Genomic DNA, 72,089 nt, shown 5'->3' with positions numbered 1-72,089 from the left:
ACAGGCCGGAAATACACTCGGTCGTAATTCGGCCCAATTACTTAGCGGACTGTTAACGGGCCAGAAGTGACCATGGGCCGCGTTGATGACAAGTTTAGGACAGGCCATTGATGGGCCGATTTGACAGAGAATGTTGGGCCTTTAGCTGGGCCGGCCCATTATGGTCGGCAAAATCTTGTGGGCCTTTAGCTGGGCCGGCCAATTGTGGTCCGTAAAATCTTGTGGGCCTTTAGCTGGGCCGGCCCATTATGGTCTGCAAAATCATGTGGGCCTTTAGCTGGGCCGGCCCATTATGGTCCGCTAAATTTTGTGGGCCTTTGGCTGGGTCGGCCCATTATGGTCCGCTAAATCTTATGGGCCTTCGGTTGGGCCGGCCCATTTAATCTTTGTGGGCCACTTTTGGGCCGGTCCACGTGTCAACATATCATAGGCCCATCTCGACCGTTGGATGAGTGACACCTGTGCCAACGCGGAGCTGACGCGTCGATCCGTCAGCCAATGAGAATTTTACACGTGGAAAATCGGCATTGGTCGTGGCTGTTAATGGGTTATCGGATCCAAAATCCGACCCGATAGCTTAAAGGTGTTCCGTTATGGTGGATGCCATGTGTCGGTCACCCTTGACGAAAGCACTTTAGTGATGCATGATTTATCGTCATGGAAGTGGACACTTCCGTGATGATAATTTTGGCAATGTCATGGAACACTTCTACGACAGCACAGGTATGACTATCTTGATTCTGTCATAAATTTGTCATGGATGTACATGCATGACAGAAAACGCGACCTACTGTGACAAACACGTATCATCACGGAAGTGTATTTTTTGGTAGTGACCATGGCCTGAATACGACTAGAAACCCATCCATGGGCCAGGATTCAGGCCCGCAGAAGGCCCAGTAGGCCCATCAGGCATAGCAACCACAATTAGGCCTGTAAGTCTGCAATGGAGAGGAGCTCGAGAGGGGTGCGGCAGTGGGGCTTATAAACCACTACGCGCCCCTCTCAACTAGCAAGGTGGGACTAAACTCCCACCACCACCCCTCTGTGCAAAGCCTTTGGTCCCGGTTGGTGGCACCAACCGGGACTAAAGGGGGGACCCTTTAGTCCCGGTTGGTGCCACCAACCGGGACCAAAGGCCGCCGCTTCCCTCCCTTTGGGCTGCTGAAAAGAGACCTTTGGTCCCGGTTGGTGGCATCTGTTGGGGATCGTAGCAGAAATTTAAAATTTTCTACACATCACCAAGATCAATCTATGGAGTAATCTAGCAACGAGGGGAAGGAGAGTGCATCTACATACCATTGTAGATCGCTAAGCCGAAGCGTTGCAAGAACGCGGATGAAGGAGTCGTACTCGCAGCGATTCAGATCGCGGTTGATTCCGATCTAGTGCCGAATGGACGGCGCCTCCGTGTTCAACACACGTACAGCCCAGGGACGTCTCCTCCTTCTTGATCCAGCAAGGGGAGAGGAGAAGTTGAGGGAGAACTCCAGCAGCACGACGGCATGGTGGCAATGGAGCTCGTGGTTCTCCAGCAGGGCTTCGCCAAGCACTATGGAGGAGGATGAGGTGTTGGAGGAGGAAGAGGGCTGCGCCAGGGGAAGGGTGTGGCTGCCCTCTCCCTCCCTCACTATATATAGGGGGAAGGGAGGAGGGGGAGGCGCCCTAGGGTTCCCTAGGGGAGGGGCGGCGGCCACAGGGGAAACCCTAGATGGGTTTGGGCGCCCCCACCCCCTAGGAAACTTGCCCCCCAAGCCGGGAGGGGCGGCTGCCCTAGGGGTGGCGCCCCCACCTCTCCTGGTTATGTGAGATGGGGTGGGAGGGGCGCTCAGCCCCTTAGTGGGCTGATGTGCCCTCTCCCCTTGGCCCATAAGGCCCCCCAACGCTTGCCGAGGCCTCCGAAACCCCTTTCGGACACGCTGGTCATCACTTGGTACCCCCGGAACAATTTCGGACTCCAATACCCTTCGTCCAATATACCGATCTTCACCTCTGGACCATTCCGGAGCTCCTCGTCATGTCCGGGATTTCATCCGGGACTCCGAACAACCTTCCGTAACCACATACTATTTCCCATAACAACTCTAGCATCACCGAACCTTAAGTGTGTAGACCCTACGAGTTCGGGAACCATGCAAACATGACCGAGACAAACTTTCCGGCCAATAACCAACAGCGGGATCTGGATACCCATGTTGGCTCCCACATGTTCCACGATGATCTCATCGGATGAACCACGATGTCGAGGATTCAATCAATCCCGTATACAATTCCCTTTGTCCAGCGGTATTGTACTTGCCCGAGATTCGATCGTCGGTATCCGATACCTTGTTCAATCTCGTTACCGGCAAGTCTCTTTACTCGTTCCGTAACACATCATCCCGTGATCAACTCCTTGGTCACATTGTGCACATTATGATGATGTCCTACCGAGTGGGCCCAGAGATACCTCTCCGTTTACATGGAGTGACAAATTCCAGTCTCGATTCGTGCCAACCCAACAGACACTTTCGGAGATACCTGTAGTGTACCTTTATAGCCACCCAATTACGTTGTGACGTTTGGCACACCCAAAGCACTCCTACGGTATTCGGGAGTTGCACAATCTCATGGTCTAAGGAAATGATACTTGACATTAGAAAAGTTTTAGCAAACGAACTACACGATCTTGTGCTAGGCTTAGGATTGGGTCTTGTCCATCACATCATTCTCCTAATGATGTGATCCCGTTATCAATGACATCCAATGTCCATGGTCAGGAAACCGTAACCATCTATTGATCAACGAGCTAGTCAACTAGAGGCTTACTAGGGACATGGTGTTGTCTATGTATCCACACATGTATCTGAGTTTCCTATCAATACAATTCTAGCATGGATAATAAATGATTATCATGAACAAGGAAATATAATAATAACCAATTTATTATTGCCTCTAGTGCATATTTCCAACAGTCTCCCACTTGCACTAGAGTCAATAATCTAGTTCACATCGCTATGTGATTAACACTCACTGGTCACATCGCCATGTGACCAACATCCAAATAGTTTACTAGACTCAATAATCTAGTTCACATCACTATGTGATTACCACTCAATGAGTTCTGGGTTTGATCATGTTATGCTTGTGAGAGAGGTTGTAGTCAACGGGTCTTTCCATATTCAGATCCCTATGTATTTCGCAAAACTTTATGTCATATCGTAGATGCTGCTACCACGTTCCACTTGGAGCTATTCCAAATTGTTGCTCCATTATACGTATCCGGTATATCTACTCAGAGCTATCCAGATAGGTGTTAAGCTTGCATTGACGTAACTCTTTACGTCGAACTCTTTATCACCTCCATAACCGAGAAACATTTCCTTATTCCTCTAAGGATAATTTTGACTGCTATCTGGTGATCTACTCCTAGATCACCTTTGTACCCTCTTGCCAGACATGTGGCAAGGCACACATCAGGTGCGGTACTCAGCATGGCATACCATATAGAGCCTATGACAAGAGCATAGGGGACGACCTTCGTCCTTCCTCTTTCTTCTGCCATGGTCAAGCTTTGAGTCTTACTCAACTTCACACCTTACAACTCAGGTAGGAACCCCTTCTTTGACTGATCTATTTTGAACTCCTTCAAAAACATGTCAAGGTGTGCGTTCTTTGAAAGTATCATTAGGCGTCTTGATCTATTTCTATAGATCCTGATGCCCAATATGTAAGCATCTTTATCTAGGTCTTCCTTTGAAAATCACTCTTCAAACAACTGTTTATGCTTTCCAGAAATTCTACATTATTTCGGATCTACAATATGTCATCCACATATACTTATCAGAAATGTTGTAGTGCTCCCACTCACTTTCTTGTAAATACAAGTTTCTAGCAAACATTGTATAAACCTAAAAGCTTTGATCACTCTATCAAAACATATATTCTGACTCCGAGATGCTTGCTCTAGTCCATAGAAGGATCGCTAGAGCTAGCATACCTTTTAGCATCCTTAGGATCAACAAAAACTTTGATTGTATCACATACAACTCTTTCTTACGAAAACTGGTAAGAAAACTTGTTTTTGACATCCATCTGTCAGATTTCATAATTGAAAAATACAGCTAATGCTAACATGATTCCGACGGACTTAAGCATCGCTACGGGTGAGAAAATCTCATCGTAGTCAACTCCTTGAACTTGTGAAAAGACTCTTTCCCACAAGTCGAGCTTCATAGACGGTAATATTACCGCCCACGTCCGTCTTCTTCTTAAAGATCCATTTATCTCAATGGCTCGCTGATCATCGGGCAAGTCCACCAAAGTCCATACTCTGTTCTGATACATGGATCCTATCTCGAATTTCATGGCTTCTAACCATTTGCCAGAATACGGGCCCACCATCGCTTCTCCATAGCTCGTAGGTTCATTGTTGTCTAACAACATGATGTCTAAGACAGGATTACCGTACCACTTAGGAGTAGTACATATCCTTGTCGACCTATGAGGTTCGATAGCAACTTGATCCGAAGCTTCATGATCACTATCATTAACTTCCTATTCAACAGACGTAGGTGCCACAGAAAACATCTTTCTGTGTTGCAACACTCTCTGGTTGAAGTAAAGGTTCGACAACCTCATCAAGTTATATCTTCCTCCCACTCAATTCTCTCGAGAGAAACTCCTTCTCAAGAAAGGACCCATTCTTAGCGACAAACAATTTGCCCTCGGATCTGAGATAGAAGGTATACCCAACTGTCACCTTTGGGTATCCTATGAAGATGTGTTTGTCCGCTTTGGGTTCGAGCTTCTCCGGCTGAAGCCTTAAGCATCGCAGCGCCAAACATTAAGAAACAACAACTTTGGTTTCTTTCCAAACCAATGTTCATACTGCGTCATCTCAACGGACTTATATGGTGTCCTATCTAAAGTGAATGCAGCTGTCTCTAATGCATAGCCTCAAAATAATAGCGGTAGATCGGTAAGAGACATCATAGATCGCACCATATCTCATAAGGTTCGATTGCGACGTCCGGACACACCATTACCCTGTGGTGTTCCAGGTGGCTTCAACTGTGAAACAATTCCACAATGTCTTAAGTGTTTGCCAAACTCATAACTCAGAAATTCTCATTGATCAGATCGTAGGAATTTGATCTTCTTGTTATGATGATTCTTAACTTCACTCTGAAATCGCTTGAACTTTTCAAACGTTTCAGACTTGTGCTTCATTAAGTAAATATACCTATATCTACTCAAATTGTCAGTGAAGATGAGAAAATAGCGATATCCACCGCACGCTTCAATTCTCATTGGATCACACGCATCAACATGTATGATTTCCAACAAGTCACTTGCCCGTTTCATTGTACCTGAAAACGGGGTCTTAATCATCCTGCCCATGAGGCATGGCTCGCATGTGTCAAGCGATTCAAAATCAAGTGACTCCAAACATCCATCGACATGGAGTTTCTTCATGCATCTTACGCCAATATGACCTAAGCGGTAGTGCCACAAGAAAGTGGTACTATCTACATCTTTTGGCGTGAACATGTGTATTACTACGACCGAGATTCACGGAACCATTCACATAGGGTGCATGACCATGGAAGGTATTATTCATGTAAACAGAATAACCATTATTCTCTAACTTAAATGAATAACTGTATTGCAATGAACATGATCTAATCATATTCATGCTCAACGTAGACACCTGATAACATTTATCTAGGTTCAATACTAATCTCGAAGGCAGATGGAGCGTGCGATGGTGATCTCATCAACTTTGGAAACACTTCCAATACACATCGTCACCTCGCCCTTAGCCAGTCTCCGTTTAGTCCGTAGCTTTTGCTTCTAGTCACCAATAATAGCAACTGAACCGGTATCCAATACCCAGGTACTACCAGGAGTACTAGTGAGGTACACATTAATAACACGTATATACTTTGTTGAAGTTGCCAGCCTTCTTTTCTACCATGCATTTGGGGTAATTCCGCTACCAGTGACCGTTCCCCTTACAATAGAAGCACTTAGTCTCGGGTTTGGGTTCAACCTTGGGTTCCTTCACTGGAGCGGCAACTGGTTTGCCATCCATGAAGTTTCCCTTCTAGCCCTTGCCCTTCTTGAAACCAATGGTCTTGTTAAACCATCAACACTTGATGCTCCTTCTTGATTTCTACCTTTTGCGGTCTTAAGCACCGCGAACAGCTCCGAGATCAACTCCATCCCTTGCATGTCATAGTTCATCACGAAGATCTAGTAGCTTAGTGATAGTGTCTAGAGAACTCTATCGATCACTATCTTATCTGGAAGTTTAACTCCCACTTGATTTAAGTGATTGTAGCACCCAGACATTCTGAGCACATGCTCACTAGCTGAGCTATTCTCCTCCATCTTGTTGGCTAAAGAACTTGTCAGAGGTCTCACACCTCTCAACACGGGCATGAGCCTGAAATCCCAATTTCAGCTCTTGGAACATCTCATATGTTCTATGGCGTTCAAAACGTCATTGGAATCCCGATTCTAAGCTGTAAAGTATGGTGCACTAAACTATCAAGTAGTCATCAGAATGTGTCTGTCAGGTGTTCACAACATCCACAGACGACGTTGTAGGGGTTTGCACATCAAGCGGTGCATCAAAGACGTAAGCCTTCTGTGTAGCAGTGAGGACACTCCTCGGACTACGGACCTAGTCCGCATCATTGCTTACAATATCTTTCAACTTAATCTTTCTCTAGGAACGTATTGAAACAGGGAGCTACAACGTGAGCTATTTATCTACAACATATTTGCAAAGACAATTTAGACTATGTTCATGATAATTGAGTTCATCTAATCAAATTATTTAATGAACTCCCACTCGGATAGACATCCCTCTAGTCATCTAAGTGAAACATGATCCGAATCGACTAGGCCGTGTCCGATCATCACGTGAGACGGACTAGTCATCAACGGTGAACATCTCATGTTGATCGTATCTTCTATACGACTCATGTTTGACCTTTCGGTCTTCCGTGTTCTGAGGCTATGTCTGTACATGCTAGGCTCGTCAAGTCAGCCTAAATGTTTCGCATGTGTCCCGAGGCCATGTCTGTACATGCTAGGCTCATCAACACCCGTTGTATTCGAACGTTAGAATCTATCACACCCGATCATCACGTGGTGCTTCAAAACAATGAACCTTCGCAACGGTGCATGGTTAGGGGGAACACTTTTCTTGAATTTTTAGTGAGGGATCATCTTATTTGAGCTACCGTCGTTCTAAGCAAATAAGATGTAAAACATGATAAACATCACATGCAATCAAATAGTGACATGATATGGCCAATATCATTTTGCTCCTTTTGATCTCCATCTTCGGGGCTCCATGATCATCGTTGTCACCGGCATGACACCATGATCTCCATCATCATGATCTCCATCATCGTGTCTTCTCGAAGTTGTCTCATCATCTATTACTTCTACTACTATGGCTAACGCTTTAGCAATAAAGTAAAGTAATTACATGACATTTATGTTGACACGCAGGTCATAAATAAATTAAGACAACTCCTATGGCTCCTGCCGGTTGTCATACTCATCGACATGCAAATCGTGATTCCTATTACAAGAACATGATCAATCTCATACATCACATATATCATTCATCACATCCTTTTGGCCATATCACATCACACGGCATATGCTGCAAAAACAAGTTAGACGTCCTCTAATTGTTGTTGCAAGTTTTTACGTGGCTGCTATAGGTTTCTAGCAAGAACGTTTCTTACCTACGCGAAAACCACAACGTGATATGCCAATTTCTATTTACCCTTCATAAGGACCCTTTTCATCGAATCCGATCCGACTAAAGTGGGAGAGACAGACACCCGCTAGCCACCTTATGCAACTAGTGCATGTCAGTCGGTGGAACCAGTCTCACATAAGCGTACGTGTAAGGTCGGTCCGGGCCGCTTCATCCCACGATGCCGCCGAATCAAGATAAGACTAGTAGCGGCAAGTAAATTGACAATATCGACGCCCACAACTGCTTTGTGTTCTACTCGTGCATATTAACTACGCATAGACCTAGCTCATGATGCCACTATTGGGGAACGTAGCAGAATTTTAAAATTTTCTACGCATCACCAAGATCAATCTATGGAGTAATCTAGCAACGAGGGGAAGGAGAGTGCATCTACATACCCATGTAGATCGCTAAGCGGAAGCGTTGCAAGAACGCGGATGAAGGAGTCGTACTCGCAGCGATTCAGATCGCGGTTGATTCCAATCTAGCGCCGAACGGACGGCGCCTCCGCGTTCAACACACGTACAGCCCGGGGACATCTCCTCCTTCTTGATCCAGCAAGGGGATAGGAGAAGTTGAGGGAGAACTCCAGCAGCACGACGGCATGGTGGCAATGGAGCTCGTGGTTCTCCAGCAGGGCTTCGCCAAGCACTATGGAGGAGGATGAGGTGTTGGAGGAGGAAAAGGGCTGCGTCAGGGGAAGGGTGCGGCTGCCCTCTCTCCCCCTCACTATATATAGGGGGAAGGGAGGAGGGGGAGGCGCCCTAGGGTTCCCTAGGGGAGGGGCGGCGGCCACATGGGAAACCCCAGATGGGTTTGGGCGCCCCCACCCCCTAGGAAACTTGCCCCCCAAGTCGGGAGGGGCGGCTGCCCTAGGGGTGGCGCCCCACCTCTCCTGGTTACGTGAGATGGGGTGGGAGGGGCGCTCAGCCCCTTAGTGGGCTGATGTGCCCTCTCCCCTTGGCCCATAAGGCCCCCCAACGCTTGTCGGGGCCTCCGAAACCCCTTTCGGACACGCTGGTCATCACCTGGTACCCCCAGAACAATTCCGGACTCCAATACCCTTCGTCCAATATACCGATCTTCACCTCTGGACCATTCCGGAGCTCCTTGTCATGTCCGAGATCTCATCCGGGACTCCGAACAACCTTCGGTGACCACATACTATTTCCCATAACAACTCTAGCGTCACCGAACCTTAAGTGTGTAGACCCTACGGGTTCGGGAACCATGCAGACATGACCGAGACAACTTTCCGGCCAATAACCAACAGCGGGATCTGGATACCCATGTTGGCTCCCACATGTTCCACGATGATCTCATCGGATGAACCACGATGTCGAGGATTCAATCAATCCCGTATACAATTCCCTTTGTCCAGTGGTATTGTACTTGCCCGAGATTCGATCGTCGTTATCCGATACCTTGTTCAATCTCGTTACTGGCAAGTCTCTTTACTCGTTCTGTAACACATCATCCCATGATCAACTCCTTGGTCACATTGTGCACATTATGATGATGTCCTATCGAGTGGGCCCAGAGATACCTCTTCGTTTACACGGAGTGAGAAATCCCAGTCTCGATTCGTGCCAACCCAACAGACACTTTCAGAGATACCTGTAGTGTACCTTTATAGCCACCCAGCTACGTTGTGACGTTTGGCAAACCCAAAGCACTCCTACGGTATCCGGGAGTTGCACAATCTCATGGTCTAAGGAAATGATACTTGACATTAGAAAAGCTTTAGCAAACGAACTACACGATCTTGTGCTAGGCTTAGGATTGGGTCTTGTCCATCACATCATTCTCCTAATGATGTGATCCCATTATCAACGACATCTAATGTTCATGGTCAGGAAACCGTAAACATCTATTGATCAACGAGCTAGTCAACTAGAGGCTTACTAGGAACATGGTGTTGTCTATGTATCCACACATGTATCTGAGTTTCCTATCAATACAATTCTAGCATGGATAATAAACGATTATCATGAACAAGGAAATATAATAATAACCAATTTATTATTGCCTCTAGGGCATATTTCCAACAGCATCAACCGGGACTAAATGGGGCATTGGTCCCGGTTGGTGCCACGAATCGGGACCAATGCCCTGGGTATATAAGAAAAACACTTAGCAGTTTCGATCAAATCCATCACTTCTTCCCCCGACGCCCCTGCTCCTCCTCGCCGTCGCCGCCAGACGCCTGCTCCACCTTGTTGTCGTCGTCGCCGTCGCCCGCGCCCCTGCCCCGGCCCGCCCCCGCCGTTTTTTTGTGAGGAAACCTTTTTATGTTCATAAAATTAGTATTTTTTTTGTTCATATATAATGTAGATGTATATGTGTGTGTATGTATGTATGGATGTGTAGTTATATTATTTTAGTTTATGTTCAATTTAGTTTTAAGATTAGGAAAATTTGAGATGTGTAGTTATATTTATTTAGATGTATAGTTAATTTAGATGTTGTAATTTGTTCATAAAAATTGTGCACTTTTGTATAGAAACTTTATTTTTTTCATATGTACGAAAATGTAGAATGAAAACTAAAACAAACATATAAGAAAAAAACAAAGGGAAAAATGAAGAAGGAAAAGAAAACCGCCCGGCCTAGCCACCACCGCATTTTCATAAAGTGTGTCCACGGAGTCCACGTCGCACCGATCGAGCACCCGCGGTGAAGCAAGTCTTTTTTTAAGGTAGTTCTTTTTTAACGTGAGGGGGGGGACGTCGGGAGCACCCCCCAGTCCTCTCGCTCGACCAAAACTCTGGAGGACACCCAAACCTTAGAAAAAACGATGTCGGTCTCCTACCCCCTCCTGCCGCGCCCCTACCCGATCGACAACTATGAGCGCATTACTGCAAAGGTATATATCGAAGCGGAGCAGTCGGAAAATACTATCGGTGATCGAAGGTTAGCAGAACGACGAATTGGGAAAAAAATTGCCCAGCTCGGCGAACAAGCGGACCAATCGTGCCCCCCGCCCAAGGTGTCTAGCGATATCGTCGCTAATGATCCGAGGATGGTGCCCGGTTATAGAAATCTTGAAGATTACCTGTCCGACGATGTACATTATGATTTCTTGGAGGTGGAATAACACCAATACCATTACGGGAAGCCTCTTGTCAAAGATGAAAAATCTCTAACAACGATGATGCGAAGATTCCATGATTGGTACATGAAAACCTGCAGAGAGTCTGGGGGACGAATACTTTGTATCTGAGTGTTAAAGAGGAGCACGACCTCGTTGGAATTGATTTGTAGATTGTTCCATTTGAGGAGTTCTTCCAGTGGTTCAATCAAAAGGCCCTCGATAAATTAACGGTCACTTGCTACTGTCTGTAAGTACTACTTCTGTCATTAAGTCTCTATATATAGCTCAGCTCTTTCATTGCATGTATATATGATTATTGTCACACCCTAGCTAGTCATGCATTAGAGTGTTGCATCATGTTTACTCATTCATCAGAAACTTGAAATGGGGATGACAGAACCCCCAGTCCCCTCTGAAACCAACTAGGGTTTACTAAAATAATTTTTCAATGAACCTGAAATGCCCTTCTAAAATGCCCATCATTTTTGTCTTGGTTCAGAACCTCTGCAAAAGTGGTGCACATTTTCCTAGGCCATCCTAGGGTTTTTGAATTAAATCATAACTATTTGAATTTGGGCATTTAAAATTATATAAAATATTTAAATGCTCAAATATCTCCAAACTAAAATGTTTCATGTTGGAAATAATCCAACTATGGACCAGGAGTAGTTTGGTGATTTTTGGAGTTGTCTAGGTATTTTATTTAATTCAACAAAGTTGCAGATATATTAAATAAAACAGAAAACAGAAAAGAAAGGGGAAGACTTACATGTGCGGCCCAGCCAGCTGGCCGGCCCAGCCAGCAACCGACCCAGCCCAGCACTGTAGCTCCCCGTCGTCTTCCTCCCCTCGCCCCGAAGCTGCTGCGTGCTCGCGCGCGCGCGGCCGCGCGGCCACCTCCTGCTTGCCGACGCCCTCCTGGCCGCGTGGACGACGCCCGCAGCCCGTCCCGATCCCCCCTGCTCTCTCTCACTCTCCCCGGCTCTCCCTCGCTCTCTCTCTCACACGGCCGAACACCACCGTCGCCGCCGTTCGCCATAGCCACCGCCTCCGACCACCCCTCGCTTCCCCGACTAGCTCAGGAGCTCCGCCTCGACTCCCTCTTCCTCCTCACCGCTCCACAGCTCCCCGGAAGCCCTGCATCGCCGCCACGTCGCCGTTCCCTTCTCCGGGCTCCGACCACCGTCGCCGTCGAATTCGCCGTCTCCAGCGCGTCCCCGAGCCCGCTTCGACGCCCACTGCAACCGCGGTGAGCTACGCCACCGTTTCCCCCTCTCCTTCCCCTCGTTCCCTCACCGTAGCCACCTCCCCACCACGGCCGAACCTCCGCCGTCGCCGAGCTCGCCGTCGACGCAGCTCCGGTGACCATTTGGTCACCCCGGCGAGTCCAACAAGTTCACAGAACCCCGTAGAGCATCCCTAGCGCCTCGCCTTGCTCGACTTCGAGCTCCAGCACCGTTCCCGTGCACGACCGAACCCCGGCGGCCGCAGCCGAGCTCACCGCCGTCGACTCCGGCCACCCCGACCCCAACGGGCTCCGCCAAGAGATGCGGGTTGTCCTCAGCTCCACTCCGGTGGCCTCCGTGGTCCATTTGGTGGCCGAAACGACCAAAACCACTCCCGCCGCCGCGTCGGGCTCGCCGGCGACTAAACGCCGGCAGCCGACACTGACTTTGACCACGGGTGGGCCCTGGTTGACTCCCCTGAGTCAATGACAGGTGGGGCCCAGCCCTGCTAATTAAACAGGATTAGTTTTAATTAAGTTTTAATTAAATTAATCACCCTGACATGCGGGACCCACTGTCAGGTTTGACCTGGACCAGTTCCGTTGACCTGCTGACGTCACACTGACGTCAGGCTGACGCAGTAATTGAATTTCTGGATTTAAATTAAATCAGGAAATTCCAGAATATTATTTAAACTTCAAAAATTCATAACTTTTATTCTGTAACTCCAAATTGGACAAATTATATATGAAAAATGATCAGAAAAATCCAATCTATCCATCTGTACTATTTTCATGCATGATCAAACAAGTTAAATTGATGTTTTAATCAGAACAAGGAAAAGCACTTTAAAAGGCCATATTTGAATTTGGAATTTGAATCTTTGATTCAAATTTGTTCAAACCCTTCTGGTTTTAGTTGCATTAGCCCAACACACTCATATTGCCATGTTTCATGCATGCATCATATTGTTGCATATTGTTTGGTGATGTTTGTGTATCGATGACCTTTGCGACAGGATCTGTCCCCGAGGAGTACCGTGATTACCCTAACGAAGAACCGTATCCGTGCAACGAACCATCAGGCAAGCAACCAACCATTTGATCATATCGATACAATCCCATGTTCTCGCTCCTGCTCTCTTTTACTGCATTAAGACAACGCGATTCAAACTGCTGTGTGCTACGGTAGTTGAACCCATTTCCTCTGCATGACCTGTCATTGCCACAGTAACTAGATAAAACCCACTAGCATGTGTAGGAGTTGATTGAGCCATATGTATGTGTTGTTCCTACCTTGCTATGCCTGCTATGCTTAGAGTCGTGTCAGGTCTGGTTCATCTGGGTGATGGGCTAGAGTGAAATGATTATGTCGGTAATGAGAGTGGTGTGGTGAACACGATTTGGTAAAGGTATCGATGAGAGGCCATGTAGGAGTACATGGTGGGTTGTTTCATTGAAGCCGACCTTAAGCACTGGGATCTGTATGTGTGATTTAAGAATCAGCTACTACCATGCATTGGGCCCGAAACCAATGGACCCTCTCGACTTCTTATTCACCCTAGTTCTCCGCCCAGGAGTTGCAAGTAGTTTCTGGTGTTTGTAGCCTACTGGAGGCCGTGGACAGCGCTGACCATAGGGGTGGGCTGTGATGCGGTAGGTACGTGGCCGGGTGTACCGAATACCCGTTAGGTATCTCGGGAACCCTGTTCACATCGTTCGGGGCCGTATGGGAAACCTCGGCCGGACTCCCTGCGGATGGAACCTGAATAGGCGATAAACCTGGACTGGAGGCTTAGGTGATTAGGTAGGTCGTGGCCGACACCCACGTTGGGCTTCCGCTTGAAGGTTGCCGAGTACATGTCGTGTAAACGACGATAAGTGGTGAGAGCGTGTATGAAGAAGTACACCCCTGCAGGGTTAACATGATCTATTCGAATAGCCGCGTCCGCGGTAAAGGACTACTTGGTTGCCTATACAGTTCATAGACAAGTAAATGGAAACTACTAAAAGCCTCAAGATAAGTGTGAGTGCCGAGGATGGCTCTTCCGTAGGAAGACGGAGGTGGATCCTCGGTAGTGTATTGAAGTGGTGAGTAGTGGACTCGTGTGCGCAAAACAATTTCAAGTTGGAGTATCGTAGGATAGCCTAGCCAAGAGTCAAAGCTGGCTTGCTGCAATAACTCCACCAACCCTTCTTGATACTATGCATGTATGTAGGATCTGATGTAAGTCTTGCTGAGTACCTTTGTACTCATGTTGCTATAATCTACATTTTTACAGAAGACGCTGCAACCCCTTCTGATGGGTTCTATGTAGACGTTGACATCAACGAGTAGGCTAAAGACCCAGGTGGTGACCCTGAGCTTGTGAAGGACCACGTAGTATAGTTAGGCTTCCAAGCCTCTTTTATTTTACTAGTTGTCTGTACCCAGACAAAGTACTTCCGCTGTTGGCTTGTATGACTGTATGACTTGTATGTTGGGTCGTGAGACCCGTACCTGTGTGTATGATATGTATGGCTCCCTGAGCCTTAAATAAAGTACTTGTGTCATAGAGTCATGTTGTGATGCTTCGTTGTATTTGCACATATCGAGCATATTGTGTGTATGATTGAAATGCTTGGTATGTGTGGGATCTGACCATCTAGTTGTTTATCTTTAGTAGCCTCTCTTACCGGGAAATGTCTCCTAGTGTTACCGCTGAGCCATGGTAGCTTGCTACTGCTCTGGAACACTTAGGCTGGCCGGCATGTGTCCTTCTTCGTTCCTGTGTCTGTCCCTTCGGGGAAATGTCACGCTTTGAGTACCGGAGTCCTGTTAGCCCGCTACAGCCCGGTTTACCGGAGTCCTGCTAGCCCAGTGCTACAGCCCGGACCCACTTGCTGATGACCGACACGTTCGAAGCTGGGTCATGGATGCCTGTCCCTGTAAGTCTATGCCACTTTGGGTTTACGACTAGTCATGTCAGCCCGGGCTCTTTATCATATGGATGCTAGCGACACTATCATATACGTGAGCCAAAAGGCGCAAACGGTCCCGGGAAAAGGTAAGACGACACCCGTGGGGATACTGTGCGTGAGGCCGCAAAGTGATATGAGGTGTTACCAGCTAGATCGATGTGACATCGAGTCGGGGTCCTGACAATTATCCTCACTATATTATGCAGATTGAAGATCATCGAGTGCGGAAAAGCAGAAATGTATGATATTGGGTTCATTAACACAAATCTCATAGATGAATTTCAGGTTAAAAAGAACGCCGATGATGATGAGGCCAACTTGGTCAAATCATTGATAATAAATCAAAATACTCTTTCCTTACAACTTCAAGTGAGTGTTACTGTCTTGTGCATATTTGGTTTCCCTTATTACTCGAGCGAGGTTACAGTAATGTAACTGATGAGTTACGCATGCGTGCGCAGCTTCCACTATATTCTCGTGGAGATTAAGCTTGAGCAGGGACTAGTAACCGTCTTAGACTCGAGACAAAAAGATCCCGAGACCTATGCAGACATGACTAAAATTCTCAACGAGTAAGTTCAATCGATCATTATCGCACCATATCGGCAACTTTTTGTTCATTTCTTGATATCTCAAATAATAATTATTTTCTTTGTCTTGCAGGGTTTGGAAAAAGCTCACCGAAGAAACTCCGGGACTGCCGAAGGAGCTGCGATATACATACCCGAAAGTAAGTACTGCTAGCTAGCTAGTTCCGCGCATCTCCCGTTGATTCTAGCTACTTTCTTCAATGCCATTTATAATGCTTCATTATCAGTTTGATTGATCTCTATTTCTCGTAAAGTGCTTGTGGCAGGAACAAGGGAATGATTACTGTGGATACTACGTGTGCGAGTTCATCTACAACGCGACTTGCAAAGATAAACGGGGCTACTCTAAAAGACAATTTGATGTGTGTAAGCAATAATATTCACAATTTCATTTTATTACACCATCATTTCTGTTGAGTTTCATTCATATATATGTATTAACCCCCTTCTTCAAATTAGACGTGGGAGATGCGGAATGAATCCTACCGGAAGATCGCATGAAAGCAATTCAAGAGGAATTAGCGGGATTCTTTCTTGACCACGTCATCAATAAAGCTGGAGAATATCATGTGGACCCTGAGTTCATATATAATTAGAGAATTATATTGTAAAAGATCTTATATTGTATATATGTAGCCAGTAGCGTCGGATAGATATACAAAAACTTGTTGTTCAACCAATCTCTCGAAGGAGAGGTCGATCACTTCTCTTGGTATGCATGAAGAACTTCTGTACTTAATGGTTTCCTTCATTTTCTTACTAGCTAGCGTGTCGAGGGCATCTCTATATGTATAGTACGTAGCGTCGACCAAGCACGGAGATAAGAGAGGACACTTCTCTCTATTAATTAATTAGCTACCTAACACAATATATGAAACACCTTAATTAACCATGCAAAACCCCCAAATCCACCCCCCCCCCTCATTTCAAAAAAAAAAACCTAGCCCCTGAACAGCTGACGCGTGGATGCCTATTGTTCCCGGTTGGTGCCACCAACCGGGACTAAAGGGCCTCCTGCTTGGGCTCGCAGTACCGATCACATGGAGGCCCATCTGTCCCGGTTAGTATAAGAACCGGGACTAAAGGCCTAGGGCATTAGTAACGACCCTTTAGTCCTGGTTCCCCAACCGGGACAGATGGGCCTTATGAACCAGGACAAATGGCTCTTTTTCTACTAGTGATCCAACATGAGTATGATCATAAGGCTAGTCATAGTGGGGAGTAACATACATTAGTGTCATGCATATGACACTAGTCTATGTTACTACCTTGGGAAGTAACATAGAAGTAGTGTCATAGTTGGTTGTCCTTATTAGCTTGTAGATTCATCATGCCTTGGGAAGTGCTATATAATGGTAACATGTTATGTTACTTCAAACACCTCTCTCCTCATTAATTACATGCCACATAGACAAACTTTTTGAGAAGCGTTATGTTACTCCCTTCTTAAACTAATATAAGACCGTTTAGATCACTGATCTAAACGCTCTTATATTAGTTTACAGAAGAAGCACTAGCTAAGTTACTCCCACTATGACCAGCCTAAGAGCATCATGCAAGTGTATCTTGGTCTACTACATTACATTCAGAGAGTCAGATGCCGATTTTCTAGTTTATGGAAGAGGTTTGGCAAGGTTAGTAACTAAAGTTGATCTAGAGAGACAATTTTGAAGGTTTTACATCCAACTTTTATTTTCTATTCGAAACATTTGTACTACTAGTTTGTGTGTACTATGGCTCTCTGGTTACTTAATCACTAATAGCATGTGATCGTTTGCTGAGGCTGGTTGTAATGGGGAGTATCATATACTAGTATCATGCATATGATACTAGTCTATGATACTACGTCCCTAATGCATAGTATCATATGTTGGTATCATAGAGGACTACATTTATTGTCATGCATGACACAAAGTAGCACATCATTTAATATGATACGGTATCATGAGGGCATGTACAATGGTGCTAGCTTAGGAGTGTCACGTAGGATAGATAATGAGGTGGAGGAAAGAGAACTCATAAGAAAAGGTTTGTCTTCTCTTATTTAAGAGAAAACAAGAGGTGATCTCTTAGCACAATATGTCTCACCATATTTTTAGGAATTGCTAGTTATTGAAGATAAGACTAAGAAATGACCCATTGTAGACAAAAAAAATTTGTCATCACTAAATCACATGCAAGGCTTAAGATAAGACTATCTTATCAACCATTGTACATGCCCTGATATGATACTCAATCCTTTCTTTCTTCATTTAATTTTATGTCACCTCACCTCATCAAAATTGCTTAGTTGGCATGCATAATACTACCATGATACTTCCATTGCGAGCAGCCTGAAAAAGTTGTGGATAGAAAAGAGAAGTGGTGTTGACGCGGCATTGTAGCATGGAAAAGGGGGCATTCGTCCTGCCCTCGTTACGTCTGACCAGGTGTCAAGTAGAGAGTTCGCTCGGTGAATTTGCATGGCCACATCACATTTTCAAACACGCACCCCCACACGTCAGTGTCTCACAAGTGGAAAGAACCAAAGAACACGCGCTCGCTGTGTGCACGTCCACGAGTTCCCTGTCACGTCAAGGGCCTACCAACAATAACTTAGCTACTGGCGGGAATCCCACGACGCCGGCGACGGCATCGTCGACGCCGTCCTCACCGTCGCGGTCACCGACGAGGCGGTGGTCGCCGACGACAGCCGCGGCGACGCCACCTGCTTGATGACCACGTTCGGGAGTGGGCTGCCCATCCGCCGCTCCTGCTCCTTCACCAGCTCCGCCGCCAGGGCGTCGACCTTCTCCGCGTTCGTCCGGTCCGACAGCCTCCGCCCGCGGAAGAGCACGGACTCCACGTTCCGCTGCGAGAGCATTGCTCCGGCCGCCGCGCCTGCCGTCTGCGTGTGCGGCGAATTGAGTGCGTTGCTGGCCTGTAGGCGGACGTAGTTGCTGTCGCTCGCGTGCCCGAACGCCATGGCGACGGCCTCGTCGACCATGTCCGCGACTCCCTGGGCGGTGACGCGCGCCAGCTCGTCTCGCGACGGCGAGCGCGTGGGCATGGGCGTGCTCCAGCCGTTGCCGCAGCTGGCGGCAGAGGACGACGCGCCGGTGCCGATGGACAGCACGAGGATGTCGTCCATGCTGACGGCGAGGGGGAACTCCTGCTTGTTGTGCAGGACGTGCGTGATCGCCGCGGAGGCCGGGTTGCCCATGGCCGCCACGGCACCGGACGCGGCGGCGATGGCCGTGCGCCCGTCGACCGACCTGACGGCCGCGGCCGCGCCGGCGGCGGCGCAGGTGGCCGCGCAGACGTCGGTGAGGCGGAAGTCGAAGCTGTCGCTCTCGACAGCGTCGGCGCGCGAGAACATGAAGGGCGCGCCCGTGGCGAGATCGTAGCAGGGCACGAGCACCGGGGCCACGGTGTCCCTGAGCGTGGCGTCGCCGAACACCCGCCGGAAGGACCGCTCAGCCTTCCTCGCCCCTCCGCGGAACAGCTTGGTCCACCCGCGGCGCCGGCCGCCCCAGTCCTTCCCGACGCTCCCGGCCACGAAGGCCAGCGCCTCCTCGGCCGTGTACCGCGGCCGCCCGTCGGCGCCCTTGAGGAACAGCATCGCCGCGAGCACGCCGCCCGCGCCGGCGCCGGCGGCCACGTCAAAGAAGTCGGCGACGCGCGCGTCGGGGTCGCCGGCGCGCTGGCGCAGCCCGGCCTCGAGCCTGGCGAGCGCGGCCGCGGCGAGCAGCGCGTCGCCCGCGCCCGCGCCGCAGCCATCGACGGCCAGCACGCGCACGCGGCCGTCGTTGGCGCCCCGGAACGGCGTGCCCGGGCCGGACAGGCAGCCGGCCCCACCGGCGCCGAACAGGAACTTGCTCTCCAGCAGGGCGAAGATCTCGTAGCTGAGCTTGTCGACGTCCATGGGAATCGGCGACGCCATGGCTTCCATGGTACTTGCACGTACTACTACCTGGCACGTCGTACCGTGCGCTCTGCGTGTACAGGAGCTAAACTCTGGCGGCAATGGATGCTGATAGTGCTGCTGAGACTGCGATGGTGTCCAGTGTCCAAGTCGAGGCCATATATACACGCGGGCGGGGTGCAGGAGAGGGAGCCACGCGTACGCACGTACGTAGCAGTACATGGCGCGCGAGCGAGGGAAGCGCGCGCACGCTTAATGAAGCCGCGCCCGACAGCCTGGTACGGACGCGCCGCGGCCGTCGGTCCCGCGATGGACGGCGGGGATGCGAGCGCGTGGAGTGCAGCACGCGTCCGTCGCTGTCCGTCGGCCGCGATCCCGGCGCGGCACGAGGCGGGCGGGAAGCTTCCCCGCGGACACCGCGCGCGGCGCGTGGACCGGCCCGCCCTGCGGCTGTCCGGCGGGCCCGGTCACCGACGGGATCGGGGCTGGGCTGGCCAGGGAGGGCGAGACAGCGGCTGACCCGGGGCGATCCGGCGAGTGCCACTGGGATCTGGCCACGTCGGACGGGGCCCGCGCGTCAGACAGAGAGCTACTAGCTGAGAGCGGAGCAAGTACGGTGGTACAGGGCGGCACAGTAAATGGCGGCAGAGCGTCGGCGCTGGATCTGGGAGCGCCACCGCCGTTTGTCCCGTCGACGTGGTTTCATTTATTTTTTCACACGTGTGGGGGCGTAAAGCCACTGTGCAGGTGCGAAGTACGTGCCGTACGGTCAGACTCGAGAGTTGAGAGCGAAGTGGATCCGTCCAGCTGTCGGCAGTAGTTCAGTACTGGTGGTAGTAGACAGGTAGTACGTGGTAGATTCGTGTGGCACGTGCTGGTGTTCATGTGGTACTTGCTGCTGGCTTTCACTTGGATTCGATCAGTCAGGAGGAGAGACCGGGGCAAGTGGAAGTGGTGGTAGATTCGGTCTAGGTAATGCGGGGTGTTGAAACGCAGCGCCTGCAGATCTACCCTACGATCGATCTGGCGGGGCTGGCGGGGCTGGCTGGCTGGCTGGCTTCGTTAATGCGTCGGCCGGCGACAGCGTACTTGCCGACGCGAGCGGCTCGACGTTACCACTGACCAACCGTGTAAGCAGTCTTCTCCGGGCCCCGGCCCGGGACCTTACACAGGCGCATGTACAGAGTACGTACGTACGTACGTACAAACGCACGACGAAGCCGTACTAAGGTATGCCAAGCTTTGCCAAACGTAGCTATCTGCTAGCTACAAACATATCGTTGGCATTCGCAATCCGCCTTCTCCCATACACACGCGCAAAAAAAAAAAGAGCGACATCTTAGTGAACACATACGTTTCAAACTGGAGCTAGGATCAAACCGCAAAGCTCTCGGGAGCATATATCTCTTGCTTGCTATCTATGCTTTCGAGGTTTTGGCCTGGATTTACAACTCGTCAGTCGATTTCCGGGGCGGAACCTTAAAATACATGGAGAGGGGGGCGTCACCGGCTTGGAAAGGAAGGGACGATGTGGCGCACGTCGCAGCATCACCGGCCGCCAGTGGCTGAGACATGCGCCCCGGGCGTCGATTAGTCCACTGATGCAAAAATAATAGTACTCCTACTAGAGTAATATTTATGGCAACTTGTACAAATAGCGACGCCCATTATTGCCATTACATGATTGAGTTTTTGCCAAGTTGATGCTCGTAGATCAGAAATCTGAACGCTAGATAAACTAATAGCCGATCGCCGCAGTATCACAACCACGTACGTACTGTTCATTAGCAAAGTACTTAATTGGATTATTATGATGATCCATCCACATGATTGGTTGCCACTACCCACTAATCAGCAAGGGCTAGTCGAAACAAACAATAGGCCCAGGGCAACATCTGGCCCGGATGTTGCTCCAAAGTGTTCCTATGGGCTGACCTAACACAACCGGGTGGGGAGGTCCACTGGTCAAAGTCCGTCCGTGCAAAGTCAAAGTGCTAGATCCCGTGGTCAAACGCTACAGGGTTAGGCGGGACGGGGGCACTGGGGGGTAGTAATGCCACCGGAGCGTCGCACCGGGCCCTCATACATGCGGGGTGGTGTGGTGGCATGTCCGAAGAGGCGGGACGCGTCTCCGGTGTGTGGCCCCCCCTCACGGACGGCGATGAGACGGTAGTAGACGTTCTGCGGTAAAGATACGGCGTCAATATTACTAAATACTCGGAGCGCGATAAAATTATGAGTTTTTTTGCACGACGTGGGCACATGTGCTATAGGAACGATGGTATTTTTTTCATAATTTTTGGTGATGGAGAAGTATCCGAAAAATTCCCTCTACGTGGATTGCCCTTCGCGCGTCTACGGCTGTGGCCGGCGGCCTCCGGGGGCTAGCATGCCGCCAAATCTTGCGTAGGCGGCCTCTCACAAGTATGGAAATGTTGTGGCGGTTGCAAACGTCCGGCACGCGTGTCCGGGGTGTGCCCCCCCTCACAGACGGCGCCGCCGCCGGCACCTGGAGGGGGGAAACGGACGCGTGGGGTCTACACGGAGGGGATCTTGCTGTGGGTCTGGACCGGATGTTGCTCCAAAGTGTTCCTATGGGCTGACCTAACACAACCGGGTGGGGAGGTCCACTGGTCAAAGCCCGTCCGTGCAAAGTCAAAGGGCTAGATCCCGTGGTCAAACGCTACAGGGTTAGGCGGGACGGGGGCACTGGGGGGGTAGCAATGCCACCGGAGCGTCGCACCGGGCCCTCATACATGCGGGGTGGTGTGGTGGCATGTCCGAAGAGGCAGGACGCGTCTCCGGTGCGTGGCCCCCCCTCACGGACGGCGATGACACGGCAAGAGTGGGAGGACCTCATGTTCTATATCTTGCACAACATCAAGGAAGTTGAGGAAGTGTGGATGAGGTAATACCACTACACCATTCCTTTATGTCTTCCACATCATCATGTTTCATGTTCACTTAGTCCCGGTCTAACACCGCTTATCTTTTTTAGTGATTTCGTTCAAGAGGAATGGACGGGAGTGAATCCTCCTACTGAGGCGGAGGCACTTACTCTTCTCTGTCATGGAAACCCTGGACGTAAAAGTTTTGTTGCTTGGTTCATGGAGAAAGTAATTTTCCACACTCCCCTATTAAATACCTACTTCAACATTTATTAGTTAACCGAACTAATGCACGCAACAATTTCCATTATACTTGTAGGGAAAAGATCCCAACATATCTATGGATGATGAATTGAGATGGGTTTCCATGGGTTTTGACCCTGCCGTCATGACATGTAAAAAGTATGATGTGAATGGGTATCGCTTCCATACAGAGGAGCACCAAAACAGCCGCCCCGATCCCAAAACTATAAATACTGGAGTGTACACCCCCAGTCAAAATTCAGTAGACTACTACGGAAGGGTACAAAGTATATACGAGGTTAAATTCCGCCAGGGGCGTGAGACCCTAAGTCTGCCTGTGTTCAAATGCCGATGGTTCGATCCGCGGGAGGGGGTAAAACATACGCCTTCCATTGGTTTGGTCGAAGTTAAACCATCAACCGTCTATGCCGGAGCCGATCTCTTCATTGCGGCTACCCAAGCTACACAAGTATATTATCTGCCTTACCCATGCCAGAAAGTGTATCTAAAGGGTTGGGAAGTTGTGTTCAAGGTGTCGCCACATGGTAAGCTACCAGACCCGAATGAAGACGATTACTACAACATTAACCCCATGACATACGAGGGAGTGTTCTATCAAGAGCAACCTGATGATGATGATGATGTGGTTAAAAACGATGACGCTAGACCATTGGGTGATGATGATGTGGACCCAAACGTCGACGATGCACGGAATGATGGTGAGACCATTGTCAATGAAAATGACATACTTATGCTAGAAAAGTTAAACGAAGACGCTGACAACGAGGAAGAGCCTCCACCTACGTCGGACAACGAAGATGATATGATTGATAGTGATGATGAGACGGACCGAGAAAGAGGTTACAACAGTGATGATTCATATGGGTTCTAGCAGATGTACGTTTCAAGTATTTTTTTCTATAGTTTAGGAATATGCCTTTTTATGCATTTTTATTAATGTGTTTATTATCATGCCTTTTCCTTCATTTCATTAATTTACTAATTGCTTTTTCTCTTTTCAATGCAGGTTCTTGGAACATGGGCAAGGGGAAGGCCGACGGCGTGGGTTTCCTACGCAAGGTCGTCGGCCTGCCTAGTCGGAGTGGTCGAGCACGTAATCCTCCCCCTCGGCTACTTGACGATGACTCCTCATAGGAAGGTCGAGGGAGAGGTGCCCCTAGAGGAGGAGGGGGCGGGGGGAGAGCCACTACAGGGGGTTGCGGCCAGAAAGAGTGCACCCTCACCGACTTAGGGGTGTTTTCTTCGAGGCCCTCCTCTAGTGAGGTACCCTCCTCTAGTGAGGTACACTCTAGGGAGGAGGAGGAGGAGGAGGTGGTGGTGGAGGAGGTGGAGGAGGAGGCAGGCGAGGAGGAGGAGGAAGAGGAGGAGGAGGTTGGGGAGGAGGTTGGGGAGGGGGAGGCAGGCGAGGAGGAGGGTGGTGGCGGGATGATGGTGGTGACGGGAAGGGGGTTGACAAGAAGGGGTGGCTGCATGGTAACGCAAAGCTACCAAAGCAGGTTCCGGCTACTGAGGAGCAGAAGTGGCTCATTGAGCCCACGGGAAAAGAGTAAGTGGTTCATTATTTTGCTTGTCACATGCTTATTCCGGTTGTTATTTATTTTGCTTGTCACATGCTATAGTTCATTCTTTTGCAGCAATTGGATATATTCTAAAGGGGTCCGTATTCCCAACGGCCTCATCACCGTCTTGCTGAAGTTATACTGGCCGGGGTTGTACTGTCCGGATCCAGTCAGGCAGCCGGCTCGTCGGGTTTTGGCCATGAGCTGGGACCACTGGGAAGCGGCCCGCCACGCGGACCATGAGACCCATGCCAAGGCCGTGATCACTACTTTCTGGGTGAGTTCTCTTCAGAAGAACAAGTCCATTCTAGTTTCATGAAAATGATTTAACTCATGGCTTCTTCCATTCTTGTTTCATGCATGATTGTAGAAATTCTATCAAGTTCTTCCGGAGCACAGGGCTAGAGCGGACCAGATCGTGCTGCGCCAATGCAAGAAGAAGGCCCGCCAGATGCAGTACGAGGTGCGCTATGTGGCCATCTCCACATACTACCACGACTATCTTGGTGTGAAGATGACCAAGGAAGAAGCGCGGAGGATGGGCATTACCTTGGAGAGGCCCGAGTTCTTGGCGGTAAGTATAAAAGATTTTTCATTATGCTTTCATATATTATGCTTTCATTACCTTGTGGTACATTATGCTTTATGCTTTATGCTTCCATAACATCAATTTGGACACACCTACATGCCATTATGCTTTTATTATGTAGGTGTGTCCAAATTGGTGTTATGGAAAAGACGAGTCCTGGGCGGCATTGGTGGATCTTTGGTGTGATGAGGCTGGAGCCTGGGCGGCTATGAGAACCAAAAATAAGGCTAACCGAGGGACGGAGGGAGTACATGCTCAGGGAAACCGAAACCACTATCTCCACAAGGCAGTTAATGTATGACTAACCCCATTAAACATTCTTCTTCTTCTATTTACCATCACTTTCTTATGTATGACTAACCTCTGTTTGGTGGTGCAGGAGGAGAAACTGAAGCGGCCGCTCTCACACATGTAGGCGTGGGAGATCGCCCATACGCGGAAGGACCCCAAGCCTGGTGAGCCCAAGTACTACGGCAAGAAGACCGCAGGGAGGAAGAAGGCCTACTCCGAAGCGTATCTGAAGTTACATCCTGACACACCTGACCCCATTGCGGCGCCTCTGGACGACATGGCGGTGGTGAGGATGGGGCCCAAGGAGCACGGTCAGGAGGCGGTTCTCGATGCTGTGATCACTCCTAGTATCTCCTACACACAGCTTCGTCGGATCGACCCGAGCCTGAGCCAGCGCACGAGCCAGCCAGTGACCAGTACACAGTCCCTCTTTCAGGAGCAACAATCTGTAAGTATTTTCCCTCTTATCTTCATTGCTCACTTCATTTTCCACATTTAGTAGTTTTATGAGTTCCATCATGTCATACCGTAGGCCTACCTGGAGTACACACGCCAGGAGACCATGGCGTGGCATCAGAGGCTTTATGAACACCAAGTGCAGAGGGATAGCCAGATGCAGCAGGCTTTTCAGGATATGGCGGCCGGCAGGTGTCCTCAGTTCCCTCCAGCACAATGCCCTCCAGCACAACCAATGCTGATGAGCTTTGAGGAGTTTGTGGCACAGAACGCTGGCCCCTCGCCGGTTAGTTCATCCCTAATCTATTCACCCAAAGCATGTCATGCCTTTCAACACAGTCATATATCCCGTGCATATGTCTTTTCAACATCCAGGGAACAGGTGGATCTACCGTTAGCGGTGGTCTTCGCAGCACTCCGAAGACACGGAGCCCGACCACTCCAATCCACGGAGGCGGAGGCGGAGGTGGAGGCGGTCTTGGCGGTAGCGCTGCCGCTAGCAGTGACGACCTGGGCTTCGGCGGTCTTGGCGGTGACGACCTCTATGGTGCTCGACGTCCTGGCGCTTAAGCCTTTGGGTCACATTGTGGCGGTCTTGGTGGTGATGATACTTATATGTTTATGCTTTGCGATGCTTCTTATGATGTGTGATGATGAATTTGTTGTGTGATGCTACTGGGCCAGCTGTTATGTGTTGCATATATTTATTGTGTGATGTTGTATATATTCAAATGAATTGAGCTGAAACAAAACAGAAAAAAGAAAAAAAACAGACAGAAACTATGCCGACGGCTAGGCCGTCGGCATAGAGCTGCCGTGAGCTCCCAGTGGCTGCCACGTGGCAGGTCTATGCCGACGGCATAGTTTCAAACTAAGCCGACGGCTAGGCCGTCGACATAGGCCTGCTCCAGGAGCTCCCAGTGGCTGCCACGTGGTAGGTCTATGCCGACGGCTAGACCGTCGGCATAGTTTCAAACTAAGCCGACAGCTAGGCCGTCGGCATAGACCCGCCCCAGGGGTGACGCCTGCTCGCCACGTGGCACGTCTATGCTGACGGCCTAGCCGTCGGCTTAGTTTGAAACTATGCCGACGGCCTAGCCGTCGGCTTAGTTTGAAACTATGCCGACGGCCTAGCCGTCGGCTTAGTTTGCCACGTGTCGAGCACGCGTTGGTCAACACTTGACGGCGGCCGCCATTAGACGATAACGTTGCCGACGGCCAGGGCCGTCGGCATAGATGTACGAACACCGTCGGGATAGGTCCTATGCCGACGGCCTTTCTATGCCGACGGCCTTCCTGGCTATGCCGACGGATATGTTGCCAGCGGTCCTATGCCGACGGGGGCCGTCGGCATAGGCCTGTCCCGACGGCCATTCAAGGCTATGTCGACGGCCCTGGCCGTTGGCATAGGGTGCGATTCCGGTAGTGACTACCCACTAATCAGCAAGGGCTAGTCGAAACAAATAATCACGTTTAGATACTACGAACGATAGTCCAAGCAAGCTCTTTTTTCCTGGTCTGATCGATCGGCCGGCCGGCTTGAGCAACTGAAGACAGAGATGGCGACAGTGGGCTCCTTTTCTTTGTGCTGAAACTCGGGTGCATGCACATGCAGCTGGCTTTAAATTAATGCTATTGCGAACGAATTAACAAACCCGGGAGTGGTTGAAGCTGCTAGGCGCCGCTCGGACATGGAGATCTCTCCCCGGAATCGGATATATCGCCGGTGCGGTGGTTGCTCCGTTCCTTCCTCCGAGCTTTCCTCGGCCCGTCAACACGTCCACACGCACGCAAAAGAAACAACAATAGACAGACGGCGCACACGTGCAACTGAATTTTAAACGTTAAGCTAAGATAAAGCCAGCTCTTTGTCCAACTGGCATTGTCACCCATGCTACATAAAGCGCCCAGCCGGCGCCGCCAGGAAAGCTAAACCGGCCGGCCAAGAAGAGTATACTTTACCCATGCCTAACGTGTCCACAATCTTCTCAATTTACGCTCCTTCGCACAATCGGTATCTGTAAGGCATGTTTGTTCTTTCTTCTTATTTCCGCCGGTGTGTGGCAACTTCGTATTGACAAATATTCAGTAAACTGTGTTTATCGCGAGAACTCTGTAACGAAAAGCGAATGGAGAATGCACCAAACACGGATGATACACACTGCACGAATATTCAGATTTGGATTAAAATGCTGGTAAAATGAATTGTAGTAATTTGGTTACCAGTAACCACACCGTAGTGGAATGTCCTTGCTCCATGATAGGTACAGAAAGTATCTCACCTCATATATATATATATCCATCTAGGGTAGAAAGAGAAGCACGACAGAGATGCCCCAGTTTAGTTGATAGTTTGGAATTGCTTATCACGCTTACCACGCGATATGCCCCAGTTTAGTTATACTAGTAGATGATACTCTCTCCGTCCAAAAATTGTCTCAACCTTTATGGACGGGACGGGGGGAGTATTACGTATCTCCTAGAGCGCCCACCAATTGGATTGATGATGATGACGATATCTGCTATACTGCTACTCCGTACGACGGTATAGGGAGCTTGATGATATGAGATGTATCCACAACTGTCGTTGAGAATGAGAAGACGGGTACGAGACACGTATGCGGCCAGCCAATGTCAACGAGTGCGCTGTGCATTGAACGGCTTCCTGAACAGATATTCTGGTTGGAGCGTCAACGAATGCACTGTGCCACCGCCCCTGATGATAATGGTTGTGCTGGTGAGGTCACAAGGCAAAAAGGAAAATGTGCACGCTTGGGCACACCCTGCCCTCATAATAGTTTCAGAGTACCAATCCATGAACAAACATCAACGTGTTGGACCTGCATCTCTACACAACGACTCAATGCGGATGCGTTATGCAAACATTGTTCTGAAAGTAACACTAGACCCCCGTCGTCAAAACAACATCTTGAATTACCCTGACCTGTTTTGCAACAAAAAGGAAATCTGCAATTCAAAAAACATTTTCAAAAAAGATATCTTTGCAGCCTTGCCCTTGCCCAACTTACTAACGTAGACATCTAACGGTATAATCCCCAGGACTCACGATATGGCGAAACAGGTAAATGCATCAACTACAACGACAGGTAGTCTAATTGGTATGTACTATGCTGGAAGTGCCGAGTACAACGCACATACAAATCCAACCAAAACAACATGTTCAATCACAGAAGGTTACCTAAAATCGACAAAGCTAAGGTATTATCTTGCCTCCATTCTGGTGTCCTACCATTAGGGGTCTCATGAAGCCTTTGCCGGCTCATCACTCGGAAGATCATCCTCGTCATGGTAGATGTTCTCCGCCATCTGCCATATCTGAAGGATGTTGTCTTCAGCAACGCTTGCAAGCACCCAGTCCTCACACGGGTTCCAGGAGAAGTCAGAGATTTTGCTTGTGTGGCCTCCATGAATGAACAAGAGCTCAGGAGGGCCGTCCTCCGCGTCCTCTGGTGTTTGCTCCTGATCAATTCTGTCAACACAAACATCATTCACATCAAGAGGGAAGTGAATTAACGAAAAAAATCTGAAAGCTGGACGGCTGTTTACCTGCTTAGATCCCAAACCATCAGCCTCCTTCCCAGACAACAAGATGCAAGTATAGTTTCATTCTTTGGGCTCCATCCAACTTGAAATACTTCCTCTCTGATCACACAATCAAATTCAGATTCAAGATCAATAATAACAAACATATACTCATTTCCTTCTAAGCTAAAAATAGGATGGATGGAACTTCGAACAGAAAAGTGATGGTAAAACTGAAGCATACTTGTGACAGTCAAAAGTGTGCAGCGAAGTATCAATCTTCCGAAGATCAAATAATTTGACAGTCTTGTCGGTTGAAACAGTTGCAACAACCCATTCATTGAAAGGATTGAAAGCCAGGCAATTCACCTATAAATGTGACATAAGGAAACAAAGTGGAAAGTGTAAGAACATATTTCCTCATACAAACAACAGAAACAAAGGCAATTGGTTCTTCCAGAAGAATAATATAGGGAAAGCAAGGTGTGCCCAGTGATAACAGCCTCTGAAAAGAAATCATGCACGAGTAGAAACTACTAGAGTGACATGACTATATGAGTATTCATAAAATTGCTACCAGATGCCATCTTTCTTTTCTGGATACAGCAATTGAGGTTTTCAAGTGAAACAGTTCGTGCAGCTGGATAAATAGATTGTATTTTTCCTCCGATCACTACAGCATTCAAAATGAGATAATTTAGGATGTCCTCGGCTAATTTGTTTACAACAAATACTTGAAGAGAGGGATTCTAGAACAATGAATATTGTTAACACCCCATATGTTATCGTTATACAAATATGCTACTCTGTTTTGTATCCTGAACCACCATGGCTGCGTCAGCTTCAGGGGTAAGAACCAATAAACAGATTAACAAGATATCTAACCATGACATTGTATTCTTAGAGTCCCATAATGCTAATAGTATAGTATTAAACCAATAGTAAGTAGAGACTTGAGGCTCCCAAAGAAACCTACCTCACCCTGGTGTGCCACCACAGACTGTACAGGCTTGGTAGGCGCAGGAGTACGCATATCCCAAATTAGGAGATGATGATCATCACCAACTGAGCCGAATAAGTATTCATGCCTCAAATGCCAAGCAACATCTTCAACGACGCCATCATGAAACTAAACAGAACAGAACCAAAAAAATATCGTGTTAAGCCACTAACAGATGTGCTGGTCACATGAAAAATATCAGTTGAATAATCATACAAGTGAAACTTCCATGTTTTTGCTATAGTACAACTAGGAAAGTTATTGGTCCAATGTACTGGGGACAATGTCAATTGACTGAAAATACACATGGTGCTAAGAGTTCTTTTTTCATTGGCAGCTTGGTCGGGAAGAAAATCAGACCCCGTTATTTTCCTAAAAGGTGAAGTTGAGTATTGTTACTGTGTAGCACTGATTTTTTTTATGGCCCTGCATTCTGCAAAGCAGAAGTTCAAGCAAGAATTGACCTCAGCTTCAAAACAAAATCGGCACAGATACCAGATCAGTAATCTCAGTTGTTCACATATTCAACACACGGAGCATTAAACAGTATAATTGTTCTCACTTACGATGCTTAACTGACTATGGGCCATGTCATGAGGCACCAACAGCTAGAGAACCAAAAGGATGGAATTGACAGTCTTAGATTAATAGCACTGCCAGAGCTGCCATGTCTGAGTGTGAAATACAGACTATAATTCTATTCTTCAGGATAACACAGCAAAACCTGCTGACATGGACGGTGCATCACCCAAAATTACCCATGAAAGCTGCTGTTAGATCTAATGTGAATGGTTTCAACTAGGAGGGTGTCAATTAAGAAGTGTCATAGTTAGGCTGCAGATAGACTTTTTCGTCATGTATACCATAATCTTCACAAAAAAACATCAGGAATATATTATGTATATTATTTCTCCAAGGATGAATACCAGATATGACTAGCACACAAACACATTCAGAGAAAAATGCTATCAGAATGGCATGTCATGAGGAAAGCTTTAACCAATGGTACAAACAAAGCTCTATGTGTTAATGCGCTCAAATGGAAAAAGGATCATGAGCCATACCTTAAAAATCTGGTATGCGTCGAGAGTTTTATTTTTACCATTTGCTGTGATGTCCCATAAGCAGATTTGAGCATCATCCGATCCACTCAGCAAATGACCCTCTTTAAAGATACTCCAAGACAGGCCATATCCTTCAGAGTTGTGTCCCTTCAGCCGTAAATCAGGATTGCACGCACCATCTAGTGGAGGCTTTGATGGGTGCTTGCTATAATCAAAGACATACACTTCTGCACTGACTGTCTTGGTAGCAATAATAAATGAATTTTGGGGCATATATCGAGCTCGATTGACTTCTCCATCATGATTTATCTGTTGAACTATTTGCACCTACAAGACAGAAAAAAATGCCCCACAAATGTGATTTTTGGCACCATCAAAATCCAAATAAATAGCAAGGGTACATGGCATATTATCTATATGCACTAAAAGTTTGTTCACCAAAACAACTCTTCTAGAGGCATACAAGTATACCCCAGGTTATCTATTTTTTCTAACAATGGCATAAGTGCAAGCCATGTGTCTTGACATATTTGAAGGTCTGGTCAACCTTGCAAATCATCAATACTATATATTTGTCTAATGAGTTTGACTGTCACATTACTTTACATTCCAGGTACAATCAATAACTACTGCTTTGTTAATCAAATAGACAACAACTCAAAGGCACATCCAAACATTGGTATGTGTGAAAATGACACCTGAATTCAACAGAAGGATTTATATTCCAACTTCCATCTATATCACAGAATGATGCTATTATTATATGGGTCCAAAAGCAACACTACTGTTAGAATGATTCAAAATCAATTGGTTGCGACCTTTTACATGGCAGCATGAATTGAGGACTCATACTAGTAAGCAAGAGATGGAGTTAAAGTAACAGACGTGTGACAAGAAAGCACAAACATCTCAATCACAAAAACATGCATCTAGCAATTTTGAGCTCCATGACTGGGCTAAGGTACATAATATAATTACAGAAATGGCGTTAATCTACTAGGGTACCTCAATGAAAAGAAGTTAAATTAACAGTCTAACACAATAGATCAAAGCAATTAACCAAATCCCATATATATTCAACAAATGGATCAAACATAAAACAGACAGTAGGTCAACTGTTATCCAGGTATGTCAACAGAAATGAGAGATTCATGGAAAACAAGAAAATTCTACATGAACAAGTGGAAATGCTAAGCAGACATTAAAGATATCATCAGACATCCCAAGTTTTCTCAATGGCACACAAGCAATGAAAGAAAATCATAAATGATTCTCCTTTTTTTGCAGGAGAATCATAAATGATTCAACTCAAGATACGAACAGAGATTTCTCACATCCTAAATCACAGAAAGTATTCAGTTTTGAATAAACAGAATACAATTGCAAGAACAAATTGCAGGCTAATCATAATAGAGCAATAGTTCCTATTATGATCTACACATCTGCATGATCCACCAAACTGCTGGTTCTGTAACTTATAGATTCACCCAAATACCTTCAATCTCATTAGAAACAGCTGAAATGGCCATGGGCAAAGAATTTCAGACAATAACTAACTCAGTATGCATAGGTTACCAACGATAAGAGTATAAGACTCGTACAGAAGTGCAGTAGTCCTCACAGGAGCCCACTACTCTTCACCAAAATCACCCAACCTGATAAAGTACCCAAACAAGTTCTCAAATATAAAAAAAATCTAAAATCTAGATGTGATCAGATCCCTAATCTGACAGAACAATTCATCTCAAATCACTACTGGGCATGCAATGCCTGATGGGCCACAATAAAACAAATCGCCCAGAACTTCTCACGGTATCTCAAATCAGTACCACAACCAACCAGAAAACTGTTACCAAAGAATCAGCAAAGGGAACCGTAACTCAAACCAGTGAGTCGGCCACAAACTATAAACTCCATTAGTTCATAGATAACATCATAAGCAAGTACTCCCTCCGTCCCAAAATTATTGTCTTAGATTTGTCTAAATACAGATGTATCAAGTCACGTTTTAGTATTAGATACATCCCTATCTAGACAAATCTAAGACAGGAATTTTGGGACGGAGGGAGTACAAGAGAAGACTATTAACTTGTTGGATCCTGAATGAATCTGACTATCGTCATCGTCCGATTTGGCCATGGCATCCTCAGGAGGTAGATGGACCATGGGCAATTGTGAAATAATTGGGATTGCCTACGGGTGCGCGTGTGCCAAACAACACTTTTTGGACATACAGACAGTATCTAGGGAGCCACTGCACAGTGAGCGACAGCCACTCTAACACATGTGTGATGATGAGATCACATAGAAGTGGCGCATCGCATTACGCTTTGAAATCACGAATTCCACCATGATCTGTTTATTCTTCATATACTCATCCTCATGAAGCTGTACCTCCTCTGCATGAAATTCCTCCTCAAGGAACTCTTGCTCCTCCTCTATTCCCACGGACTTCTCCTGTCCTTTCTCTCATCCATCCTGCGTGTTGAAGTAGGGGATTGGGATTCTAGGGTTTGGATCTAGGGGGGTTGGTGGGGGTTATGGTGTGGAGGAGATCAAGGTTTTACTGGTTGGTTGAGAATCATATCTGGGCTCGGCAAATTTGAGAAGTATGATCAAAGCCCAAGGCTGGAGGGGATTTCTGACTTCATTCTGCCAGTGAGCTAACATATTGCCAAGATAAGGTCAATAAGGCCCAGTTAAAGAGGTAGGCATTTGCTCTGTTTGGGCCAGGTTCAACTGCATTATATTTTACAACTGTAAAAGCACACATTGTTGCTTCAGCTGACACTTACAAAAAGACAAAGCAAATGACTTATAGCTGCACTTCCTATCACTGACATGTGAAATTGTGTTGCTAAACCAGCAAAGATTAAGCGATTTCAACTGCAAGATCTAGACCTGTAGTCTGCACCATTGCAATGTGACATTCCTAGAAGAATACAGTTACAGAACATAAGCAATTTTAGTTGAGTACCCAAGTACCCACGATACAACCCCACTACCTTCATCTGAAACGCCTGTTGCTAATCAATAAGCCAAGACATTAATTAACGCAACACACAAACCACCAAACCCCTTTGAGACCCTGAAACCCCACGAGATGCGCCCCGCACTATCCTGGATATCCGAGTCCATAATTCAAAGTACAACTAGCTACAGGAACAGGCCAGCATAAATCCCGTCCCTCCTCCCAAAATTACCATTACCCTCGCCAATAAACTACCAATACACGCTCGATTACCACACAGCTAACACGAACCCTAACTAACCCCACGAGCAAAGTGGATCAGCCCGGAACAGAATTGCACGAGCCCACAGCACAGCTCAGCACAGCAACACCGGTAATTAATTACCCATAAACGGCAGAGGATGCGAGATTGAGGGAGGGGGAGGGGGAGGAGGGCGGGCGCGAAGCATCGAACCTTGCCGGATGCGGCCCCGAAGCCGCCGATGTCGGCGTGGTCGTCGTCGTAGTGGCGCGCGTCGGCCTCGGCGTCGTCGAGGGGGAGCTGGACCTGGGCGAGCATGAGGTAGTTGGGCTCGTTGTCGGAGGTGTGGGTCCCGAGCACCATCTTCTGCACGGAGTGGTCCTTGCCGGCGGGCTCGGTGCGGTCGGGCAGCCACTGCACGGTGAGCGAGGGCCATTCGAGCGCGTGGGTGATGACGAGGTCGTAGAGGAAGGGCGTGTTCTTCTTCCAGATCTTGTACTCCTCGTTGATCAGCCGCTCCTCCACCTCGGCGCGGAACTCCTCCTCGTCCCCGCCGCCGGCCTTCGGCATCGCCGTCGCCCCGCTAGGGTTAGGGTTTGGCTTTGGGCGGGGGGTTTGGGGCGGGGCGAGGGGGGAAATGGCGGGAGGCTGATGGGGGAGGGGGGGTGGGGTGGGGTGGGGAGCGGGACGGGGGAGAGAGACTGGTGGGGGCTGCGCTGCGGTGCGGAGCGGAGGGGGAAGAATAAAAAGAGCGGAGCCGAGAGAGGTCTCGAGCTGTCAAAACGAAGGGGTTTACACGCAAGTTTGGGCCTCATTGCTTCAGCGGAGGCCCAGGCCCCGCTCTGAGGTGTTTGGAGGCGTTGGACCCACATGTCAGCCAGAGTGGAAGGTGTGAGCAGTGGAGTAAATGTGGAACGATGCTGAGTAAGCAGATTACAGCTATACCGAGGGAGCAATAAGTTCTTGGGAAACGTTTCACGCCAGGGCGCCGGCCGAAGCTTCGGCCGGTCGCTCGTGGCTCGCTGCGTTGTTGCGGGCCCAACTCCTTCCGGCATGCGTCATGCGGATCGCCTGTGGCCCATGCACCGGTCTTCATCCTTATCCCCTAGCACACGAGGACCGAGCCGCGGCCACATCTATCCCCCTTTTCTCGCCTCGTTTCTTTTTCTTCCCCGGCAGCTCGTCGTCATGGCCGCCGCCCGCAGTCTCCTCTTCCTCCTTCCCCGTCATTGTGCGACAGCTGCCATTCGGGAGACACGTGATTTGTGACCGGCTGCCTCCTTCCTCCATTCCGCCCTTCCGCCCAGCAAAGCTGCGGCCGGCCATGGCCGGAGCCTACCTCCCTCTTTTTTCTCCACGGCCATGGTGCTGCAACCATGGATGTGAGAAGCTCCAACCGGTGTCGGGGGAAGCTGTGACCAGCGCCGCATCTTGCTACAATCCATGACGGGAAGCTGGAATCGGAGGCGTGGCGAGCTACAGCCGACACGGCGAGCCAGTGGCACCTTGCTGGAACCGGCCAACACCTTTTGCTGGAACCAGCGTCTTTTTTGCTGCAACCAGCAAGGCCACATGTTGGAACCAGCTTTCAATTTTGCTGGAACCAGACCGCGCCCTCACCAATGACTTCAGTTTTTGCTGGAACCAGTGATTTTTTTGTTGGAACTAGCTAGTTCATTTGCTACATTGAATTTGTTTTGAGTTATGTGCTATGGATTTTTTGCTCCATCATTTTTTTTTGCTGGAACCGTTTCTTTTTTTGCTGGAACCTTCTTTAGATTTTGCTACAATCAAGAGGATGGTGTCTGCATCAATTCTTTTTCCAGAACCACTCTTGATTTTTTTGCTACTACCAGTTGTGTGTTTTGCTGGAACCATCGGCGATTTTTGTTACTACCATTTTCTAGGTTTTGCTAGGACAACAATTTTTTGTTACCACCATCTTATTTTCTTGCTGGAACTAGTGTCTTTTTTTGCTACCACCGGCTCGGCTGGCGAACGACGCTGTGGACCGCATTAGTTGCAACCAGAGTGACGGCAACACCGACGAGGACCGTTGTTTTGTGGCCGGCCCCGAGAAGGACCACCCATGGATGCAACTGGGAACGGGGGAGGCAACAAAAAAGCTGTTATGGGTCAACGGCCTATTTTCTTCTTTTGCGTTTTTGGCGGCGGCGAGCTTCAACGACGAGCATCGAGGGGCGAGGCAAACAAGCGAGGACGGACGCACACCGTGCGCGGGGTCCAGTGGAGGGGAGAGAGTTATCCCCGCCATGGATTTCCCCGTGTTGACCACATCGAAGACGAGGAGGGGAAGGAAGAAGATGTACGACTGTATTGAACGGTTGTGCTGTATCGGGCGGCTGGGGGCGGACCGGCCCAAAATTGGGCCAGTGCGCCGGCGCCAAGCAGCGCCCTAAGTTCTTTCCAGAAAAGCAGAAAGGAGAATCAAGAAAGATACAAAATCTAATAATATTTTCAGTTAAGGCAGCAATTGATTCCCCGCAAAAAAGGCAGCAATTGAAGACAATGCAAGCCGGCAGGAGAGGTTACCACTTTTATTGTAGTATTACACGCCATGTGCACGTCACGACAAAATTTCCTCTCTTCTAACAAACTCCCTTTATCCGGAATTACTTGTCACATAAGGATGCATTTGGTTAACGGGGTAACCACTCAAGGGACAGGGATAACCATATTTTATTGGATAGCAGTCGTTTGGTTTGTGGACGAGCTGGGATAAGATGGATAGGGAAAGCCAGATACTAGAAATATACCTCTAAAATCCGGCTCCGCTCACACGCAAAAATCTCACGGACATGCGCATCCACCCGCGCGCGAACAAAACATTTTCTCTCGTTGAGGCGCTGTCCTCCCAAAAGCAGTGCATGGGCTTCCGTGTACGTGGTGTGAGTGAGCTGTGCGTGCATGTGTGCCTCCGTGTACGTGATGTGAGTGAGGTGTGTGCATGGGCAGCCTATGGCGTGGTCGTTGTTGTACTCTGTACGCGGTCGCACTGATGTTGTACGTTGGGGGCTATACTACACGGACGACCGATATTACGGCTGTACGTTGGCGGCTATACTCTGTGTACGCGGGCGGCCGATGTTGTACCGCTTGTATGGTGTACGCGGCCAGCCGATGTTGTACTCCCTGTATACAGTGCAGGACTGATACGGTGTACATGGGCAGCCTACTGTGGCGTGGTGTACATGTGTGTGATGTGCGTGCGCGAGCTGCTTGGTGCCGGGAGTTGTGTATGCCTCAGTTGATGGAAGAGATAACATGACAAAAAAATATTTTAATTACAAAGTATAGAAAAATGCTTATCACAACCATGTTTCATCATTCGAACCAAACAGAAGATGGGCTAACATCACTCATCAACCAAACAGAAAAATGGCTATCCCTAGCCAACTGGATAGGGATACCCATAACCACCTTAACATCTTCCTCTAACCAAACACATCCTAAATGGTTGTATTTAGACGTATTTTAATTCTAAATACATTCATGTTCTATCCATTTTTGCGATAAGTAATTTTGCTCGGAAGGAGTATTATGTTAAGAGTACATAGCGTGTGCCCCTATTCGAGCGTAGAAAATGATAAATAGGTGGTCTTGCTTCTCCCGCATGCACCCTTCGCTCTTTGTTGATGTCTCGTACTCTTGTGAGCTTTAATACCTCTCATGGTCATTGTCTATAACCGCAACCCTTTGAAAAGTACATTGTTGTTAGTTCATTATAGTGTACACCCGAATATATCCTAATGGCCCTAACGAAAAGGAATTCAAAACAGGATCACTGTCTGTCTTGGTTTGCCTATCATTCACACATTGTATTACACGAGAGTTGACAGATCCACGACTTATCACATTGAAGTGAGGTCAGATTGCTTGGAAGTCATAGAGGCGATTTTGGATCCACTTGGGAGTAAATTGCACAAACCACCACATATGGGGCTAGGGTAAACATGTTGGTACCAAATTTAGGACAACTCACGAAGAGCCACCAACTTTGTGCCTAATGAGTAATAGAACACAATGGGCGTCGGTTGAGCTCGTGAAAACACCAAAAACGACACGTTGGGCCATTCAGGCGCATGGGTGATGATGAGGTCATAGAGGAAGGGTGTGTTCTTCCAGATCTTATACTCCTCATTGATCAACCGCTCCTCATCCTCGGCACGGACCTCCTCCCCGTTCTTGCCGCCGGCCTTCGGCATCGCCGTCTCCCCGATAGGGTTAAGGTTTGGTTTGGGTGGACTTTTGGGTTGGGGCAAGGGGGGAGGGGGTAGATCGAGGTAGGGCGAGGGTTGAGGGAGTGAATGGGCGTGATGGGGGAAGGAGAGATCGAGGGGGTGTTGTGGTGTGGTGTGGTGCGGCCCGGATGGGAGAGAATAAAAAGAGCGAGTCGAGAGAGGTCCCGAGCAATCAAAGCAAAGCGATTTATTGCCCAAATTGATATGCGCATTTGGGCCTCGCAGCTTGAACGGAGGCCCGAGCCCAAGTACAAGACATTGGACCCACATGTCAGCCAGGGTGGAAGGCATGAGCAGTGCAGTAAATGTGGAACGGACGGTTGTACTACGAGGTAAGCAAATTGCAACTATACAGAGGGAGCAGTAAGTTCTTTCTAGAAAAGCAGAAAAGAGAATCAAGAAAAATACAAAAAAAATAAGAATAGGGTAGCAATTGAAAACGGTGTGAATTGGCGTGAGCAATGTGCCACTTTTTTGTTGAGGGTACATAACTTGTTCGCGCCACGATAAAAGTCCCTCACTTCCGACATTTTTTAATGTTAATAAGGGTACACAGTGTCCACCCTATTCGAAGATAGGATACGACAAAATAGGTTGTCTTCCTTCTCCCGCCTTGCAATGTCTCTCACTCCCGTGAGCTCTACACCTCTTCCAGTCATTGTCTATAGCCACAAACCCTCATAATTTCCCCGCAAAGGAAAAAAAAAACTTAAGCTGAACTAAATACTTTGCAAGGAAAGATCTAATTTGCTATTATTCTGAAAAATACATCGTTGTTAGTTCATTATCGTATACTAGCCTAACTGGTTAGTTCATTATCGTATACTTCAGCCTAACTGCCCTAACGAAAAGGAATTCACAACAACCAGCCCTGCTTGACAATCAAATCAGATGCAACCATATGGAAGCGAGGTCAGATTGCTCGGAGGGCATAGCTGCCGTAATCATCGCGGAATGCTCCCAGCAAGCATTCAGATAGGCAATGCACATTGTGCTCGCGAAGCTAACGAGGTACCCAGATTACCATTTGTTTTCTGGCCATGTCACACTAGATCTTACAAACATGGAGCATATTGCAAATATAACCTTAAACCCTACAGCGACCATCCGAACAATTACGTGGTGTCCATCTCACATATACACAAGGAAAAGAAGCAAAAGGCATAAATCTACCAAGTCCAGTTATGTACACACGCCACAAAATGTGTATGCAGAAGCTTCTGGAAGAATAAATGCTGCAATTTTCAGCAAAACAAAGGATGAAGATAGCTTGTTGCTTCACTTCTCATGAAGAATGGATCTTCGCTGCAGATCTCGTCACTAACATGCTAAGTTTAGGTGATAAACTGACTATTCCAGAGGAGTTTCAAGATCTGGTCTTTGGTCCATGGTCTTTGCCATCGCGCCATCAGGGAAAGCGTCTGGATATGTTGTTGCTAACCTTGATTTCATGCTTCTACAATAACAGCATAAAAGACAAGTTAGCTGCGCCGGAGAACTACTATAGAGGTACAGTTCAAATAACACTCTTGGAGAAGAGAATCATCCCGTAGATAGACAAAACGGCACTAGAAAGTAATAGAATAGAGACTAAAAAGCAGCTGACACTTTAGAAGAAGAATAAGCACGCAAGAAGGTACCTCAGCTTCATGAAAATATGGTCAAGATCATCCTTCATCGACTTGAGAAGGCGAGCTTTGCTAGCAAGGTCACTGGACACCTCCGCAAAGCATTGCTCAGAATACTCGTTGAAATGTGTGAGAACTGCATTACTATCTTGCAATCGCCCCAGTCTGCAAAGTAGCAGTATGATGATCATTAGACCACAATTCCGAAAACTTCTACTGCCATGCAGTAGATACATGTCATTTAAGCATTCAGAATTACACAAGTCTAACAACGCAATTGATGCCAGCCTAAATGTTTCCTGAGCTAAAATGCCCTAAGTGAGAAGCACTCTCACCAAAAAAGGAAAACAAGAGTGCCACTACTAAGAGATGTTACTAATTACGTTACCATGGCACGAATTTTGCAGAAAGGGGGGAAGCAGGCTGGGTTGGCACCAAGGCCAAGCTTACCAGCATTTGTTGCATAAGAGTACCGACTAAACTTGGAAGCTCACATTTTTCCATAGGGCAAAGTGAGGGTCAGAAATATACCAATTTAATTAGACAAGACTTCAATTTACTTGGGAAATGAGGATATGGCTTGTTAGGCAAGTACAGATCAAATTTTGTGGTCCAAGTCAATCTTCCCTACAGAAGGGACAGCTTGTACCTGAGATGGATTACCCAAGTAATGAGAACAATCAATCAGTATTCAGTAAAGATCTCCCAGTCCCCAACCTTCCCTCCATTTCAACTCAGCAACATGGCTGGCATGTCGTTGGTCCTCGGGGCCATACCTCCAACCTTGTGAGGTCAATTGATCTTGGGGCCAGTACCAAGTTTAGCACGTCACAGGGTCAGGTCAGGCAGCCCACACTAAAGCATGGCGCGTGGAAAAGGGAAACTGAAATGTCACATGTCTATGGCCAAAAATGAAACGGACAGAAGTATTCTTTTCGTAATACCAGCAATATCCATTACTGAATGGACCTGACTGGTGAATAGCAGGTCTTATGGTTTGCCATTAGCACATTACTAATTTAGTGGATGACCGGTGACCCAGACCATGTTATCTTGGCATGAGGACAACGAAGCAAAATCAGGAACTTAAACCCCAAGTAATTGAGATGAGCAGTTGTGCTATGCTCCCTGCAATTCCCTAGAAGCTGTTGTTTTGGAGGCATGGGTGAAGTCCAACTTTCGAAACTGAAATACCGTTATCCTTTGAAATTTTTAGATTAGACAAATGAAAAATTATATGTGCAACTTTGTCTCAAGAAAGACTATGAAAAGACATAATGGTGTGGGTTTTAAAATATATTATAATAGAAATCAGTCGCCACAGTTACGCTTTGAACCATGCTGATGTACAAACGACAGTGTCGGAAAGTGGATGGAGTAGTCAAATTACCCAACTATCCCATTAAGGGAACAGCTCATACAACTCTATCAAGGAAATCAGACCAATAACAATCATTGGCGTACTAAGGATAAATCTATCATTTAATATTATGCATGCTTAATTGGAGAATAGAGTATACAGTGAATAAATCACTAGCGATATCTGCGTAGCGAGTATATCTGCCACGGCAAGATGCCATCTATGAAAGTCGAAAGCTGATATTTTATAGAAAGGAAAGTAGGAGTGTAAGAGGGAAAGTGGCACGTGCATTACCTGCGTGCTAACGAGAATTACTGCAATTAATTACAAGATCTAGGAACTATGACCACCCTATGCCTGTTGGGAGTCCAAAACTGTTGAGCCAATAGGGTACAGAGCATTGGTGGGTTCTGAGAAATTATATACGACTATGAAACATAATTTGACTCATTACACATGTAAGAATGAGAGCACTTAACTTTTTCGCAAGCTATGACCACTTCAAATTACATGCATTCCCTAAACAACATATACAAACCACATGGAATTGTCTACAAGTATAATAGAGTAAATTTTAAGGCCCTGCTTGGATTGGATGTAAATTTTGTGTGCTGCCCGGTATTCAGTTCAAACTTGAGCTAAATTGTGGGGAGCACATGGATTTTACACTCAATCCAAGCAGGGCCTAACATGTACTTGATTTTAAAAAATACTAACAGCACATTCTACAGCTGTTTTAGGTTGTCTAGAATCTCAGTGCAATCCTTTACAAATTATACAAACTCTTGTCTGAGAATCAAGGTTAGCGTAGGTGAACGCCACATTCATCGAATCAAAGCCGGATGGATGAAGTGGCGCCAAGCTTCTGGCATTCTCTGTGACAAGAGAGTGCCACAAAAGCTAAAAGGCAAGTTCTACAGGACGGCGGTTCGACCCGCAATGTTGTATGGCGCGGAGTGTTGGCCGACTAAAAGGCGACATGTTCAACAGTTAGGTGTGGCGGAGATGCGTATGTTGAGATGGATGTGTGGCCACACGAGGAAGGATCGAGTCCGGAATGATGATATACGAGATAGAGTTGGGGTAGCACCAATTGAGGAGAAGCTTGTCCAACATCGTTTGAGATGGTTTGGGCATATTCAGCGCAGGCCTCCAGAAGCTCCAGTGCATAGCGGACGGCTAAAGCGTGCGGAGAATGTCAAGAGAGGGCGGGGTCGACCGATTTTGACATGGGAGGAGTCCGTTAAGAGAGACCTGAAGGATTGGAGTATCGACAAAGAGCTAGCTATGGACAGGGGTGCGTGGAAGCTTGCTATCCATGTGCCTGAGCCATGAGTTGGTTGCGAGATCTTATGGGTTTCACCTCTAGCCTACCCCAACTTGTTTGGGACTAAAGGCTTTGTTGTTGTTGTTGTTGTTGTTGTAACCATTTCAGGGGCATCTGGACAGGGATGCACGGGTATATGGGTGTTTTGGATGCAAAGAGGAAAACAATCAAACAAATAGGCAAACAGTGGAGACAAAAACTGGATGAGGCAAAGGGACATCAACAGTTCTATTATCGAGATAATGTTGTACGCACATATAGTAGAAGCATAGCACTTGGAATTTTTATGAAACTTATAACCAGCCATATATTTGACGGCCCATCACTAAATGCGAGCATTTGGCTTAACTCTAAAAGCGATTTCTAGATTGAACTCATCAGTCATCACTAACAAATACCCAATTAGGAGGTAATAGGATGAAAAGAGGACAGAAATAAACAGTGGAACACTCAAAATGTGCACATGGCAAAGGGCCACCGATATGGTATGCTCATGTAAACAGTAGTACGGAACCATCACTAACAACCGCCTATACATTTACAAACCATCACTTAACAGCAGCAACTAGCTGAACTCCGTAAGCTCTTTCCACTCATCAGTCACTCCTAACAATGGTCCAATTAAGAGGTGGCAGGGGGCTCTTACTATCGGATAAACATGGATGCGGAAACAGTGGATGAGCCAAGAATTATAATTTAATGCGGCCAGATGAATCAAACTATTAGGGGCCAAAGTATGAGGCAATGAAAAGTTTATTTGATATTGTAAGGATTAACAGCACCATGTGCATGCACTTAAGAGGGCACGGAGTAGCCATGGCTCCTGCCAGTCTCCCCTGTCTCCGACCCTGTGCCGAAATGAAGGCTACCAGCAAACTCGATAACATCCCAGATTTCTATCCAAAATCCATTCACCAGTTAAAAAGCTTCACAACTTGTACAAGAATAAAAAGATCACGAAAACAAGTAATTATGTTGGAGGACACAGATTTTCCTTCTTCATGTCAACTTGTAAGAATATGTACTGTGAAATGTGAATGCCACCTAGAAATTCTAGCCACCGCTTGGTAAGATCTCCGGGCAGTCAGGCACAACCCGACTTTCAGGTTACTTCATATATCAAAGAGTACACCGAATTCACATCATCTACCATTGTTCAACCCAATTCGTACTCGGAAACTCTTGAAGGGAGGAATAAGTAGATCTCCCTACGGCTCTAAACCAAGCACCAGCACTGCAAGCACTCACAGGTGAGGCATACTACTGCAGACACAAACAACCTATGATACTCGCAAAAAAAAACTATCATAAAACTGGGATTTTACGAAATCTGTGGCAAAACTAGGGGCGGTATTCTCATGTGTCGGAGCAAATCGAAGTGAAATCAAATTACGAGCGAAGGCGTCGGAGACGGGGAATCGCTCACATGAGGTGCTGCGCCTGCTTGATGGATTCCACGTCCTCGGCGCTGACGAGCGACCTGAACTGCGCCGCCACCTCCGCGGCTGCCGCGGCGGTCTGCGGCGAAGCCCCCGGCGGCTTCTCCATGGCTCACCCCCCTCTTCCTCCCCCTCGTCGTGGGCTGGTACGGGGCGTCACGTGTGGCGGTGGCGAGGTTACGGGGCTGTAGGATCGGCTCTGACGCTGGCTACAGCGGCAGCCTTGTCGTCGGCGGCGAGGGCAGTGGACGGAGAGGCGTCTAGATCGGTGGAGACGGAGACGGAGTGAACGAATACGCCATCGACGTCGAACTGGGCCGGGTAAACAGGCCGTTAAGTTGATAGATTGTGTGGGCTTGTACGGTCCTATGCCTTTCGTGCCTCCTGAAATCCAGTTCTCAGTCATCATTGTTGGCAGGTATCAAGGTGGCATCCACGACTCCAGCCGTTAACCATCTTCTATTTACAGATGACAGCCTATTGCTTTTCAAGACTAGTGTGGAGGGTGCAAAGAAGGTATCAGACCTACTAACTTTCTATTGTAACACTTCCGGACAGAAAATAAACAATGCAAAGTCATCCATCTTCTTTAGGAAGGGTTGTCCTCAAACAATAAGGGACGGGGTGAAGGAAAAACTTCAGGTGCACAATGAGTCTCTCAGTGATCGTTACCTGGGTATGCCAACTGAGGTTGGACACTCAAAGAACGACACTTTCAAATATATGAGGGATAGAGTCTGGGAGAAAGTGAAAGGATGGATGGGCAAATTACTGTCGTGTGCTGGAAAGGAGGTGCTAATAAAAGCGGTGGCCCAGGCTATACCAGTCTATTCTATTTCCTGTTTCAGGCTTCCAAGAGGGCTGTGTGATAGTGTTACAACTATAATTCGACAGTTTTGGTGGGGAAGCAAAAGAGGCAGAAGGAAACCAGCATGGGTTGCATGGGATATAATGACTATGCCAAAATATATGGGAGGTATGGGATTTCGTGATCTGGAACTGTTCAACTTGTCTCTCTTGGCTAGGCAAGCATGGAGGATGATGGATGATCCGGAGTCGTTGAGTGCAAGAATTTTGAAGGTGATATACTTCCCAGATCAATCCCTTTTGGATGCAAAATTAGGCTCTCACCCCTCCCAAATCTGGAGAGGGATACTTGATGGAAGAGATGTAGTTGCTCAAGGAATTATTCGGCGCATAGGTGATGAACAAGAGACAGATATATGGAATCATAACTGGATCCCAAGAGAGAGTTTCAGGAGACCAATTGCTTCATTGGTACCGAATCCACCTCGACGTGTCTCAGAGCTCATAGAAACATCAACATCAACTTGGAAAGAAGAGCTGGTGCGGGCTGTCTTCACACCGTTCGATGCGGAAGCAATTGTAAAGATACCTTTATGTACTCGTAGGATCTCTGATTTTTGGGCTTGGAGTGAGGAGCCTCGGGGCCACTTTTGTTGGGGAACGTAGCAGAAAACAAAAAATTTTCCTACGGTTTCACCAAGATCCATCTATGAGTTCATCTAGCAACGAGTGATTGGATGCATCTACATACCTTTGTAGATCGCGAACGGAAGCGTTCAAAGAACGGGGATGATGTAGTCGAACACGACGTGATCCAAAACACCGCAGATCCTAGCACCGAACGGACGGCACCTCCGCGTTCAACACACGTACGGTCAGCGTAACGTCTCATTCTTCTTGATCCAGCAAGGGGAGAGGAGAGGTTGAGGAAGATGGCTCCAGCAACAGCACGACGGCGTGGTGGTGATGGAGCTGCAGTACTCCGGCAGGGCTTCGTTAAGCACTATGGAGGAGGAGGAGGTGTTGGAGAGGGAGAAGGAGGCAACCAAAGGCGTAGCTCAAAAGCCCTCCTTCCCCCACTATATATAGGAGGGCCAAGGGGGGGGGCGCCGGCCCTAGGAGATCTAATCTCCTAGGGGGGGGGCAGCCAAGGGAGGTTTCCCTCCCTCCCAAGGCACCTAGGGGTGCCTTCCACTAGTGGGACTCCTCCCCTTTGGAAACCCTAGGCGCATGGGCCTATTGGGGCTGGTGCCCTTGGCCCATGTAGGCCAAGGCGCACCCCCTACAGCCCATGTGCCCCCCCGGGGCAGGTGGCCCCACCCGGTGGGCCCCCGGGACCCTTTCGGTGGTCCCGGTACAATACCGATAACCCCGAAACTTGTCCCGATGGCCGAAATAGCACTTCCTATATATAATTCTGTACCTCCGGACCGTTCCGGAACTCCTCGTGACGTCCGGGATCTCATCCGGGACTCCAAACAACATTCGGGTTACTGCATATACATATCCCTACAACCCTAGCGTCACCGAACCTTAAGTGTGTAGACCCTACGGGTTCGGGAGATATGTAGACATGACCGAGACGACTCTCCGGTCAATAACCAACAGCGGGATCTGGATACCCATGTTGGCTCCCACATACTCCACGATGATCTCATCGGATGAACCACGATGTCGAGGATTCAAGCAACCCCGTATGCAATTCCCTTTGTCAATCGGTATGTTACTTGCCCGAGATTCGATCGTCGGTATCCCAATACCTCGTTCAATCTCGTTACCGGCAAGTCACTTTACTCGTACCGTAATGCATGATCCCGTGACCAGACACTTGGTCACTTTGAGCTCATTATGATGACGCATTACCGAGTGGGCCCAGTGATACCTCTCCGTCATACGGAGTGACAAATCCCAGTCTCGATCCGTGTCAACCCAACAGACACTTTCGGAGATACCTGTAGTGCACCTTTATAGTCACCCAGTTACGTTGTGACGCTTGGTACACCCAAAGCACTCCTACGGTATCCGGGAGTTACACGATCTCATGGTCAAAGGAAAAGATACTTGACATTGGAAAAGCTCTAGCAAACGAACTACACGATCTTGCGCTATGCTTAGGATTGGGTCTTGTCCATCACATCATTCTCCTAATGATGTGATCCCGTTATCAATGACATCCAATGTCCATAGCCAGGAAACCATGACTATCTGTTGATCAACGAGCTAGTCAACTAGAGGCTTACTAGGGACATATTATGGTCTATGTATTCACACGTGTATTACGATTTTCGGATAATACAGTTATAGCATGAATAAAGACAATTATCATGAACAAAGAAATATAATAATAATACTTTTATTATTGCCTCTAGGGCATATTTCCAACAACTTTTCTGTCAGCTCAGCTTATCGTATGCTCACCCGCACAAAGCTGAACAGAGAGGCGTGGCTAGAGGGTCGCGGGGGTACATCAAGAGTAGAAGCAGAAGGAGCTGATTGGAAGTCGTTGTGGAAGGTACAGGTCCCGTCGAAGATCAGGGTCTTCATGTGGAGATTGGCAAAGAACTCGATCCCATCGGCTGCAGTGTTGCATAGGCGAAACATGGCAACTTCTGCAGCATGCAGTTTGTGTGGTGTTCATGACTCATGGAGACATGCTTTGTTGGACTGTCCTATGTCAAGGAGCACGTGTGCGCTGTCATCCGAAGCCATCCTGGATCAACTGAGCATTAACCAACATGATTGTGCTAAGGATTGGATCTTTGTCATGGGTAGAACTTTGGAACCGGAGGAATTTATCAAGTTTGCAATAACTCTTTGGGCCATCTGGGGTGCGAGGCGCAAGGCAATATATGAAGATATATTCAAAAGCCCATATGCAGTTCATGGCTTTGTTAACTCTTACCTAGGAGAACTTCTTCAGCTATCTCAAAAGGGTGAGCCCCATGGGAGTGCAGCAGCTGGGCGGTCGGGTTGGCTAGCACCGCCCGAGAATTGTATGAAACTAAATGTTGATGCAGCAGTGAGTAGGGGAGGAAACCATGGAATGGTGGGTACAATATGCAGAAACAGCGAAGGCACTTTCCTTGGCGCGTCGGCCTATGTTTTTAGAAATCAAAATGATGCAGCTACCCTTGAAGCGCTAGCTATCAGGGAAGGTTTGGCTCTAGCCCAAGATCTGAATTTGAACCGTGTACATCTCGCTTCAGATTGCCAAGGTGTTGTGTCAGAAATCAAGAAGGGGAGTGGATCAACCTACAGAGCTATCATCGAAGAGATCAAGATGACGGCTACGTCTTTTACTTCATGTAATATAGTTCATGAGTATAGGAGCTTCAATAAGGAGGCTCACAATTTAGCGAAGCATGCTTTAAAGTTAGGGCCTGGTCGTCATGTTTGGCTAGGCCAGCCAGAGGGAATTCCTTTCGTCCTTGTAAACATTGTGACGGTTTGAAATAAAAGCTTCGCGAGATTGCCTAAAAAAAAGGTGGTAACATATGTTCTGAAACTCCGCTCAAAAAAAAAATATGTTCTGCAATTGAAGCTGAAGCTGAACTTTGCGAACTTTAACTTTTTGGATACGGAGTGATGCAGATTTATTGGGGACACAGCTGCTGCAAATAGACAACTTGAGTGTTGAAACTAAACAAAGGACGTACGATACATTCGAAGGTGTATAAAAGTTGACCATTTTTTAGAAGAAGAAAACCTAAAAGTTGACCATCCGCGCAACAAGTCTCTAATTATTTTCTCCTCCGTCCACAATCGATCTCCACAACGGTGAGGATAGAAGCGGGCAGCTAGAACATGGACTCAATGCCACAGCGCTCAAAGATGTAGGTTCTGCTCTTGTGCTCGACCATGCGCAGCTTGCCTCTGCTCGCTTCTCCGTTCACAATCTCCACGCCCGTGAGGATAGCAGCCGTGTGAGCTGCTAGCTCTTCATCATGCTTCTGAGGTTCCATAAAAACGCCATAGGTTTTGGCTATGCAAAACCTGTTGGCCCCAAGGTACACCATGCTGCTGCGGATCAACAGCCAGTGGTTGGGGAGGGCCGGAGACTCGCCACCTGCGCAGCACCTTGGGAGCGCGGTCCAGAGACGAGAGGTCGACGGCGCAGAGGTCGTGCTGGCTTTCGCCGCCGATGCCGAACCAGAGGCCGTGGAGCTCCGGGACTCGCAGGGCGCGGCCGTGGAAGGGCAGCACCCAGCGGCCTGCCTTGGCCCACTGGTGGTTGGACGTGTCGAAGCAGTAGGTGCCGAAGGCGCCTTTCTCGCGCGCTGAAGAGATGCAGATGGTCTCGCCGTCCTCGAGCAGCGCGTATGACTGGATGGTGCGGGCTTCGCAGGCCGGATCGTCGAGGTAGGGCGGCGGCCGGAGCTTGCGCCAGTGCCAGGCCTTGTTTACATCGCACCTCCCGAGCCCGTATGGGTTGTAATGGATCAGAGCCTCGAACTCGCTTGCGTAGGACCCGTTGATCGCGTAGAGGGCAGCAGAGCGACCGGAGTCCTGGGCGCCGTCGGCGCTGGCCTTGGTGACGCACAGGGAGATGGGACTCCGCCACTTGGGGGAGTTGAGGCGGGGCAGCATCTCAATGGAGCCGCCGTCGGCGTCGGCGTCGTACAGGACGGCTTGCCCGGCGAAGTCGACCGCGACGGTCTTGCCTTCGCCGCCGCCTCGTCCGTAGAAAGGCATGAAGTCGAGCGTCAAGCAGGCCTCGCGGGATGACTTGAAGCTGACCACCGGCCGGGTGAGTTCCTGGGTGCTCCTGTACGGCAGCGACATCTTCTTGGGCTGCGCGTGTGCCGTGATTGCCTCTGCCGCCGAGGGGTAGAAGAGATTCTCATGGGGCATCATGCGGCTCAGCCAATACGAGCCGCCGCCGCCGAAGTCCTTCATCACCAGGTTGATGAACTGCCGGGAGAACATGGCCTCTTGCCAGGGAGGAAGCTGGATTCGTTCAAGATGCGAGAGAGAGATTCACGAGGGGAGGATGGGGGCGATAAGGGGAGGGGGGAATGGCAATCCCTACTTAAATTACGCTCGCTGACTCTTGGAATCTACCCAAGGCGACTAGGGTTTTACTATTCCGACTGCTTCCACTTTATAAATACGTAGTTTCCGTCCAGAAATACGTACTCGGAGAAATGGATAAGAAGTGATGTATTTAAAATTAAAATACGTCAAGATACATTCATTTCTCTGACGAGCATTTTAGGACGGACGGAGTATAAAGCAACCGGCGAAAAGACCCCAACCACCCCCGACCACCACGTCCCTCCCGGAGGCGACACAGTGATCCCTATTCCCTAGCTCTGCCCACCACCGGCCCTTCCTCTCACCGTCGCTAAGGGTCTCTGCCCTGCGAAGCCCGGAAAGTGCGGACGTCGGCGGGGCCATACCTCCCTTTCTCCGAGGCGATGGCGCGACATTCGTTTGACAACGGTCTTGGCGGTGAGGCACTGCGATGCCCAACGATGGCACTGCTTGGTGGTGGCGGCGGGTCGAGCATCGCCCGACGGCCCGCCCTCGACTGAATTGGCGGTTGTGAGCTCTCAATCCATCAATTTTGGATCTGAAGTTCGATGGAGGTTCTCGGTCTGTGGCTGCCTGCGGGTGTGGTGGGCACGGTGTTGACTCGCCGATAGTAGCGGCTTGGGGCTTCGGTGCTTGTGAGGCCGATTGCCATGGTTGTTGGCGGGTGTGATGTCGCCAAGGCTCGGTGGCTACTGGGCACCATGGTGGTGCTGGTAGCTGCACTGTACTCGTCGTGGTGGTACTGGTGAGACGTGATGATGTGGCTTCAATGGCGTGGCATTGCGATAGTGGCGAGGTGAATCAACATGGATGGAGTTACCCTTTTTCGTGAGCGCGATATAGATGAAAATCTACACGTCTTTAGACGGTGCTAGCGGCTTTGGCGCTCGTGTGGGTGTCGTTCCCCTCCTTGAAGGTGCCAATGTGGTGTGTCGGCACCTCTCTCTCTCTCTCTCTCTCTCTCTCTCTCTCTCTCTCTCTCTCTCTCTCTCTCCGGGTGAAAGCCTAGGTTCGGTTCTGGGTCGGCAGCTTTGGCGTTGTTCCTCAATTGGGAACATCATTTGTGGAGACATGGCTTAGTGGTTCTATAATGCGTCCTTTTTGGTGCTCGTCACTATTTCGGATTGTTATTCAAGGGCGCTATGTACGCCATTGCGGGTGAGCCCAAGATGATGGCTACTTGGAGTTGTCCGAGTCCACCACCACCTACCAAATTTTTTAGGCGCTCAAGGGTAGTTGGTGCATCGATAAGGATAGTTTTTTGGAGTTGTTGCTCTTAGAAGGTGGCCAGTGTTGGTGGAGACACAACTCTGGTGATCAATTTAGGACATACACTTATGCATGGTTGTTGTCTCGTGTGCGTTCGTGTTGGTGTTGTTTTGCTTCTCACGGGATTATGGTGGGAGCTTGTCGATCTTTCTTCTAACTTATCTTCTACCTTCTATAAAGCTAAGGCAAGCAATTTGCCTACTCTAAAAAAAAGCAACCACAGAATAATGTACATGGCCGAATAATATAAAGTGATGAGATAGCCCTCCTACAACGCTGATCTCAGAATAACCAAATCATGCAAGACACAACGACTACGCTATCGAAATACAACATGGACAGAATTGGGTACAACGCCACATGATGACCCACAAGTGTAGGGGATCTATCGTAGCCTTTTCGATAAGTAAGAGTGCCGAACCCAATGAGGAGCAGAAGGAAATGATAAACAGTTTTCAGTAAGGTATTCTCTGCAAGCACTGAAATTATCGATAACAGATAGTTTTGTGATAAGGTAATTTGTAACAAGTAGCAAATAATAAAATTAAATAAGGTGCAGCAAGATGGCTCAATCCTTTTTATAGCAAAGTACAAGCCTGAACAAACTCTTATATGAAGGAAAGCGCTCCCGAGGACACATAGGAATTATTGTCAAGCTAGTTTTCATCACGTTCATATGATTCGCGTTCGGTATTTTGATAATTTGATATGTGGGTGGACCGATGTTTGCGTACTATCCTTACTTGGACAAGCATCCCATTTAGGATTAACCCCCATTGCAAGCATCCGCAACTACAACAGAAGTATTAAGGTAAACCTAACCATAGCATGAAACATATGGATCCAAATCAGCCCCTTACGAAGCAACGCATAAACTAGGGTTTAAGCTTCTGTCACTCTAGCAACCCATCATCTACTTATTACTTCCCAATGCCTTCCTCTAGGCCCAAACAATGATGAAGTGTCATGTAGTCGACGTTTACATGACACCACTAGAGGGATGACAACATACATCTCATCAAAATATCGAACGAATACCAAATTCACATGACTACTTATAGCAAGACTTCTCCCATGTCCTCAGGAACAAATGTAACTACTCACAAAGCATATTCATGTTCGTAATCAGAGGGGTATTAATATGCATAATGGATCTGAACATATGATCTTCCACCAAATAAACCAACTAGCATCAACTACAAGGAGTAATCAACACTACTAGCAATCCACAGATACCAATCTGAGGTTTGGATACAAAGATTGGATACAAGAGATGAACTAGGGTTTGAGATGAGATGGTACTGGTGAAGATGTTGATGGAGATTGCCTCCCTCCTGATGAGAGGATCGTTGGTGATGATTTCCCCCTCCCGGAGGGAAGTTTCGCCGGCAGAACAGCTCTGCCGGAGCCCTAGATGGTTCCGCCAAGGTTCCACCTCGTGACGGCGGAGTTTCTTCCCCAAAGCTTGCTTATGATTTTTTTCTCGGATGAACGACCTCATATAGTAGAAGATGAGCATTAGAGGGCCACCAGGGAGCCCACGAGGCAGGGGCGCGCCCAGGGGGGTAGGGTGCGCCCCCACCCTCGTGGTCAGGGTGTGGGCCCCCTCAGGTACTTCTTTCGCGCAATATCTTTTATATATTCTGGAAATAACTTCCGTGAAGTTTCAGGACTTTTGGAGCTGTGTAGAATAGGTCTCTAATATTTGCTTCTTTCCAGCCCAGAATCCCAGCTGTCGGCATTCTCCCTCTTCATGTAAATCTTGTAAAATAAGAGAGAATAGACATAAGTATTGTGACATAATGCGTAACAATAACCCATAATGCAATAAATATTAATATAAAAACATGATGCAAAATGGACGTATTAATTCCCCTAAGCTTAGACCTCACTTGTCCTCAAGTGAAAGCCGAAATCGAAAATATGTCCACATGTTTGGAGATAGAGGTGTCGATAAAACAAAATACGGACATGAGGGCATCATGATCATTCTTAGAGCAGCAATATACACACACACACACACACACACACACACACACACACACACACATATATATATATATATATATATATATATATATATATATATATATATATATAGGTAAAATAGATGGGGCACCTAGGTGCTTAGGCACCTTGATCGTTTTGAAAACTGTGATATATTTAATTTGTTTTCTAGCTATTCTTCATGCAAGACTTTTCATGCTTATGTTTTATTTTTTGTTCTAACAATTGGACATGCAAGACTTGCCATAAAATCAAACTATTAATGTTGACTTTTTTTGAATTGCTGCAGGTATGTAATGTGCGTATTTTTGTTCCTAACTATCTAATACCTACCAATGAAATTATATGCATACGCATGTATATATGTATTCAATAATTTATTTTTTTCAACTACTACATTTATTGTTTCCTAATTATCTAAAATGGGTATCATATACTTACTAACGAATGTATGTACGTACACGGGTATGTATATATACAATAATTTATTTGTTGACTAATTGCATTTTATTTTTGTTTCCTAACTATCCAATACGGTTATATAATACTACTAACAAAAATATTGTAATACCCGGTTGACGTATATAACCGGCTATATGAAAAAGGGTATATAAATATTGTATATACCCGGTCGACGTATATATATACCACCCTCGGTGAGGAATTCTTATTCCTCACCCCAGCCGACCTGTGTAGCATATCTTAGTCGATGTAAGGTTACATAGAGTAGAAGTGTTCTGTAAGACATTCTAGCAACGTAAGATTACCACACTTGTGCCCTGTAAAGTTACGTCAAGGAAGCAAGCTAGGCACACCGAAACCATCACCGTAAGAAACAAGGTGATTGCAACTTAAAATTATGGCTACAAATGGCGGATGTGTTTATTTTTTTTCTGTTGAGATAAGGCTGCATTCTGGCATTAACAATTTTTAATATATTAGCAAAATGTAAGTAAACATATTTTAATAGATCGATGAAACGGGCTGAAACAATCAGTGGCCCTACGTTTATCTTTTGTTCAGAAGTCAAGATTTTCTCTCTTCTGACTGTAGCTAACCATGACTCTGTTTTTGCTTAGTACTGCTACTTTTCTTGTTCATCCTGTCTAGTAGGGATCCTCATCGTGCTGCTCTTAAATGAGATGATGCTCCAGCACCAGGTCAGATTCCTGCTCAGCCCAAGGAGAACGAGAACTTCAAGCATCAAGTGATCTCTAGGACTGTTTAAAACACTTCTCTTTGTCCCTGTAAAAAAACACTTCTCCTTAAAACACTACTCAGTCGCAGTGTGGCCACCACGGAAAGGCAAGAAGCTGCCTTGGGTCAGACTGCAGTATATCCACAAAAGCATAGGGCACTGAGCACTTGAGTGAGCTATATTACAACAAGCCAACTTTGAGCTATCATTAGAATCTGAGAGATGAGGCTGTCCTGCGCAATTATGTTCCCTGACATTGAACTTTCTAGGAATGTAAATAACCTATGTTTGAGTATGGCTTGTCGCAGAAAGGAAATCTTAAAAATGACTCCTTATCTCCCATTGTCCAGGAATATGGCGAAGATCATTGGAAGCTGTTGCCTGTGCTAGAGTCTGGTTATATGTCAGGAAGAATGATCTGGCCACTTGTAATGGTGGTGGCGATTCGAGCGGCTACCTGAAGAGCTAGCACGCTTCCGCCTGGAAGGGTGAGATGCTTTTGTGCTGTTGTTCTCCATCAATTTGAATGAAGAGCATTGTATCTCTTGCAGAACCTGGACTCCCTCGTATATGCATATTGTTGACCATACTGGAAGTAGTTCCGTAATGTTCATCACTCTGAAAAGCAAAGAAGAAAAGGCAGAGAGAGAGAGAGAGAGAGGCTAAATTATTTACTTTGATAAATACAAAGGGTCACAATAGAAGGTACTAATGTGGAACCCATCTATTCTTCAGGTGCCGCTTCACGCTGAGGCTGTGGAATTTGGTTATTCAGAAATTTCTCATACACGACATGGACACGTCTGCGTGGAGCTCGTACGACTCAGTCAAGGCATGGTGGGCGAGCATGAGCGCCGTGGGCACCACCAACCGAAAAGTGAAGGCCTCGATCACCATGCTTGTCTCGTGGGTCATTTGAAACGAGAGAAACGCAAGTGTTTCGGCATAAGAGCGCACCTCCGCCAACTTTACTCAACACCATTGTCGACGAGGCAAACCTTTGGATCACCGCCGGGGCAAAGAAGTTAGGGTCCTTTTTATTGCGAGAATAATTGTCATGCCGTACTTTGGGTGTATGTTGCAACAAACTCTTCTCTCCTTATTTAATATGTGAGGCAAATCTTTTGCCTCCGTTTCAAAAAAACAATAAAAGGTACTGTAAAAGAGACTAAAAATCACATATATTTTACAATATTTTGGAAGTAAAGGGGAGCCCAGAGATTGCTCTAAAAAGTTGCAACAGTTTAATCATTTTCAAAAAGAGACAAAACATGTATGGAATGTATATTTAAGGCACCACAGACAAATAAATACGTTTTTAAGTATGCATCCAGTTCAATATATAATAGTTGGTTGCATTCATATATGGAAGATAAAGTTATATATCGCAAATTGCAAGAATCAAATATTGCAGCTAATTAAAGTTTAGATCAGAGCACCTCAAAAGCTGACATGTCCTAGTATTGTATAGATTCATAGCAGGTGTCATTTTGGATCTCTTAAACATGCAAACAATAGTAATTGCAGGACCAACAACAAAACATGCCTTGTGTCTTTGTACTTTTCTTATTTGAATCAGCCCTAGCTTTATCACTATCAATCATCTATTATGGATCTTTGGTTACAAGAAACAAAACACTCATTTAAGATAAATTTAGTGTGAGAGACAAAACAGAAAATCTTAATGATCTAGCACAATAATATCTCATATAGTGCAACCCAATCAGATGATATATAATGGAACATTCTCTGACGATCCAGATAATTTTAAAAGAGCAAATTACAAAATACGATAGGGTGAGAGGTGCAACTTTTCCAATGGTACTATAACTAGCAGTATCAACTCCAAACATGCTGCATTACCAAAAAAACACTCTGACCATGCTACATGCTTTGTGTTTTATCTATTGTTGCTTCTGTTTCTTAATACCATGTTCAATAAGTTGACTACATATGAGTTTTCGAACACATAGAGTAGATCTCGTAAGCCCAACTTCCATTTCAGTGCATCATAAACCAAATACCGTGACTAATTATATAGAAGAGATGATCGACATCACAATTACTACAGAACTTGTTATATACGCAAGCGGAATTCAGAAATTCTCATCATACTATTTCCAATACTAAAATGGTGATAGTAGTATCCAGCTTCAAGCATGCTTTTACAGTCAATATATCCTGCTTGTTTTTTCTCACCAACTTAGGTGATAGGGCAAAGGGACCACAAAAACCATAACTTCATCCCTCCGTCCAAAATGAGTGTCTCAACTTTTTACTAAAGTTGTACTAAGGTTGAGACACTTCTTTCGGAACGGAGGTATTAATTTGTACATGAATTAAGTATGGTGATCTTTCCAAGAAAATTTCTACCTATGAAAGGGTGGAACCTATTGCGATCCATAGAAAGGATTTGACGACTCTATTGTTATACCTTACATATTACTCCCTCCGTATCATGTGTCAAAAATGTCTTATATTATGTTACGGAGGGAGTATTAATTACCAAAGGCCAGTCCCTATCCCTACACACCCTCGAAGTTCTGCAGTACGCTGACAGTATCAGGGGGAGACTTCAGCAAGTCCAAATCAATGGCCAGCCTCAAAACATGTGAAATGTCTACCATCTCTTAGTATTGTTAAAAGATTTATGCAGACCTGCTAAATTTTATTATACAAATATGTAGCCGAATTTTCTTATATAGATAGGTAGCTTGTTGTAAACAGTGTCCAGTGACATGACAAAAGGGAAAAGTAGGTTAATTAAGAACACTACCTGACAGACTTACCCCCATGTTCTCAGATTCAGCTATTACCAGCTACTACTGATTGACCGGAAAGAAGTGCACTGATATTTCTGTTGTTTTTAATTTGTTTCATACAATTGCTAGTTTATCCAATAATCTGTGAGGGGACTGTTGGAGCTAACTCGACATTGGCATGTCATAAATTGTTGAAGGTGTGCATAAAAAAATTCAAGATGCCAACAGAAGGTTAGGTAGAGGCCTGATTAGCTCAAACCAAATAAAAGTAAATGCGGTGAATAAGCCTACTTGAGATTAATTAACCATGGATCTGCTCATCAAACTTTCTAACAAAAACAGAGTATATGGCAGAGATCAGCTAGCAAATTGAGCAAAAAGCGGTTCCCAGAATAAAGAGGAAAACATAATCAAAGACGTCCTCAAATATTGCTAATATGGAATGGAAAGATCCCTTGTGAGATATTTTTCGTACCCGTGTGGCCGTGTGGCTTCTACGTTTGATGATTGAACAAGGTTAGGAGGATAGTCGTAGACTTGTGGCCTTGTGAAGCAGGTGGAGACGGGGAGTCGTTCCTCATGGCTGGACTACATGGAGGAGGGGGCGAGCATACCGTCGCTGGATGCCGCCGGCCGACGAGGGCACGAGGTCGCCCGCCGCACGGACACAAGGGCTCGTCCTCACCACACCGCACAAAGCCCAGAGGCTGTGTGATGCTACCATCCGCTCGCCTCTGCGCTGCGAGCCACCCAGAACTTCCGGCCGCTCGCCGCCGAGATCTGCCACCGCTTCCGCCCTCCATGGACCCATTCAGAGACCGGGTTCCAGCTCTTAAACCCACGACTAAAAACAATAACCGTCCGCGCACATGCTAAACCAAAAATTACATCGAGGCGGAGAAAAGTTTACGAGTACGAAGGGGTGAGCGGTGGATCCCGTAAAAAAAAGTGAACGGTGGGGGTGCGAGAACTTCTGGCTCGGTCGATCGGTTCGGGTGAGGAATTACTTATTCCTCTCCCAGGGTTATTAATAGACTTTCTATATACTAGTAAGCTTGCACGTGCAACGCACGTCTCGACTAATTCATTTTTCAGAGATACATCTACTCTCAATCAAATACAGCTTGCCTATCTGTCTCTCATACTATCATATTCTTATAGTAGTTCTTATCAAGAATGAATGTCGGGTTTGGCAACGGATGCCAAGAATGCACTCACACATTTTAAAGGCAATATAGTGCATACATTTTAAAGGCAATATCATTTCCAACCAAACGGCATGCACGATGGTTGGCTCTTTTACCCTGGAGATAAATTCATCCTGATCATCTTGTAGACTATCCGGCCTACAATTCCAGTATGTACAAGTACAACACCATTCAGCAGGATCTTTACTATTTTCTGAAAAGATTCCTTTATAGTTTATTCCAGACTGAAAAGGATCTTTATCTATTTTTTGAAAAAAAAAATCCTTTATAGATCATCTTGTACATGTACAGAACAGAAGTAAAAGACAAGTTGGGTGTTGTGCAAGTTGGGAGTTGTGCATTTCAAACTGAAAAGGATCATTATCTATTTTCTGAAAATATTCCTTTATAGTTTATTTTTCTTGGTTAGTGAAAGTAAGTAGGAAGACAAGATTATGGTGGAAGTTCTTTTTTCTTTTTCCTGTGGACTGCAGGAGTGATAAAATGGTTTCTTTTGTTTAAGCACTAAAATATTACTTGAGCACACAAGCCTAGTTTATAAATCATGACACTGTTTTCTTTGCTGGAAACCATGTGTGCGATGTAGACCAGTTTTATAACATGAGCAATAGCATCAGCAAGGAAAGTAATATGTAATTACAGAGAGCAAAACCCATATATATCCTCTCAAAATCCATATTCCAATGAACTGTCATTATCTTACTCTCCTTCCTGTAGTATTTATAATTCTTTTCAAGGTAAGCTTCACTAAACAGATGAGAAACTTGCAGGTTCCATTCAAGAGAAAACTTGAGACATACTTTTCTATGCATTGATCTATCAATGATGTTGACAGCAAGGAATAGTGTTTCACCCAGTAGCTCAAGCTTGTACTGCACCTGCATACTGCATTGGACAATGAAACATTGGGGTTTGTAAGAACTTTACATTCCAGAGAATACCAAGATAGACTACTTTGCCGAATCCACTAAGCATCGAATGGAATCCTTACCTCAATCAACCAGTCAATCAGAAAAATACGCCTTTTCTCATTGATATCAGTTTGGTGTGTCATGTAGGTGGGGGGCTCACAACTCAACTTGTACAGCACAACAAATTTGGCAATGAGATTATTATTGTCGTACAAGGTCAGAACTCTGTAAATAACTTCGACGGGGTTCCAAGCAGATAATTACCTTGGTCCGTCTGTAGAAGCTATAAATTTCAGCGAGGTATTCGACAACTGCGAGGGAGTTCCTGATGTCATAGCTGTCGATGTCAGGTGCTACCTGGTAACAAAAAGAACAAATATGCTGAAATATGAACAGAGATACTTCAAAAGCAGGATGATGACCATGTAAATGTCTAAAGATCGATTAAATCCTCCATCAACTTATATGAACCAGTTGTTCACAAAATGTCATGCCATCATGACCCAAAGGCATGTCACCCAGACAAACTTCGTACTAACTATAATTAGCGTGTCCAGCATGTTATCTACCCTGCACAAAAAGAGAACGCGCTTTCTTTCGCTAATAATTATAGGATGATGTGCTTGTCATACACACAACAGGCATTGTCGCATTCATACCCCCAGTACTACATATAATCCCCCAACTGAAAAGATCCGCTAGTAAAGTCGCTTCCGGCAGTCTGGGGCACCACTGTAGTATGGTAGCTTGACGATTTCGCCATCCGCAGAAACGACGTTGTTCAAGAGTCAAGACATAGCCATAGTCGTAGCAAAGCTCCGTCAAAGCACGTATACCAGTTAGAACTCAAGAGAAGCTATAGAGTTTTACCTGTAGAAATTGTTGAGATGCATCAGAAATCAATTCACCTGAAGTGGAAGTATCGTGTCGGCAGCAAAAAGCGTCACCTTTTGTAGCTTGACGTCGTGGTGATTTGTTAGGACACACTGGGCGAAGAGGTTACGGTTGCAGCTGTGGTTTATGAACCTTGCGAAACTTCCAACAGAGCCAGCATCGATGTAGTCCTCCGGCGCGGTGGTGCCTCGGAATCGTTCTCAACGTGAAGTGATGGCATAAGCATATCAGACCCTGCCCTTTTTTGTACAAGAGTGGAAACAAATCATTTACAAACATCCATTTTTCAGAGACAAACTAAGAAACCGAGCAATGAGACAAATGATGAGTAAGCGAAATGAAAGCTTGAAGCGAAACAATTAGTACCTCCCGTCCATCTTTAGAACCTCCCACTTCTTCAGTCCTCCTCAACACACCAACATACTCACAGATTGGAGCCCCAGTGAGGATGGCTAAACATCTCATCATTAACTAAAAAAATCTGAATGAAAAATCTGAATGTGACCACCTTTGATGAAACAAAAAATGCTAGGAATCATGGAACAGAACAACGAACAACATTGATCCTGCCCCAAATCGAACTCATTGAATGGTGCGATCGGGTGTAACTGCACAATAAATTAAATTCGACTAATATAGGCTTTAAGCAAAAACAATCATAGAGATGAATAGAAATAATTCAATTGAGGGCCAATACCTCATTTGAGGAAAACATCCTAATGGAGATCGATTTTATTTGCATTCTAAAACCTCGTTGGTCTAACACCATGTTATCAGTACTATACTGTGCAGAATTTTTACTTATTTAATATTTGATTACCTAATTAGTAGTAATCCATGATGGCTATCAAGAATCCATGCATAATATAGAAAAGCATCACCTGTCTAAGAAACAAATAAATCTACAAAAATCAAGTTGCCTCTTGCAAACCTTGTCGACCACCAGCACAGGGGCTCAGCCCGGAGGGGGTGGCTGGGTTGGCTGGGGAGGTCGGGCAGATGCTAGGCGAGCAGGAAACTTGAGCAAACGTGCTTGCCGACCCCGATGCCATCCAGCAACTGGTAACTGGCCACCTCGAAATTGTGTGCCGCGGTGATGCTATCCGTCAAGCATCTGGACAATATATTGGGTAGCTGGCCATGGTTAACTTCGGAGGTGGTGGAGTTGTTGGTCATGCTGAAGAAAAATGCAATGGGTGTTGCAGGGTTGCAAACACACAGAACTTCCTCTGATAAAATTCAGTTTTGAACCTAACAGATATAAGCTTTAAACTTGAGATCAACAGCTCTCACCAGGTGAAATCGGGCCTTCAACGAAACACAACCCAAAATTCAATCTGAACAAAATGAAGAAAATTTGAATGTGGAAATAATTTAAGATCAGAACCAAACCTACCCACCTGGATGGTTCACGTACGCGACGGAGCTACTGGAGGAGGGCGCGCCGAGGAAAAAGACTCGACAGCCGAGGGCGTGACGGGCAAGACACACGACCGCCTCGCTAGGAGAGGACACAATCCCGCATGCCGAGCAGGTCTAATCACCGGCCCGGCGAGCCCGTAGGTGGAGGCCGTGAGGAAGAAACCCCATCCGCTGACGTCTCCTGGAAACGGATGGCAGCGGGGAAGATCCGGTCATCATCGTCGTCAATCTGGTAGGGAGGAAGACTGGCAGTCGCGAGGGAAGGACCATCGGAGCTTTGGTCCATGGCCATGGCGCCCTGTAGTGTGGGAACGAAGATAGAGGAGATAGATTAGTGAGGTGTGGCGGCGAACTGCTGCCCAATACGGCGACCCCCGTTCCTGTGCCGACGAAGAGGAAGAAAGGGCCAGGGAGGAGACGATGTGAGAGTGCAGCCTCGGCCAAAGTACGGGAGCACCCTCGCTGGCATCAACCGCAGCGGCACGGGGCGGCGGCCGGGCACCGCACATCTCCCTTTTCGAGGGTGAGACGCGGGGTTCACTGGGCACGGCGAGGGGGAGGCGTGCGAGCGCCACATGCTGCGTGGGTTTTCTTCGAGTGAGGGACGGCGGCAGTGGGCGCGTGGGGGAAGTGCGAGAGAGGAGGCAGGAGCGGTTTCTTTCCCTTTTTTTACGGCGAGTGGAGGTGGGCAGCAGGGAGACGTGCGTTTGGTAAGGGCTAATTGCAATTAGCACTAAACACAAACATGGGATGATTCTGAGCCGTACAATTTGTTGCATGGATGAATTGGTTCTCCGCCCTTTCGTGCTTTTATAGTGGTAGTATATATATATATATATATATATATATACACACACACACACACACAAGATCCTCACATATCTATAACCTCTATGTCAACACGGCGCCCCACTGTGTTGGTGTCACCGCTTATCCTCCTTTCCGTCCTCACAAGAGCCGAGACTAATGGTTGTATTCGCGGACACCAGCTTGTCGAACAAGGACGGTTTCAGCCCGGCGGCGTCGATGACAAGTGCTAACTTGTCAACACATATGTGGGCTGATGGTCTTCGCTAAATCAAGTACTAATAATAACACTTAATTGGACCAATAACATAACTTATGTTACATAGCCCAGAAAAATATTATTGCAAAAAGGTACGGACTGAAAAAAATTGGTTCACAATCATTTACTGGAAAATACATTATGACAATGTTTGTCGTATATATGGACGCAGGGGATCAATATTTTGCTTTAAAGTTCTATGAAGTGTTTGTGGCTCATGCCACATTACAATTAGAAGAAGAAAATCTTGTCATCTGTAGGTGGGGGCTAGCACTTTGGGGAAGTTATACCCTCGAGATTCACTCTCAAATAAAATTCAAAAGTGCAAAAACAGATCTAACAGTAGTCACAGTACAACTTGGCAGCCTCCTCGTTTATTAACTTGCCGTTGTTTTGATGTAGATTAGGCACCAGCCTCTCTAGCTATGAAAACTCAAAGTACGTACTAAATGAAATCCTTCTCAACTGTGTTTCTGCTTCCACAATAATCAAAAAACTTTTTCTAGCAACATCAACAGTCAATACATTTTATTTGTGCAGACAGAAATGCATATCACAATATTGTTACTCCACCCTCTCGAGAAAATACATCATTGTGAATTAGTGGGTTGCACATAATTAGTGTCACATCATGGATTTAAGTCGGGTGGAATTTAACATCGTGTAAACTCGAGTGCAGTACACCCAAGAGTAGAAATCCACTCATTTCTCATCTAAATCCACCTTGTATCTTTGGTACTGCAGAAATAGATCACATCAATTTATAAGCAACAAATTATCTAAATTTATAAGCACCAACATTATCTATGCTCTCTTATCTTTAGATGTGCAATAATCAACAAGTCCCGTCATGAACAAATTCACCGCAACCTCACCTCTCTGTACAACCACGTGAGGCTTGATCTTGCTGGAGAGCAAGTTTACTGCAGCCTCAAAATCTTCACATAATCTTGTTGGATAACACATGCACGTACACTTTCTTACTGAAAAGAAATTTGGTACTGCAACCCTTGTGATTTAGGCAAGTAACAGTAACATAGTGCTGAGAAGTAATATCCTCACTCTAATATAATAACAGTGTCAACATTATTTCTGAGAAGTGAGGGGAAAACTAAACTGAAGATCAAACCCCATTACTTGTGATTTTCAATACAAATGAAAGGTGCAATATAATAACAATATAATACTTTGACAGGAGTAATGGGAGACTGAATGGCATTTTCAGATTAACCTGCATATGAATGAGCATAATCCATAGTGACAGAACAAATAATTCCTTGTCACTATTAAGAATATCTTCTGCTTAAATTGTGACTCCATCTGCATCAGACATCTGAACCCGAGCTTGCTTGATATGCTGGATAGCCATGGTGCAATTTCTTTTTATGTGTACCTGATGTAGCAATCACTTTCTGAAATAAAGTATAGTGTCATAGTAATAGCAATAAGCATCGGGATAATGTGGGAGCTGAACAACTCTACATAGAGTTATGGCATCATGGAGACGTTGAAATAAATTTCCTATAGTGAAAACATACTCTGACAGCACAACCTATAAGGAAAGCTTAATTGGATTATTCACCAAAGATTCAAAAGAAACTTATAACCAAAACATAAGATGTCAAGAGTTCAGAACTATGTGGGATAGTTATTGTTCTTTTGAGATCATTATTGCATAGTTGTAGAGCACGGCAACGCCGGCTATCACAATAATCTTGTTGATAATTCAGTTTGTAGCCCATGGCTGATAGACGCGTCAAGAGATCACCTTCTGCATGAAAGATTCTTCAATTGATGAACAAGTAAAAGAAGACACAACCAGTTGAATAAAATACATGCAGGTTTGCAAATAAAATTAAGCATGCATGCCAAAATTAAATCCGTACATAAGCAGAACACGTACCATGAAATCAAATGATAAAACGCCTACCAAAACTTTGCACAAGGGGCCGCCAAATAAAGAAGATAATTAACCACACTCTGATGGGTACATGTACACGTGTGATGGTATTGCACGATCAAAATTCACTATTGTACTTTAGAAGTATTATCGTGGACATCAGACTACATACCTCATGATGATGTATATCCTGATTTGACTGCCTATTGAACTGGAGGAAGCAGCTGGTTGTGCCCTCACCACTGTCGTCGACTCTGTCGGGCATGTATTAGATCACTGATAGTACTGAAACCGTACAATTTCTGACATGCAAGTAGTAGTTTCGTTGTAAGAAAATTAGTTCCAATAACTATAGTGAAAATATATTCAACATGTAAAGCAGTGGGTACTAAATACTGCATGCACGGTCCAGTAGACGCAAACTCCCTAGTAGCTTCACACATATGCACATAAATCCCAATCACACACATATGCAGATCTTCAATTGTAATTAGCATCCACGATGCTGGGGTCAGTCGAGAAGCATCGCTATCACATACTGCCTGAGTAGTCATTAGAGTAAATCAGTAAATCTCTTTGATTGAAATGCATACATGCTTTTGAGTAACTCTGAACAAAGAAAAAAGAATTGCTTGCTGTCATGCGTGGTATGGTTAAAAGTAAGAGGGGTTAATGGAACCATTGGAGTCATAGGCTCCTAGTCACGCCGACTCGCCGAGGCTGCCATCTAGCCGGCAACGCAGTCGGCGCCTTCTCTCCAGATGGACGAAGGTTTTGCATGAAGTTTGAAGTGGGAGGACGGAGGTCCAGCCACTCTAGACGTGTGGAGATTGGCATCTAGCCTACCTAGCGGATCCATACGTGTGTGCACGAGAAGCAACATGACAACATCTAATAGCAAACTTTGTACGTTGCAACTTCAAGCTAACATTCTTCTCAAAATCCATCAACCTACTTGTTTCAGTTGTGCATGGACCGATTGATCTAGGCCGGGAACAGGTCGCCAATGGGGTTGACCGCGCAGGTCTCCCAATGAGAGAGCTGCGTCTCCAGGCCGTCGGGCGGTAGACTGGGAGATCTCCCATGAGCTCCCGCTAGCACCAACCAGACCGAAGCATGCAGAGCCTGATTCACCTGCAAGATTACTGTCTCGTCATCAACTAATCAGTGGCAAATCACAAAGTACATGTTTAGAACGATCAAAAGTAGGCAGCAATAGCAATATCGATATGCAGGTGAGGGCAACGACGTCACCATGAACACAGGGAGGTACAGCTAGGCGGAGGAGGTGTGCGGGGTAGGGAGAGTGACGGCTGGGAAACCCCTATCGGGCAGCGGGAAGGAGAGGAATCCAGAAATCAAACCTGGAACTGCCGACAGGAGCCGCCACCGGACCAGCAGCAGGAAGCCACGCCGTCCCTACTCTGCCTTGTCTTCTTTCCATCTCATCTTCTCTCTCTCCCTCATCTCTTCTTCCTGGGAGACCGAACCGCCATAGCCATGGAGCGTCGCCGCCGCAGGCCCCCTCACCGCCGCACTGGATCCTGACCTGATCCGCCACTTCCCCGCCATTCCCCGCCTCCCAGAGCCCTACCACCGCCGTCGTCCTGCATCTCGATCGGATCTGGAGCGCCGCCGCTCGATCTAAACATGAACATATGGTTGACGAAAAAAATATGAACTGTTTTTTCTTCACTTACCAAGAACTGTGGGTTAAATTAGCGAAAATACGGGGACCTTTTCATAAAAAAGGTCGTGACGGTGAACCCGGAGACTCAATCCGTGCTTTATTATTAGGGATATATATATATATTGTTATATGATCTCTTATGCTAAAGTAACAATTCAATCACACTTTCAAGTATGAATCATACTTCATTGAGAACCAACAAACTCTAATCTCAGTCATTGAGGCAATTGCAATTTATCATAACATAGGAAAGAGTCAATATAAGAGTTTTTCAGCAAGTCCACATACTCAACCATCTTTTAGTCTTTCACAATTGCTAACACTCATGCAATATTTATGGGTATGAAGTTTTAATCGAACATAGAGAAAGATAGGGGCTTATAGTTTTGCCTCCCAACATTTTACCTCAAGGGTAATGTCACAATAATAGTTCATGAAAACTCACATCTAATTAGCTATATATATCAGGATCTTTCCAACACATTGTGCTTGCCAAATGATACAATATAAAAAGGAAAGGTGGATATCACCGTGACTCTTCGCATGAAGTACAAGACAAGAATAAAAGATAGGCCCTTTGCAGAGGGAAGCAGTGGTTGTCATGCGCTTTTACGGTTGGATGCACGAAATCTTAATGCAAAAGAACGTCACTTTATATTGCCACTTGTGATATGGACCTTTATTATGCAGTTTGTCGCTTTTATTTCTTCCATATCACAAGATCGTATAAAGCTTATTTTCTCCACACTAATAAGTCATACATATTTAGAGAGCAATTTTTATTGCTTGCACCGATGACAACTTACTTGAAGGATCTTACTCAATCCATAGGTAGGTATGGTGGACTCTCATGGCAAAACTAGGTTTAGGGATATTTGGAAGCACAAGTAGTATCTCTACTTGGTGCAAAGATATTGGCTAGCATGAGAGGGAAAGGCAAGCTCAACATGTTGGATGATCCATAACAATATAAATTATCTCAGATGTAAGAAAACATAACCCATTACGTTGTGTTCCTTGTCCAACATCAACTCTTTAGCATATCATACTTTAATGAGTGCTCACAATTATAAAAGATGTCCAAGATAGTATATTTATATGTGAACCTCTCTTTCTTTATTACTTCCTATTAATTGCAACGATGACCAAAACTATGTTTGTCAACTCTCAACAATTTTTATTCATCATACTCTTTATATGTGAGATCATTACTCTCCATAAGATCCATATGATCTCTTTATTTATTTTTATTTCTTCTCTTTTATTTTATTCCCTCAAGATCATAGCAACTCATCAAGCCCTTGACTCAACACTAATCTTTATTTTATATAGCTCGCGGACTCGATTACATAAGAAGATCATAAAGCAAAACTCACAACTAGATCATACTAAAACTTTATTCTACTGGATCAAGATATTATCAAAAGGATTGAACTAAGAAAAGCGGTAAAGATAAAAGTGATGGTGATACGATACCGGGGCACTCCCCCAAGCTTGGTAGTTGCCAAGGGGAGTGCCCATACCCGATGCTCAGTTCTTCTTTGTTGGTGAAGAAGGTGTTGGTGATGATGGGTAGTTGCACATCGAGCGTAAGAGATCCTCCAATTTACGGATAATGCCCTTGAGTGCGATGATATGCTCCTTCAACAAAATATTTTCACTTGTGAGATACTTGTTTTGAATGCGAGCTAATTCAATCGTCTTGAAAGCTTCAATCTCCGTTGGGGTAAGGAGATTGTGGTGAGGTTGAAGGATGTCTTCTTCTGCCACTGTCGGAACTTGATCCCCCATGGCCTTCTTGATCCCGTCATCCTTGTAGATCTCTCCAGGTTCTTCTCTCTCCAGCTCAATCTTCATTAGCCAAGCATCATTGCCCTCATTGTTGGAGGAGGAGGGAGATGACATGATGCTTGGCCATGACAACCCTGGCAGAAAACAGCTCGAAACAAGAACATGAGATTTTTGTGTGATACGGTGGTCAAAACCTTCGGGAGATTATATAATGAATTTTTACCGACCAAAAGAAGTATCGTGCAAGAAAACAGAGTCCGGAGAGCACACGAGGTGCCCACGAGGCAGGGGGCGCGCCCTCCACCATCGTGGAAGCCCCGTGTCCTTTTCGATCTGCTTCTTATTTTCCTATTTTTTATATATTCCAAAACGGAAAAATATTGCCATTAGAACTGTTTTGGAGTCGGTTTACTTACCGTACCACGTACCTATTCCTTTTCGGAGTCTGAAACGTTCTGAAAAGTGTCCCTTATGTATTCCTTCGGGGTTACGGTTTCAATAATATTAGTTTCAACATTTATAGGATTACCTAAGATATAATGTTTGATTCTTTGACCGTTCACCACCTTTGGATTTGTGCCTTCGAAGTTGTTGATTTTTATGGCACCGGAATGATAGACCTCCTCGATAACGTAAGGACCTTCCCATTTAGAGAGAAGTTTGTCTGCAAAAAATCTTAAACGAGAGTTGTATAGCAATACATAATCACCTACATTAAACTCATGCTTTTGTATCCTTTTATCATGCCATCTTTTAACTTTTTCTTTAAACAGCTTGGCATTTTCATAAGCATGGGTTCTCCATTCATCAAGTGAGCTAATGTCAAAAAGCCTCTTCTCACCGGCAAGTTTGAAGTCATAGTTGAGCTCTTTAATAGCCCAATATGCCTTATGTTCTAATTCAAGAGGTAGGTGACATGCTTTACCATAAACCATTTTATACGGAGACATACCCATAGGATTTTTATATGCAGTTCTATAAGCCCATGCTGCATCATCAAGTTTCTTTGACCAATTCTTTCTAGATCTATTAATAGTCTTTTGCAAAATTAATTTAAGCTCTCTATTGCTAAGTTCTACTTGATCACTAGAGTGTGGATCATAAGGAGATGAAATTCTATGATTAACATCATACTTAGCAAGCATTTTACGAAAGGCACCATGAATAAAATGTGAACCACCATCAGTCATTAAATATCTAGGGACTCCAAACCTCGGAAAAATAACTTCTTTAAGCATCTTAATAGAGGTGTTATGATCAGCACTACTAGTTGGAATAGCTTCTACCCACTTAGTAACGTAATCAACAACAACAAAAATATGTGTATACCCATTAGAGGAAGGAAAAGGTCCCATATAATCAAAGCCCCAAACATCAAATGGTCAATAACAAGTGAATAATTCATAGGCATTTCTTGACGTCTGCTAATATTACCAATTCTTTGACATTCATCACAAGATAAGACAAACTTACGGGCATCCTTGAAGAGCGTAGGCCAATAAAAACCGGATTGCAATACCTTATGTAGTTCTATCTCTAGCGTGGTGTCCTCCATAAGCCTCGGAGTGACACTTGCGTAAGATCTGTTCCTGTTCATGCTCAGGTACACAACATCTAATAACACCATCTACTCCTTTAAAAAGATGTGGGTCATCCTAGAAGTAATGCCTTAAATCATAGAAGAACTTTTTCTTTTGCTGGTATGTGAAACTAGGTGGTATAAATTTAGCAACGATGTAATTAGCATAATCAGCATACCATGGAGCAGTACGAGAAGCATTCATGACATCTAATTGTTCATCAGGAAAGCTATCATCAATAGGTAGTGGGTCATCAAGAACATTATGTAACCTAGACAAGTTGTCTGCAACGGGATTCTCAGCTCCCTTTCTATCGATAATGTGCAAATCAAATTCTTGTAGCAAGAGAACCCATCTAATAAGTCTAGGTTTAGCATCCTTCTTTTCCATAAGATATTTAATAGCAGCATGATCAGTGTGAATAGTTACTTTAGAATCAACAATATAAGGTCTGAACTTATCACAAGCAAATACAACTGCTAAGAATTCCTTTTCAGTAGTAGCATAATTTCCCTGGGCATTGTCTAGAGTTTTACTAGCATATTGAATAACATTTAATTTTTTATCAACTCTTTGTCGTAGAACAGCCCCTATAGCATAATCACTAGCGTCACACATAATTTCAAAAGGTAAATTCCAGTAAGGTGTCTGGATAATAGGTGCAGAAATCAAGACTTTCTTAAGTATTTCAAATGCTTCTACACAAACATCAAAGACAAAAGGAATATCTTTTTGTAATAGGTTAGTCAGAGGCCGGGAATTTTTTGAGAAGTCCTTAATGAACCTCCTATAAAAACCGGCATGACCAAGGAAACTTCTTATACCTTTTATGTCCTTGGGACACGACATCTTTTCAATTGCATCAACTTTAGCTTTGTCAACTTTAATACCTCTTTTAGAAATTTTATGCCCCAAGACAATACCTTCATTAACCATAAAGTGGCACTTCTCCCAATTCAAGACAAGGCTAGTTTCTTCACATCTCTGCAAAACTCGATCAAGGTTGCTCAAGCAATCATCAAAAGATGATCCATAAACAGAGAAATCATCCATGAAAACTTCACAGATCTTTGCATAAAAGTCAGAGAATATAGCCATCATGCATCTTTGAAAGGTAGCAGATGCATTACATAAACCAAAAGGCATATGTCTATAAGCAAAGGTACCGGAAGGGCAAGTAAAAGTAGTCTTTTATTGATCATCAGCTGACACAGGTATTTGAGAGAAACCAGAGTAACCATCTAGAAAGCAAAAATGTGTATGTTTAGATAATCTTTCTAGCATTTGATCAATGAAAGGCAAGGGGTAATGATCTTTTTAGTAGCTTTATTTAATTTGCGGAAATCAATTACCATCCTATAACCTGTAATAATTCTTTGCGGAATCAATTCATCTTTATCATTAGGAACGACAGTAATACCTCCCTTCTTAGGGACACAATGGACAAGGCTTATCCACTGACTATCAGCAACGAGATAAATTATACCTGCTTCAAGGAGGTTTAATATTTCCTTTCTTACCACTTCTTTCATCTTAGGATTTAGCCGTCGTTGGTGATCAATAAGTGGTTTGGCGTCTTTCTCCAAATTTATTTTATGTTGACATAGAGTGGGACTAATGCCCTTAAGATCATCAAGAGTATATCCAATAGCAGTACGGTGCTTCTTCAGAGTTTTCCACAATCTCTCTTCTTCATGCTCTGAAAGGTTAGCACTAATAATAACAGGATATATCTTCTTTTCATCTAGATAAGCATATTTAAGATTATCAGGCAATGGTTTAAGCTCAAACACGGGATCACCCTTGGGTGGAGGAGGATCCCCTAGGATTTCAACAGGCAAGTTGTGTTTCAGAATAGGTCCCTGTTTAAAGAATACTTCATCTATTTCCCTTCTTTCATTCATGAAGATATCATTTTCATGGTCTAGCAAATATTGTTCTAAGGGATCAGTAGGAGGCACGACAATAGAAACAAGACCAATAATTTCATCTTTACTAGGCAATTCTTTATCATGGGGTTGTCTACAAAATTTAGCAAAATTAAACTCATGAGACATATTACCTAAACCAACAGAAACAACATCCTTATTGTAGTCTATCTTAGCATTAACAATATTCAAGAAGTG

At 46.1% G+C, this 72,089-nt stretch overlaps 3 protein-coding genes and 1 long non-coding RNA gene across 4 annotated transcripts; all 4 read right to left on the bottom strand.

Moving 5' to 3' along the window:
• Positions 1–17,864: 17,864 nt before the first annotated feature.
• On the bottom strand, positions 17,865–19,737 carry LOC123104924 (patatin-like protein 3). Its single transcript, XM_044526865.1, has one exon. The coding sequence runs from the start codon at positions 19,567–19,569 to the stop codon at positions 18,238–18,240; it is 1,332 nt and encodes a 443-aa protein (XP_044382800.1). The 5' UTR covers positions 19,570–19,737; the 3' UTR covers positions 17,865–18,237.
• Positions 19,738–28,676: 8,939 nt separating this feature from the next.
• Positions 28,677–35,070, bottom strand: LOC778411 (histone-binding protein MSI1 homolog). Its single transcript, XM_044526863.1, has 6 exons — positions 34,622–35,070; positions 31,197–31,523; positions 30,109–30,261; positions 29,377–29,501; positions 29,157–29,252; positions 28,677–29,079 (listed from the first exon to the last, which is right to left on the bottom strand). The coding sequence occupies exons 1-6, from the start codon at positions 34,976–34,978 to the stop codon at positions 28,851–28,853; spliced, it is 1,287 nt and encodes a 428-aa protein (XP_044382798.1). The 5' UTR covers positions 34,979–35,070; the 3' UTR covers positions 28,677–28,850.
• A 4,600-nt stretch (positions 35,071–39,670) lies between these two features.
• On the bottom strand, positions 39,671–44,747 carry LOC123104923 (kxDL motif-containing protein 1). Its single transcript, XM_044526862.1, has 3 exons — positions 44,412–44,747; positions 40,311–40,463; positions 39,671–40,126 (listed from the first exon to the last, which is right to left on the bottom strand). The coding sequence occupies exons 1-3, from the start codon at positions 44,531–44,533 to the stop codon at positions 40,021–40,023; spliced, it is 381 nt and encodes a 126-aa protein (XP_044382797.1). The 5' UTR covers positions 44,534–44,747; the 3' UTR covers positions 39,671–40,020.
• A 14,472-nt stretch (positions 44,748–59,219) lies between these two features.
• Positions 59,220–62,515, bottom strand: LOC123107779 (uncharacterized). The gene is made up of 6 exons (XR_006451749.1): positions 61,446–62,515; positions 60,881–60,995; positions 60,568–60,753; positions 59,885–59,977; positions 59,701–59,787; positions 59,220–59,594 (listed from the first exon to the last, which is right to left on the bottom strand). It is a non-coding gene; the product is annotated as an uncharacterized lncRNA (long non-coding RNA).
• Positions 62,516–72,089: the final 9,574 nt, after the last annotated feature.

This window comes from Triticum aestivum, chromosome 5A (assembly GCF_018294505.1).
Source record: "Triticum aestivum cultivar Chinese Spring chromosome 5A, IWGSC CS RefSeq v2.1, whole genome shotgun sequence".
NCBI lineage: Eukaryota > Viridiplantae > Streptophyta > Magnoliopsida > Poales > Poaceae > Triticum > Triticum aestivum.
Note: the sequence above shows the minus strand (reverse complement) of the source record. Positions and strands in the feature narration are given on the sequence as shown.

Bases quoted from the DNA above. Each gene is read 5' to 3' on its own strand.
- LOC123104923 (XM_044526862.1), bottom strand. From the start codon at position 44,533: ATGGAGAAGCCGCCGGGGGCTTCGCCGCAGACCGCCGCGGCAGCCGCG. The intron at 40,464-44,411 runs GTGAGCGATTCC...GCTACTTTGCAG, and splicing joins AAGCAGGCGCAGCACCTCAT to ACTGGGGCGATTGCAAGATA. The intron at 40,127-40,310 runs GTACCTTCTTGC...CTGTTATTGTAG, and splicing joins CATATTTTCATGAAGCTGAG to AAGCATGAAATCAAGGTTAG.
- LOC123104924 (XM_044526865.1), bottom strand. From the start codon at position 19,569: ATGGAAGCCATGGCGTCGCCGATTCCCATGGACGTCGACAAGCTCAGC.
- LOC778411 (XM_044526863.1), bottom strand. From the start codon at position 34,978: ATGCCGAAGGCCGGCGGCGGGGACGAGGAGGAGTTCCGCGCCGAGGTG. The intron at 30,262-31,196 runs GTATGGCTCATG...TGTTCTGTTTAG, and splicing joins ACGCATACCAGATTTTTAAG to TTTCATGATGGCGTCGTTGA. The intron at 29,502-30,108 runs GTAGGTTTCTTT...TCACATTTATAG, and splicing joins TGGTGGCACACCAGGGTGAG to GTGAATTGCCTGGCTTTCAA.